The sequence below is a fragment of the Camponotus floridanus genome, unplaced genomic scaffold, assembly GCF_003227725.1.
Source record: "Camponotus floridanus strain SB8 unplaced genomic scaffold, Cflo_v7.5 scaffold116, whole genome shotgun sequence".
NCBI classification, from domain to species: domain Eukaryota; kingdom Metazoa; phylum Arthropoda; class Insecta; order Hymenoptera; family Formicidae; genus Camponotus; species Camponotus floridanus.
In genome coordinates this window covers 481,035-553,123 of record NW_020229233.1, presented here as the reverse complement: position 1 = coordinate 553,123, position 72,089 = coordinate 481,035, and the positions used below count along the sequence as shown (strand labels likewise).

Below are 72,089 nucleotides of genomic sequence, written 5' to 3'. Positions count from 1 at the left end.
ATGTCGAAACGTTTACAAAACACTGCATATGAGCTCCATTCTCTTAAAAACACTCCCAGTTACGAAACAATTGTGATAATTCGTATCGACGAAATTGAAAATAGACGGCGTACGTGTGATTACATGAATATGTGTAACGCGATTGAACGTCATTATGAGAGATCAGTACAACAGTAGCGATTACTGCAACAAATGGAGAATAACCCGCTTCGATCATTTCTGTCGATACGAAAGACACGCGAAGTTCGTAGAATCAGTTAAGGCGTACATCGAACCGTACTCAAGGAAAGAGATTACGTGATTCATCCAACCAGTTAAGGTAAGATAAGTGCGATTCATCCAACCAGTTAAGGCAAGATAAGTGCGATTCATCCAACCAGTTAAGACAAGATAAGTGCGATTCATCCAACCAGTTAAGGCAAGATAAGTGCGATTCATCCAACCAGTTAAGACAAGATAAGTGCGATTCATCCAACCAGTTAAGGCAAGATAAGTGCGATTCATCCAACCAGTTAAGGCAAGATAAGTGCGATTCATCCAACCAGTTAAGGTAAGATAAGTGCGATTCATCCAACCAGTTAAGGCAAGATAAGTGCGATTCATCCAACCAGTTAAGGCAAGATAAGTGCGATTCATCCAACCAGTTAAGGCAAGATAAGTGCGATTCATCCAACCAGTTAAGGATGTTATTAGTGGACGCAACTGAACGTCATGATGCGAAATCAGTAAGCAATGTCAATGTGCATACAAATTGTTTGTATCACAATTGTTTCGTAACTGGGAGTGTTTTTAAGGGAATGGGGCTCATATGCAATGTTTTGTAAACGTTTCGACATCAGCTACAAGAATCTGTAACAAAAACTGACGAGTTCCATTTGAAATTTTTTATGTTATTTGTATGCAGCTCGTAAGAGTCATTTCAAGGTCATGCCGTCTATGCCACATAATACATCTTTTCATACCATAAAAATTATGTCTAAGACATTTTGTCGAAAAATGAATAGTTTCGGAAATAATTGTTTGCTTCCATACTTTTTCCCCACCCTGTATATATATATATATATATATATATATATATATATATATATATACAGGGTCTACCAAAAGTGTGGAAACCCCTAAATATCTCGGAAAATATATGTTTTACAGAAAAGTGTTTCCAACAAAAGTTGTAGGGTTTAAGAAGATCTATATACTGATTCTATCAGTTTGACCTTGGATGGCGTCGTCAAGGTCAGGTCAAGGTCACATTGACTTTTTTAAATGACACCCCCTACATTTGATTGCATATTCTTATAGCTTAATTCAAGAACTTTCCAAAACACTATAATAATGTTCATTTTTATTAAGTACTTTGCGAGTTATGAGGGTTGAATGATAGAGTAGCGCCGGTATTAACATTATCCAAGGTGTACTACATGGAGGTTACTCGCTTGGATTTGCATCTGTTGTGTGTGTGATCCAGCTAACTAAGGCAAGATCGATTCCTCAACATATCCTCATATTTCGCTGAAGTCAAATTGCCAAAAAATTGCTCTATAAAACGTGTATGAAACGTCTCGTTAGTTCCTTCATTTACCGCTATGTGACGCACTACATGCAGTCTAACTCGCATTTAAAATTCAACTAAGAATGTATAAAGCTATCAAAGAACGAGCACCTTCTAACTTCAGCTTTGAGCAAGCAGAAATTAATTGTTATCGTCCAAATACAACGTACGATTAATTAAAATTAAACGTTTTAAAAATGGCTGGCGACTTGTCGGAACGTGAAAGAATCACTATCCTCATGATGCGTGGATGGGGTGATAACGAAAGATCGTTCTCTGATGTCGTTCGATTATTTAATGACACGTATCCGAACCGTCGAATTAATAAGTCCACTGTGTTAAAAACAATAGAACGTTTTAGACAAACTGGTAGCGTAAGAAATCGCTCTAAGTCAGGAAGACCATTGTCTGCAACCAACGAAGAAAAATAACTTGATGTTCTGCAGACATTTATTGAAGATCCCAATTCTAGTGTTCAGAGAGTCGCTCAAACTCACGATATTGCTCCCATGTCGGTTTGGAGAATTTTAAAGAAGAACAAGTTCCATCCATATAAATTGCAATACGTTCAAGAATTGCAAAACGGAGATGAGGAGCGTCGTATACATTTCTGTGAAAGAATGATGGCACTAATAGATGTCCGGCCCATCTTCCCTTATCAAATTGTTTTCACAGACGAGGCAACTTTTACCTTAACGGGAGAAGTTAATAATCAAAATTTTCGTTTCTGGTCAGATGAGAATCCGAATTGGGTGCGGGAAACTCACACACAACATCCACAAAAAATAAATGTATGGTGCGGAATAATAGATGGCTATTTAATAGGGCCGTTTTTTTTTGAAGAATATTTGAACGCTCAAAGGTATGAGAGATTACTTGTTGATCAAATAATTCCAGCCATACAGAATACTTTTCCAAATAATTTCCAAGAAATATGGTTTCAGCATGATGGAGCTCCTGCTCATTTTGGTGCAGGACCACGTCGTATTTTAAATGAGACTTTTCCGCTACGGTGGATAGGAAGAAGGAACGGAAATGAGGGAGGAGAGGATTGGCCACCTCGGTCACCAGATCTAACTCCTCTTGATTATTATCTATGGGGATATCTGAAGAGTAAGGTTTACAGAACAAAACCTAAAACCATTCACGAATTGATACAGCGAATAAGGGATGAAATGGCTTTGATACCTTTTGAAACGAATCGTAAAGTCATTTCTACATTCTACCAAAGATTAGCATATTGTCAGGAAGTAAATGGCAGCCACTTTCAGAATTTACTTTAACACATTGAAACACATTTGCAATCGTTTGGTGCAACCTAACCTGATCTCTGTATACACGCACCGCACGCACGCACACGCACACATTTCGAACAATTATTATGATAAATGAGCATCCACAAATTTATTTACTGTTTACTATGTCGATTGCTTTCCAGGTCTTTAAATGCTCGATTGTAATTTGGTTGGGTCTTTGCTTTTGCTGACTGGATCCACGACCGATCTTGCCTTAGTTAGCTGGATCACACACACAACAGATGCAAATCCGAGCGAGTAACCTCCATGTAGTACACCTTGGATAATGTTAATACCGGCGCTACTCTATCATTCAACCCTCATAACTCGCAAAGTACTTAATAAAAATAAACATTATTATAGTGTTTTGGAAAGCTCTTGAATTAAGCTATAAGAATATGCAATCAAATGTAGGGGGTGTCATTTAAAAAAGTCAATGTGACCTTGACCTGACCTTGACGACGCCATCCAAGGTCAAACTGATAGAATCAGTATATAGATCTTCTTAAACCCTACAACTTTTGTTGGAAACACTTTTCTGTAAAACGTATATTTTCCGAGATATTTAGGGGTTTCCACACTTTTGGTAGACCCTGTATATATATATATACATACAGGGTGGGGCATTTATCTTGAGACAAGATAATATCTCGATTGGAGTCGATTATTTTGAAAAAAGTTTTAGACAAAAGTTGTAGGGCATTAAAGAGGCTATCGAAAAGTCCATATTACAACTTCCGGTCTAGACCGGAAGTGACGTTTTTTGATCAGAATTCGTTTTTTTAAATGGAAACACCCATTTTTTGCCGCGGATTTCGATTGGAAATTGAAAAAAAAATACTTTTTGTTCTTATTATTTTTTCGATTTAACCCATATTTTGGCCATAAAAAAAACAAAAAAACACAAAAATCTTGAGATAACGGAGTATCTTATTGGAATCCCTTTTTTAACTTTAAGGTTGAAAAACTGTACAACTATTAACTACTTTTAGCACTACCCAGGAATAACGACGTGGACGTAGTAGTTTTTTATCCCCTTTGGGGTGCTTGTTTTAGGTGAGTCCCCTTGCCTCTCACAATTTGGTATGATTGTCTTATCTGTTTGAAATTAATTTAATTTAATAAGTGCTCAAATTGGCGACCTTCGACTTCAATACACTTATTGATCCGAACTTCCATAGATCGTACACAACTGCGGAGTACATCAGGTGGTATTTTGGCACAAGCATTTCGGATTCGTTGCATCATATTTTCACGAGATGTTGGCACTTCTTTGTAAACTTCGCTCTTTATGTAACCTCATAAATAAAAGTCTGGAGACGTAAGGTCTGGAGATCTTGCTGGCCAATTTACTGGACCCCCCTCTACCGATCCAGCATCCATTGAATTCGCGATCCAAAACTTCACCAGCAGTTCGGGAGTAATGCGATGGACATCCATCGTGTTGAAACCACATTTGTTGTCTTACATTTAAGGGTACATCCTCAAGTAAAAGCGGAAGTTGATTTTGTAAAAAATTACGATATGTTTCGCCGTTTAAATTGCCTTCAATGAAGTATGGACCTACTATCTTGTCACCAACTATTCCACACCAAACGTTCACAGACCATTGACGCTGATGCTCAACTTCACGTAACCAATGTGGATTTTGAATACTCCAGTAGTGCATGTTATGTCTATTAACCGTGCCGTGGTTCGTAAAAGAGGACTCGTCTGAAAATAGGACTTTAGCAAAGAAATTAAGATCTTGTTGTATTTGTTGACATGCCCATTGACAAAAGATAACTCGGTTCTGAAAATCATTATCATGAAGTTCTTGGTGCAACGAAATGTGATAGGGATGATATTTATAACGTTTTAATATCCTGCCTACACTACGTCGCGAAATTCCAGAATCGCGTGCAATTTGTCGAGTACTGACATGAGGGTCAACATTTACTACAGCTAATACAGCAATTTCATTGTCAGTTCCAGTAACTAGGTTTCGACGGGCTCTTTTTCTCTTAGACACACTTCCCTCTTGTAGAAATTGTGTAACAACCCGATAAAAAAATGCTCGAGATCGCACGTTATCCGGAAAACGTTCAGCATAAAGTGTAACGGCATCGTCAACATTTCTACCACATTCACCATAAATAAGAATTTCTATCTTCTCTTCTACAGAAACAGCCTCCATTTTTAAAAAAGTTTTGCACTGACAAAATTTGAAAAGATAATCTGATTTCAGAAAAAAATTAGGATAAATGAAATGGGGTAAAAATCCCCTATATTAAATTTAAAAACTCACGAAAAAAGAAAACGAAAATACAAAAAAATGTCAATTATGCCTTTTCAAAGTAATCCGTTAAATCTTTTTCTAGTTTATTAAGTTTAGATTAAAAATCACCACCCCATGAAAAAGTAGTCTGTACTTTACATGTGATATATGCTATCCAAAGTGTTTTGGCCTCCTGGACACAACCCCAACAAAGTACTCCGTTATCTCAAGATTTTTGTGTTTTTTTGTTTTTTATGGCCAAAATATGGGTTAAATCGAAAAAATAATAAGAACAAAAAGTATTTTTTTTTCGATTTCCAATCGAAATCCGCGGCAAAAAATGGGTGTTTCCATTTAAAAAAACTAATTCTGATCAAAAAACGCCACTTCCGGTCTAGACCGGAAGTTGTAATATGGACCTTTCGATAGCCTCTTTAATGCCCTACAACTTTTGTCTAAAACTTTTTTCAAAATAATCGACTCCAATCGATATATTATCCATATCGAGATATTATCTTGTCTCAAGATAAATGCCCCACCCTGTATATATACAGGGTGTCCCTGAGCATGTGCTCACTCATTTGTAAAAAGGTAGGGCGCAGTAAATTAAATAAAGAAATCCTATTATATGTAACGATTTTTGTAATAACAATCGAAATATTAATTATTGAAATCGAACGAATGAGAGAAGCGCTCGAGCGCTCGAGCTATAGCACGGCCCACCGTGTCAGACATTGCCTGCCGGCACGCGGCGGGAGGAGGGACTTCGCGCCAAACAATGCCAGAAATGAGACGCGAGATGCGAGTCTTGACGCGATGCAATGAAACGTAAGAATGGCGATAGCGGTAACCACGGCGCGCTGTCCCTCCTCCCGCTGCATGCCGGCAGGCAATGTCTGACACGGTGGGCCGTGCTATAGCTCGAGCGCTCGAGCGCTTCTCTCATTCGTTCGATTTCAATAATTAATATTTCGATTGTTATTACAAAAATCGTTACATATAATAGGATTTCTTTATTTAATTTACTGCGCCCTACCTTTTTACAAATGAGTGAGCACATGCTCAGGGACACCCTGTATATATAGTAAAACAAAATTTTTTGTTAAATAACTTCTGTCTTTAGAACATATCTTCTAGGTCTATGTACAATTGGCGTTCATGCCTTATAAAATATTTTTCAAAATGTTTAAAACTGTGTTAAAAAGCATGTTTAAAATAAGAAAACATGTTTTAAACATATATATATTACTTTTCATAATTAAAGTATATAATTTAGATGTATGTACGTATATGTACCTGATGTTACGTTGAATTTTATTTCGAAACTATGTATTTTATGTAATATATATTAAGATGTAACATAAAACATTTATATTTTTTCTAAATAACATTAAATACTATAAACAAATAACTTTTGTTCTCTCTTTCACTATTTTATTATATCCACTTACATTTGTACATTTACTACCAAATTTTTATTTTCATAATGACATTTGTCAAAAATTTAATTTTATTACTTTCAATGTATAATGTATATTATATATTTAAAATATAAAATTAAGTTTTTGATAAATGTCATTATGAGAATAAAAATTTGGTAGTAAATGTATAGATGATTTCAAATTGATTACAAGTCGACTTATTGCCGACTAAAAGTCGACCTAGTCGCCATAACCTCAAAAACAATGTCGACTTATAGTCACCATGAAGTCAACTTAAAGTCGACTGTATATATACTGACTTTTAGTCGACTATTTTCGGGTCATTTGTCGACTAAAAGTCGACAATAAGTTGACATTTAGTCTGACTTTGAAGTCGACTTTAAACTCCTTTTGCCGACTGACAACCGACTAATAGTCGACTCGGTGCTGTTTGGGATGTTTGGTTCTCCCCTCGTTCTCCCCTGATTTAGGGAGAGAGAGAGCAAATATTGTAGGCTCGCCTCCCCCTTTTTGCGTTAATTATTAGAGTAGAGTTAAGCATGCGTGAGGGAGGACGTGACGAGATCTCATCCGGTGACTCAACCCGGCGAAGAAGACCAGATTAGAAGACGCGCGGGACGAGCGGAGGCACCGACTATAAGGAGAATGCCGAGCTAAGTATTTGTATCCGCTGTATAAATTAAAGCATCCATCTATCGCTGCCGCTCCTGTACATCCCCTTATGCTTAGCAGGTACGAGGAATAATCACGGGGAAAGCCGGCCGACAATTAGAAACGAACATCAGAACCCCGAAACGGAGCCAGCTCGGCTGAATTAAGCGCTACAGGACACCTATAAAGTAAAGGCGAGCGGCTACCGGAAAAATCTTCACACCAGGCTGAGACTAAAAAAGAGCCGAGAAAAACGGGACGAAGCAACAAGGAGGCGACAGGCGTAAATGCGGCCCTAAAGGCAGGAGTGATTAGAATCCGCGCCGATCCTGAGGGTTGCGGAAACGCCACAAGTGGCCTACTTATGTATTAATTGCCGGCACGATTCCGACGGGCCTTCCGCTCGTCACTGTTCGGCGGACCATTGTACGAGGACGATAGCCCATATTAATCGATCTATTGTGCGGATGCCGAGAGATCCAAGGACTTCAAGGAGTCATCGGTGAGACGAGCGTCGACCTCCTCAGGCCGTTTTATCGTTAGAGAATCAGGTAGATTTAGCCCGAACAGAGTCCACGCCGAATTGCTGCCGTCAAAATTTCATTATTCGAGATTACTCCGAGTTTCGATAATTGCGTAGTAGAGTACGACGGCCGGCAGATATACTTTGTTCGAGCTTCGATAATATTAAGTGCCCTCTCTCCCGGTTAAGCGCCGACAGTCAAATGTATTATCTTTTCTTTTGACGATTATTGTTGTTTGAAAATTTTGTGTAAAGTAGCTTGCGATACGACGAACTCACACGCAAAGGCGATCGCGATATTTGATAGCCGGCAAATGCGTCGCGGCATCGACTCGCGTATCCCTACGACGTGAATCGTTTGACCTTTATTATAATTTATTGTTTACGCTTTTGAGATTATATTACCGTTAATTTTTCGCACATATGTTCGATCGTCTATCTTGTATAATTATCTAGTCGTTCTATTCTTCCGTTATTACCGTAATTCTGTATTTGTTTGATCGACTCACGTGAATAATCAATTCTATTGAGATCGCGCTTGACGACTTTAACTACCGTCATTATTTAATATTTTTGGTTTATAACCGACGGATGTCATTATTAAAAGCATCATCGCGGTACTTATTATTAATAATTCCAGCGGAATTTGTAGCTGGCGAGGCCCTGTGACGTCTCGTTCGGCGCAACATTCCAAGACTTTCTTACGCTGTTTTTTTTTTGCGTAACACGTGATACCGCGGTGATCGCGCTCGAACGCCGGCCCGTCGCTGCCGGAAAAATTCGCTGTAATCGATAGTAAATCATTTTGCAATATCCTCGGGAGTCTGTCTTGTTAAACTTTATCTACTTCTTAAATATATTCATTACCGTTACTCTAATATTTTATCTTATTTGCAGCCACCTTGTATTCTCGATCCTTCCTTAATTATTAAAACGAACCGCCCCCTCTGCCATTTTCGAGACGGGGCTAGCCGAGCGTCTGTCGCGATTAATTGAGTAGCATTTTCTGTGTATTATAGCGAGATATGGAATCATTTTTTTTTTGAAGTGGTGCGAATTACCGCACCTGGCGCCCAAAAACTTTTGGAGAATAAAATTAAGCAAAAATCGCGCCGAAGATGTGCCATGGGCCAATAACACCGGCCAGATCTCAATATCAGCCCTGATTAGTAAAATCAACGGTCACAGTACATACAAATTAATACAGCACGGCAGCATTGTCAGCAATGTATCAGCGTTTGACACATCGTTTGAGCGATAATGCTTTGTAGTTGAACCGATCTAAAGCCAGTGGCACACCGTGCTATTTTATCTGCTGGATTACTAGATAGATCTGCATGCTTGCTACTGTGTCGACAACACTGATGGTATAGCTGCTGACTGTGTTACTCGCTTGGCTTCAGACGAGGACTTTTTCGCTACTAGTTTTCGTGCTAGCATCCTTTCAGTAATGACAAATAAATATGGAGCAAACAATTATTACAGCAGTGGAATGTAGAAAAAATACAATTGCATTATTTCTACTTATCAATAAATTACGACAAAATTTTGGTTTTCCATTTCCTTTGTTTGTGCTCATATTCCTTTCTATCTTTACATAACCTAATAGCTTTCTGATTGGCTCTCACAATGAGCTAACACAGAATCAGACAAGAAAAATAGTACCTGTTTTATCATGGAAATCCAGCAAATCAGTCAACAAAGAAACTAGCAGAGACACGATTTCCAGCCTAGGAAAACAGCAAGATTGCCATCACTGGCGCACGCAAGCAATCCAACAGATAAATAGTGCGTTCGAAAATATGTTTGGGAAAAAAGATAAAGTTGGCAGTATTGAAAACTCCCAATGCTGCGTTTCGTTTCTCCCACTGGGATCATTAGGATTGTATTGTACCGTATGTACAATATATGAAAGTATTGCAATTACACTAATTATTATTATGGAACAATATATAGACTACAGATTATCTGAAGATGAACTTAAGATGATTTTAAATATAAGATCGGACTATGAATACGGCCCACGAGTCTGTTGGAGCATGCGACGCGAACAAATTTTAACCAGAGAGAAGCCTGAGAGGGGCCACGCTGCTATTTTTGAGGGAACGCTTTCCCTACATCTAGCGGTGCGTAGATCCATTTTACGGCGTCTGGGATCTACATGGCCACATTCACTTTTGGTACCGATAAAACAGTCGATTTTGGTTCATGTCCATGCTACATCCACAATTTGTAGATCAAAAATAGTTCCGCATACAGATATAAATTAATGTATTTTTTTTAGTTGCGCGATTTCTTTTTCATTGAAGCATACATTATAAACGTCAATGCTATTAATGAAATAAGTTTATGTTTATAAATACATATGTGTATATAAGTTTATGTTTATAAATACATATGAGTATAGAATATATGCTATTCTCGAGATATAAGAACAGAAAAAATAAATGATATATATAAACTTCTCAGTAAATTGAATTTTATTTAAGACGATTGTAGAATAGAGACAATTTTTCAGATTAATAATTTCAGAAAATTTTTCTATATGTTTTTGTAATCTGAAATGTTATGCACAATAAAATATACATCTTTTTAATATAATCCAAGACATCTTAATTAAAAATTATTTTTCCCTTTTTTATTCTTAAAAGTAAAAGTATATTAATCATAAAAAAAACGGTACCAAATGATAATGTTAATTTAGAAAAATATTAACACATCTTATGTAAATATAACATAAGTACCGAAATTATTGAGGCTGACATTAATATTGCGTGGTAGCTGAATGTTAAAGCGTTCGGTATCTCACGACGCGGATCACGGTTCGAATCGCATGTTTTTTTTTGTTTTACTATTTTTCAAGTTTCTGATATATTATTACATACATTTATAAATGTGATTATATTTGACAAAAAAAGGATATTTAAATTATACTTACATTTAAATTATAATATAGTAACTTATTATAATATAGTTAAATTATAATATAGTACTAAATATAGTTATTATATAATAAGTAATACAGTATCATTAGAAATATATATTTATGTGTGTTATATAATATTTATTTATAACAATAAATGTACAATAATTGATTTAAAAATTTAATGAACAGTTTAAAAGGCGAATTTGTTTATGTATATATATATACAAATTTATATATAAAATATATATAAACAAATTTGCCTTTTAGACTGCCCATTAAATTTTTAAATATTTTTTTTTTTTTTTTTACGTGGGGGAAATCTTCCAAAGACACCCTCGATTCCAAGGAAGGAAATCGAGGGTAGTGTGGGATTCTTACCCACTAAAACCCCCACGGTAGCCTACTTGTCCTGTGTAATTTTAAAGATGGGATGTGGTCACATCATCCCATCATTACCCATGAATAGAAAAATTATCCATCTTGAAAACTGAAAATATACTAAATGGAATTAGTGTGTATAAATTTTTTCTTCAAAAACAGCATAGAAAAATAAATATTATTATGCAACAACATATTTCAAACAAAGTTATTATATTCAATAATCTATATTTAACAAATATATAAACATAGAACGTTTAAAAAAATCACAATATTTTAAGTAAATAACTAAATAACTTTATGTACATGTATATATATTTTAGTTGACATTCACATAAGCATGACGTAAAGATTGCAATCACAGATGATAAATACATAAATCTCTCTTTCTCTCTCTCAAACTAGCAGATTTTACCAGAAATAGACCAGACTCACACGCATATGCTCGAGTGAACATATGTACGAAGAGCGCTCTGTGCTGCACATATACATGGTTCTCTCTTGTGTGCGTGTGAACTGCATCCTCTTTCTGGCATCGCTGGTATCAACTTACGTTCGCTGTCTTCTTAGCAATCTCGCGAGAGAAGATTTGTCTTTGTGATTCGCGGTTATTATCCATAAAGGATTTTACACGCTATTCTATGAAGGATTTTTTGTGTTGTGTGTCAAGTGTGTAGTGCAAGTTTTTGATTTGCATAAGTGCTAAAATTTTCGTGTTTTAATATAGAATAGAATAGAATTTTATTATAAGAACTAACAATATTAAGAAGTGAGAAAAGTTTAAAAATAAAAATGTCAAATCAGTGTTGCGTAGATAATTTTTACAATAATTGTATGTATAAAGACTGTACAAGCTCAAGATCTCAAGGAAAACGTTTATATAGATTTCCACTGCAAACGGATAAAAGACATCATTTATGGATACGTAATAATGTGGTAAGTTTTTATATCATATAATTATATAAATTCAGCCGCATTTTATATGTATATTTTTATTTGTATTGATCTTATTTTACAATTGCATTCAGTGTCAGAAAATTATGTAGTTTAAGTTTTATATTTTATATGGAAAAGAGTTTTATATTCTTTTTTATATTTTAATATTTAATTCAATATATTTAATATTTAATATTAAATTTTTTATTTTGTGATATATAATTACATATATATCAAGCATTTATTCATATATTTATGTGCAAACCGTGGTATATACCTAACCAGCAGAGAATGTTTTTTAAATATATTTTTAATATTTATTATTCATTAATTGTACATTTCTACAATTTATTACAAATATAATATTTATTTAATGTTTATTTAATATTTATTTTTTATGAAACGTTCGTTTAAAATAGCAATTTAGAGAAAATAATAATGTTATGTTTATTTAATATTTATTTAATATATATTTTTACATTTACATTAACATTATTTTTTGTTTTCAATAATGATTTTAAAAAATATTTATGTTATGCTTATTTAATTTCTATTTTATATTAATTATGCCAAATATAATATATTATATTATATATATAATATATAATATATAATAAATATAATATATTTATTAAAATATTTATTTAACAGTTATTAAACATTAATTTAATATTTATTTATATTTGGCATAATTAATATAAAATAGAAATTAAATGAACATTACATAAATATTTTTTAAAATCATTATTATATACAAACAACAATAACCCAATCAGCAGACAATGTTTTTAAAAATATTTTTAAAAATGTTTGAAAAATGTTGAAAAATGTTGAAAATCATGGGGTTAAGTCCTATTTTATTCATTACAACATTTAAATGTATTTAAAATGTTTTTGTCAATAATTAAGAAATACATATTTAACGTTGAAAAAATATTATTTTATATAGGTTTATTCTATAATTTATATAATATAAATAAAATTTACTCCTGATATACATGCTAACTTCAATTTTTATTGTTTAATACTAATACAATATAAGACGCGTCTTATTATTGTTGTTTGCATGGACTTAACACAAGACACTACTGTTGTGTCTTTTGACTACTATTGTGTCTTTGCAGGAAATTTAATTATGATTATAAAAATATTTTATATTTGATGATGGTGAATATTAATTGGCTGCGTTCCGTTTCACGCATATGCGCGCATTTATTTATAGTATGCGTAACGTATACTATAGATAAATGCGCGCATGCGTGAACGCAGCCATTGTTTCGAGCGCAGAACGCTCTCGCGCATTAATACATGTGGTTATCTCTGATTGGTTGTGTGAGTCGTCGCGCCATTACGTGGCACGACCACAGTGCGCGTTAACCTAACGTTAAAACTGGCTGCACGACAGTGCACGAGTTCTTTGTGCCTTAATTCGTGATTACTATTTTCTACTTTTGAAGTGTTCTACATTTGCCAATAAGGTAATACTCAATATAATACTACATCCCAGCAAACCACAATATATTACTATGATTTGGCTTTATGTCAGCAATACTGAATATATCATTTACATATCAGATACATTTAAAATAATACATATTTGATACATATCTATAACATAATATAGATATATCCAGATAGCCAAATGCAATGAGGTTGCTCTTATGTTGCCAATAATTCTTGAAGCAACTAATTTTAACAAACTAGAGACATAATGCTGTCTCACCTTGTCTCTAGTTTGTTAAAATTAGTTGCTTCAAGAATTATTGGCAACATGAGAGCAACCTCATTGCATTTGGCTATCTGGATATATCTATATTAGAGGATGTACTACATGTACATTTTCCATATATTGTCCTGATATGCATTTAAATTCATATGACAAAGCATCTGTCCCTACATGAACAAAATTTATCTGTTAACATTGTTTATTAATATTGTTGTATTTTTAATAACAGGCATCAAGACAGGCATCAAGATGACATGAACAATAATAAATTTGCAACTGATGTCAGCACTACAAGTGAAGATGAGATGAAAACTGACAATAACGAAGAAAACGTATATGACGAAGATAATGAATTAAGTATCTTTAAGAAAATAATTCAATAAAAAAGATATATAATGAAGACGAGTAACAATGAGTTACGATTATAAGGATAGCTAATATTGCATATGATCAAAGATAAGTCACTTTTGTTACAGTATTATATTTTTTTCTTTTTCTTTTATGTTTGTGTTCAGTTTTCATTTCCTGACTGGTGTTATTTTATTAAAAAAGAAAAAAAGATTAATTTCTTATTAAATACGTTAAATTTATAACTTAAATGTACAAATAACTCTTGTTAAATAATCTTTATTAGTTTGTTTATGTATCAAGATATATATTTAATATTGTTAACATTTTATAATTTTATATCATTCGCTTAAAATTTAAAATGTGTATTTGTAGATTTGATATAGCATTAACATTATTAGCAATATAGACGAATCTATATTTTGTATTGTACACTTTTATAATGAACCATTTTATTGCTGCCAAAGCTCATTGTATTAATATTAAACAATAAAAATTTAAGTTAGCATGTATATCAGAGGTAAATTTTATTTATATTATAGATTATAGAATAAACCTATATAAAACAATATTTTTTCAACGTTAAATATGTATTTCTTAATTATTGAAAAAAACATTTTAAATACATTTATTTAATAATAAATATACGTTTTCTAAACGTTAAAAATATATATTCAACCGTTTTAAAATAAATATTTATCAAATATTAACAAAACATTTTTTCAAATGTTAAAATAAATATTTTTGTAATGAATAAAAGGGGACTTAACCCATGGTTTAAACGTTTTTAAAAATGTTTTTAAAAACATTTTTCAAACATTTTAAAAAACATTTTTAAAAACATTGTCTGCTGATTGGGATGTTAAATTTATAACTTAAATGTACAAATAACCCTTGTTAAATAATCTTTATTAGTTTGTTTACGTACTAAGATATATATTTAATATTGTTAACATTTTATAATTTTATATCATTCGCATAAAATTTAAAATATGTGTATTTATAGATTTGATATAGCACTAACATTATTAGCAATATAGACTAATCTATATTTTGTATTGTCGCGCAATTCTATAATGAATTCTATAATTCTCACCATTTTATTTCTGCTGCCAAAGCTCATTGTATTAGTATTAAACAATAAAAATTTAAGTTAGCATGTATATCAGGGGTAAATTTTATTTACCCCTGATATACATGCATATTATAGATTATAGAATAAACCTATATAAAACAATATTTTTTCAACTTTCTTAATTATTGAAAAAAACATTTTAAATACATTTATTTAATAATAAATATACGTTTTCTAAATATTAAAAATATATATTCAACCGTTTTAAAATAAATATTCATCAAATATTAATAAAACATTTTTTCAAATGTTAAAATAAATATTTTTGTAATGAATAAAAGGGGATTTGGAACCCATGATTTAAACGTTTTTAAAAATGTTTTTAAAAACATTTTTCAAACATTTTTAAAAACATTTTTAAAAACATTATCTGCTGATTGGGTAGTTTTTTAAGTTTGTTTTGTACGAAATATTTGGCACCATTGCAACATTATATTTATTATTAGATTAATTGAAAAGTAAATAATGTAATACTATTATGTGTAATTTGGATTAAATATATTCACACAAGACTTATTTTACTTTTTTATTGTAAAAAAATAATGCATTTATTCATTAGTTTTGTCAATTTATTTAATTATAATAGCCGTGCCGCGTGCGCCTGGCTCGTGTCGCATGTACGACACGGCTCTTTCTTTGTGTGCGCTATCTCTTTTACATCGTTTAACATGTGCTAGTAGCGGCCAGCGTCTCGAGACTGTTACTTTTGGTATCGGATATTGCATGTCGCGTGGCGCTATAGGATTACGATTTTCCAATACACATGCAATCAAATGAATCCAAGCATGAGCGATAAGCCAGCCATAAAATAAATACAAATCTTGCATGTATTTTAAATCATACTTTGTAAACAAATTAAAAAGAATTTTTTGCAATAAATATGTGTTAATGAATATTTACTTATCCTGTTGTACAATGTACATTAAATAATATCTATATAATTTATATAATATATATCATTAATATAGTCATAAATATCTACAAATTGAAACATTCACGCAATACACATACACAGAATATATATAAAATATATATGTGAAATATATATAAAATTAATTCATTGAAAGTTACATGCTCTTATTAATTAATTTATTTAAGTAAACTTAATTGAAAAAAATAATAGTAAACTTAATTTTAAAAAATAATAGTAAACTTAATTTAAAAAAATAATTCTTAATTATTATATAATTATCTATATTAATGGCATTATATTATTATCATATAATTATCTATATTAATGGCAAATAAATTGACAAAACTAATGAATAATTATTTTTTTAGAATAAAAAAGTAAAATAAGTCTTGTGTGAATATATTTAATCCAAATTACACATAATAGTATTACATTATTTACTTTTCAATTAATCTAATAATAAATATAATGTTGCAATGGTGCCAAATATTTCGTACAAAACAAACTTAAAAAATTATATACCACGATTTGCACATAAATATATGGATAAATGCGTGACATATATGTAATTATATATCACAAAATAAAAAATTTAATATTAAATATATTGAATTAAATATTAAAATATAAAAAAGAATATAAAACTCTTTTCCATATAAAATATAAAACTTAAACTACATAATTTTCTGACACTGAATGCGATTGTAAAACAAGATCAATACAAATAAAAATACATATAAAATGCGGCTGAATTTATATAATTATATGATATAAAAACTTACCACTATTACGTATCCATAAATGATGTCTTTTATCCGTTTGCAGTGGAAATCTATATAAACGTTTTCCTTGAGATCTTGAGCTTGTACAGTCTTTATACATACAATTATCGTAAAAATTACCTATGCAACACTGATTTGATATTTTTATTTTTAAACTTTTCTCACTTCTTAATATTGTTAGTTCTTATAATAAAATTCTATTCTATTCTATATTAAAACACGAAAATTTTAGCACTTATGCAAATCAAAAACTTGCACTACACACTTCCCAATCAGCAGACAATGTTTTTAAAAATGTTTTTTAAAATGTTTGAAAAATATTTTTAAAAACATTTTTAAAAACGTTTAAATCATGGGTTAAGTCCCCTTTTATTCATTACAAAAATATTTATTTTAACATTTGAAAAAATGTTTTGTTAATATTTGATAAATATTTATTTTAAAACGGTTGAATATATATTTTTAACGTTTAGAAAACGTATATTTATTATTAAATAAATGTATTTAAAATATTTTTTTCAATAATTAAAAAATACATATTTAACGTTGAAAAAATATTGTTTTATATAGGTTTATTCTATAATCTATAATATAAATAAAATTTACTCCCGATATACATGCTAACTTAAATTTTTATTGTTTAATATTAATACAATGAGCTTTGGCAGCAATAAAATGGTTCATTATAAAATTGTACAATACAAAATATAGATTCGTCTATATTGCTAATAATGTTAATGCTATATCAAATCTACAAATACACATTTTAAATTTTAAGCGAATGATATAAAATTATAAAATGTTAACAATATTAAATATATAAACTTGATACATAAACAAACTAATAAAGATTATTTAACAAGTTATTTGTACATTTAAGTTATAAATTTAACGTATTTAATAAGAAATTAATCTTTTTTTCTTTTTTAATAAAATAACACCAGTCAGGAAATGAAAACTGAACACAACCCGCACAGCACTTTATATTTCAGATACACAGCAGATACATAAAATGTGAAATATTACTATATAGCAAATACGTAATAATACGTATAAATCATGTACCAGATACATCTTTAATATCAATAAATGTCCGCGCTATAGATACGTAATTTACGTTATATATCACATACATATGACTATATACAATTTGATATGTGTTAAATACATGAATTATGCATTTGATACGTATCTATAATATTGCAAATACGCGTTTACAATGTACTGTGTATTTTGACTGTTTGAGTCTCCTAATAGCACACATGTCCAAAAAACATTCAGAGGACAGCTAGAGAATGTTTTATATCCTCTGGCTGTTCTCTGGATGATCCTTGGACATGTGTGCTGTTAGGAACATATATTCACATACATATATATATATATAATAATATATGACACCCCCTACATTTGATTGCATATTCTTATAGCTTAATTCAAGAGCTTTCCAAAACACTATAATAATGTTCATTTTATTAAGTACTTTGCAGTTATGAGGGTTGAAATAATTTCTTAATTTTACATAACCATAAAATATCTAGTAAACCATTCATTTTTCGATTATCTTACCTTCATACTTTTAGTACAAAATAATGAGAGGAATCAATGGTGTAAAGAAAACACATAGTTGTTTCTAAGAAAAAATATGTAATTTGCATTAACAATTCCATATTTTTTCTTAAAAAAACTGTATGTTTTCTTTACACCAATTGATTCCTCTCATTATTTTGTACATAAAAGTATGAAGGTAAGATAATCGAAAAATGAATGGTTTACTAGATATTTTATGGTTTATATAAAATTAAGAAATTATTCAAGCCTTATAACTCAAAAAGAACTTAATAAAAAGGTACTTAATTATAATGTTTTGGAAGCTCTCGAGATAAGATATATATATATAAAATATATATATACAGGGTGTTCCAGATCAACCGCAGGTCCTTGAAGGAGTGGATAGATCTCGATAATGTGAGTAAAAAATGTCCTTACAAGAAAGTTGTGAGATCAATAGTTTTTGAATAAAACGCATTAGAAGTTAAGCAACCACGGGGCCCGCATTTCGCGCCATCAGGAGCGGCGCGGCATGAACCATTCTTGTTCGCAATACATTCTGCTACATCAATTACTCGTAATTGTTTTCATTTGTTTTCCATCGTTTTTGCTACTGATGTTGCTACTGATTTTTGGAAATATCCGAAGCGGCATCAACGAAGAATCTTAACTCGAAGAGTTTTAAATTGTCAAAGTATGTATGCATTGATCCCCAATTTTAAAGAATCTTCTATGGAAATATTTCTGTTAAAGTCATAAAAGTATAATTGAGTCATACAACTTACACTCGCGGCGGAAATAAAATTTTTTTTAAGTTTTCAAAGTTTTTTCATTACATAGTATTTTCTTTTCAACTATTTAATTACTGGTATAAAGAGAAACTATTTAATTACTGGTATAAAGAGAAACTAAGCTGTAACTGAAAATTGTACATTATTTTCAATCTGTCATTGTAAATGTAAGTTTTTTCGTTCCGCTTACTTTTCCGTTATAACATAAAATAAATAATTATAATGAAATGTTTCATCAAGAAATAATTCTTTATTCGATAATTATCTTATAATAACTTCAGACTTATTTGTTACAAGAATTTAAACTTAACCCAAATTTTTTATTATCGTCGTATAACGTTGAATGCCATTAAAATAATTTTTAAACAATTGCATTACACAATTTTTTACAGCAAGTGTTCGAATTGACCTCCACCCACTTCGATACAAAGTTGCGCGCGTTGTATTAAACTTTGTCTTGACCGTTGAATCATTTCTGGGGTAATGGTTGCCACCGCTTCTGTAATGCGATCATTTAATTCTTGGATATTGTTAACCGGTTCAGAATACACGTATTCTTTTATAGCAGCCCATAAAAAAAAATCGAGTGGTGTGAGATCAGGAGATCTCGCTGGCCAAGCTCTACCAAGGACCACCACGGCCAATCCACATATCGGAATACATTTCATTTAAGATTTCTCGAGTTCCTCTTGCGTAATGTGGTGGTGCTCCATCGTGCTGGTACCACATTGCACGGCGTTCCGCCAATGACATGTCTTCTAGAAGTCCCGGTAAATCCTCAACCAAAAAATGACGATAGATTTCGCCAGTAACTCGAGCGGGAAGCTCGAATGGTCCTATCTATTGAAGTATCGTTGTGTTACTTAATTGTATTATTTTTCACAAAGTTTGTGTAGTTACGCTATAAAAGCAAAGACTGAGATTGAAATTATGCTTACATAGGAATATGTAATAATAAATGATAACAATAGTTAATAGTAAATGTGAAGTTGCTTTTTTAAGTTAATCTCAGCATTAGCAAATTTAATAATTAAAAATCACCTCTAAAAATTTACATACGTTCTCAAAATTGACAATACATATTAGTTACTGAGATAATCACAAGAAAAATTAAATAGTTATTCAATACAAATGCTAAAATATGTAAATGCTTACTATAGTATTATTATGTATCCCAGCCCACAAGTTTATGCTGAACCGATGCTGGAAACTCCTGACCCGGAATTGGTGGGGATTTTCATTTCCCCAAAAATGATAATTATGGGTGTTGAATGTGCCATCGCGTGTGAAAATTGATTCATCGGTGAATAAAATATTCTATATGAAATGTGCGTCTTGTTCGTGTTGCTGCAATAACCACCGACAAAAATCAATTTGATTTTCGTAGTCTGGAGGCATTAGATTGTGTACACGCGAGAAATGGAAAGCGTACATTTGGTTGTAATTCAAAATTCGATGCGTACTCGTTATGGATACATTGACCATACGAGCCACCGTCCTGATGCTCCTTATAGGGTCTTCTTCGACTACTCGAAGCACAGCTTCTTCATTTCTGACGTTCCGAACAAGACGTTGGGCTCCTGCACCCTCTTGTCTTCTTTGACGAGCAAGCACTCCTGAATTTCTTGTTCTATTTATTAATCGCCGAATGACATTTCCATCAGGATGTCTACGATTCGGAAAATTTTCGGCGTAAGCCCTCGCAGTAGCTTCTGCGTTTCGCATACATTCGCCATACAAAATGATCATTTCGCAATACTCTTCTGATGAATAATCCATTGTTATTTTATAGCACTAGAATTCCGGTTAGTTTCACCTAGCTTGGAACTTCCAATCGGAGGAAAAGATTCTATGTAAATAAATACCCGAAACGAGATGAAAACAAATGAAAACAAAAGCACTTAGTCAGGCGCCGCGGAACCGGGGGGGGGGGGAACTGAAGAATTTATTTTTTATACACAAGCGATTGTTTAAAACAATTGGGTTTTATTTTAATGTTTACTAACGTGATAGTATTAATAATAATTTCTAAACGATATGATTACGATATGAAAAAATAGCTTCTACAAAACTTAATTTTACAATTACTGAACGACAAGTAATTATTAACTTTATTGTTAATTGTACATTTTATTAACAAATGGTACGAGTAATTGATGTGGCAGAATGTATTGCGAACAAGAATGGTTCATGCCGCGCCGCTCCTGACGGCGCGAAATGCGGGCCCCGTGGTTGCTTAACTTCTAATGCGTTTTATTCAAAAACTATTGATCTCACAACTTTCTTGTAAGGACATTTTTTACTCACATTATCGAGATCTATCCACTCCTTCAAGGACCTGCGGTTGATCTGGTATTTATATTACTGTAAATTTTATATTTTATTTGATCCAAAACTAAATAAAATAAAAAGTTTGAAGAAATGCATATAACACATATATATATCTCATTCAGTCTTTTTAATTTTATTTTATATAAGATTAAATATATAGTTTTACATTTGTACAAAGTGTTATTACATAAATAGTATATTATATTTTTTAGTTCTTAAGAAAACATCATATAATAAAAATTTTAATAAACATGAATAGAAAACTGTTAATAAACATTAAAATATAATTATAAAAAAACTTTTAATGTTCAACGCATAATTATTTATATTAATTATATATTTATATTAATGATTGCACAAACTTATTAAGAACGAAACATCTGCTGTTTGTTATATACATGTTACATACATGTATGTTACATAGTTTAATAAAAAATAAAAAGAAAAATATCTAATTATAACAAATAAAACAAAATTCTAATGTTCATTATGCAGATTTTCTTAAAATATTTATATCTTCATTTTTTGTATATCATTCTTGATGTTGATCTTGAATATTATCAGTTTGGTTTCTTTCTTTGTTTCTGAAATAATCAATAAATTTAATATTTAAGGTAATATAATTATTATTAAATATAGAAATATCATATAAAGAAATATATAATAAAATAATTCTAAAATATAATTATAAGAAACGTACAATAATCTTTCAATATTCATTTGAATATATATGTTACTTTGAATAGAAAAACATAATGAATATCATATCTGAATATTATTATTAGAAACAAATTACTTAAAAAAATGAACATCATTATTAGAAACAAATTACTTAAAAAAACTCTGAATTGATATATACAATTTTCTAATAAATATTAATATTAAAAAAAAATAATGTTTACTTACGCAATTCTACGAACACGTGCAGGAGCTTGAACGATCCAATTGATAATAATTTTTATAATTATTTGCTCGGTTGAATATGCGTCGTATGAACGAACAACAGCTACAAATATATATATCAATTTATAATATTATATACATTATCATCACAAACGATATTCATTTATGCTTTGTTCCAATATAACTATTCTGTAGTATAACTATTTCTGATACAATGCTATAACGATTTTTGCAGTATTAATCAATACTTGTTTCATATTATGATTATAGTGTCAAAAGAGACAGAAGGAATTAGCAGAAATTGTTAATTTCGAAAAACAACCACAATTATATAATTATTGATAATAAATGGCTTTGAAATTTTTTACCTATAATTAAACTGACAATCTTAAAACTTCGGAATTCATTTTTTCCTCGAGCTCCTTTCCAGCTAAATAACATTAATATTTCGTCCTTTATTAAAGTTCTGAAAATATTTTTTATCTTGTCTTGTAAGTTTGTTCCACCTTTCAATTTCAAAAAGTCTCTCTGAAATAATTTGAAATATATAAATAATTAAAATATAAATATAAATAATATTATAAAATAGAAATAATTAAAATATAAGTATGAAATGTGTGAAGTTATATGTGTATATACATATACACATATATATATATATATATATATATATATATATATATATGAAATGCAATTATGTATAATCGCTCATATAATTGATTATCAAATAATAATTATTAATTATTAATAATAATTATAATTATTAAGTAAAAATATAAACATTTACCATTTTAACGAAAAATTCTTCGTTTTTTAAATTTTCTTTTAACTGTTGTAATTCATCCATTGAAGAAATAGTGTTGAAAGCAAAATCTTCTTCGACATTATTAATATTAATTTCTTTACTTGTAATGTGGTCTGCTTTATTTTCTAATCTACTGAGCCTTTTGTCGATGTATATCACTTCAACTAAGATGCGGTTAACTTTTTTCAAAATTTCCTTCAACACTGAAAATTAGCATATCATGAGTTATATTTAAAAATATTACATTAAAAAAGTTTTTATATTAATATATTTAACCTTTCTGAAATTGATCTTCATTATTTAGATGTGTTGTTTCTTTATTATATTCATCGATGGAATGAACATTATCTTCATCGATAAAACCTCCTTCATTGTTATCTTCCAACTCTGTTTTCTTACGTTTAGCAATAACTTCAATTTCTTGTTGAAGACTCTGTTTTTTCTTATGAGTTTTAATTATTTCGATTTTTTCGGATGAAATGATCGGATGTTCATAGGTCGCCAAAATCTGTGCAGATTTTTTCGAACGAAACAATTGTGATCCAGAAAATTCTTTCGGATCTGGTAAAGGAGATAGTAGACTAGAATCCACTTCTGCACCAGAAGATTCATCGTCAGATGACGTTAAATTTTTTGCAGCAGCTCTATCATGCCGTGTTTGTTTTATATTTTCTTCATCCTCAGTATTTATATCGGATATACTTTCAGCCATCGTTAACTTTTCTTGGCCTCGTTCAAAAGTATCTAAGTATAATTAACAATATAAATACAAAACACACACATAGATAGACAATCAAGAATAGTATAGAGAATTATGTGTCGACAGCTTGATCTTAAAAGAAAATATCAAAATTTCCAATAAATGGAATTAATTTTTTTTTTCTTTTCGGCAATATCGGTCCAATGAATCAAGTCAAAATAACATTTAATTTCATTTATTATATCAGTTGTTGATATAAACCTTTGTTTACATTGATTTTATTCATTGAATTGATATTTTCAAGAAGGAAAAAAATGAATTTTATTTTAACACAAAGAAGGGAAGTTTCAGTAAATAATTGTAGATATACCTGCTGAAGCAAAAATGCGTAGAACGTCATACATCATCCAACCAGCTTTTACATTTTTTAAATCCGGTATTTCTTTACTCTGTATAGCCTTATTCAGCCTCTTTTTCACATCGTAATTTGGATAGAAACAAATCTGTTGCTTTTGATCGGATATCCGCAACCAGTTATTAGGAACTAGTGCTAACCCGTCATTAAATTCAACTACATAGAAGTTTTCTGTAAACTATCAATGAAATATATGTATAATGATAAATTAATTTATTGACAATAAATATTAATCATGTGCATTTCTATATTTACCTCTAAAGAAGATCCTTTCTTCATTTTTTAGGAAGGAAACTGCTCGCGTCTCAGAAGTATTGAAAACTATGGCTTAAAATGTTCAAAACATAACCTACAAAAAAAGCAGCGGTTTATTACATTAGTTCAATTTTAAATAATGACATGTAATCGCGTGTGCATAAACTAGATTCAGTTAATTTTTATTCAATTTTTAAAGTTATCTGTTATTCATGTTTTAATCATATGTACATTTACCTTTCTACAAATTCTCGAATTTCGAGAATGAGACGAAGACAAGAAAAAAACAAAGACAACAAAGGATGAATATGGACAAGTATCGCCGAATGGTCACAAATATGCAAATCCTTCTGGTTCATATATGCACACTTTTAACTTATTCATTTATTGTAACCTTGACGAGATGCAGCAACCAGCAGACACAAGTTGGATATTAGTCGGACGAAAGCAATAAAGTTGGTCGCAATAGTTAGTCGTTCGAACTATCGATTTATTGAAATCAGAATATTGTCAATCATGCCATTATTGCAAACATCATAAATAATAATTGAGAGAAAATTGAATGAAATATTAACTTTTTAACTCTTCTTGTTCATATTTGCAATTATCGCATTACGATAATCATGTGTTCTTATATTATGTTTATATTGTTAGAATGTTATATTGCGCTTCAAAAGTAGTTTTATTATCCACAAACGTGTCGAATAGGAATGACATATAATTTTGAATTAAATTTAATTTTCCACATCTTTCCTTGTATTTCATTCAAAGGATAACATATCACATTACTATTTATTTCTTCAACAGCATTAATGCCCAAATTCTCTGATGAAAATGGTCGTGAATATAAAACATCTAATTTCCTCAATTGATAACCAACAACATACGTTATATTATTAGTACATTTCACGACATTCTTAACTGTAAGTAAGTTTCCATCTTTTGTCATGATACAATTATTTGCTTCGCTGTTGCAGTCGATTTCATAATTTTCTAATAATAATAGTTTCCTGTATTGCGATTTAATAATATCTTGAATTTCATCGGCCACTATACCAGTAGTATGTTTTCCTTTTAATTCAAATTTATGAAGTGAATGAAATGATTTATTCTTCATACTCTCATATCGATTTTGTCTTCTTTCCATGTATCGTCGTATAACTTGCTGCAGTGGTTTTTCTGCTTTACACAGAAAACTTTTTAAAATTTGTAAAAAGTTTTCAAATCTAAATGAGCTAAAAGAATCAAGTGATCCAAATTTTCGAGTTTCATTAGAGAGATGTAACAAATTATGTACATTATGAGACATATATTCCTTGCCATAAATTTTCTCAAATGATTCAACAAAATGTTGCAATAGTTTTTCTGCATAATCTACATTGTTTTTATTTACTATTAGCATTGGACTGATGAGTATTGATACAGCCACATGTAAGGTCAAAAAGTGTGTGTATATATCTCTATTTAAAACTGTTTTTAAAACAATAGGTCCAGTATATAATAAAAATTGCCGAAATTCTGTGGCTTTCCAGTATGCTACTTCATTTAAACTTCGAGGTCGTCTTGAAAATTCTTTGGGCACAGAACTTCTTAAATTAATAAGTGCTTGCGAAATATTATCTTTTGCTTGAGCACGAATGCGAACAGCTAATGGTCCACTTATCCACAACAATATAATTTTTTTTACAATGCCCAAACAAATCAAGTGCATGTAGTCAAGAGCAATATTCGACACTAATCCTAAATGAGGCACAGAGAGCAAAATTGTGGGCAATTCTCCTTGATGATAATCAGAGTCTGTCTGATGTACAAAATCTTCGTCAGTTCTGAGTGCACTTGATCTTTTTTCATAAAGAAAGCACATTTTAGAGTTAATGTAATCTCCGCTAATGGTACATTTAGTACAGCTTGAATAACCATTATGTCCTTTAACATTTAAAATAAAAGATTTTGCTGGAGCATCGCAAATAATGGCTTTAATATTAACTTTAATATCACAGTTTAACATGTCTGAATGATATCCTCTCTGTATTAATGGTATTAATTCTTTCACAAATTGTTGTAAGAATTCATTGGCATTGTTTGGTTTCTTTTGACCAAAAAATAGTCCGACCATGTACACTTGGTTTGAAATATCGTCTGAAAGTAATATTGGCTAGAAACTCTTTGGCGATGATCTGGATAATGGCAAACCATCTATGTTAATTAATAAATTAACTTCAGATACTTTCAAAGACATACTTTTATAGTGTAGCAGGAGTACTTCTAAAGTATTCGAAACACCAAAATGATAATACGATCCTCCAGATAATGTAACTATTTCAGCAGTTTTTCTAGGTGTTTTTAGAAGCGTTCTTGCATTCTTCGGCAATGTATTGAATTGTGAATGTGGAGTATGCCTCAGAATTCTAATCAGAGCATTAATTGCGTTATGCCTAATTTTAAATGCAAAAGACCAATTTCGAAGATTGTGCAACAATTCATTATCCTTACTTTTATCTTCATCGTCAATATATTCACTATCCATATCCTCTGCAGCGTCACTGGAATCATCAGAGTCATACAATAACGATAACATTTCTTCTTTTTTTTCCTCAATATCAATCAAATCTTCGTGATCTGTGTCCATTTCTGATGAGTTATGTATTTCATCCGACGAAAATTCTTCTTTATTATTGCTACTAATGTTTGACGAATACTGATTGATGTGCTTGTGATCAATATTAAAAGGTGATGTTGAAATTGATAATTGATCATTTACATTTTCAATTCGACATTTTTTTATATATTCGACAGATGGACCATCAAAATCAGTCACATTACTGCTTGACGATTCTAGTAACAAATAATCTTTTTTCGTTTCTTCTTGTGCTAATCGTCTCTTATGTCTTGAAGAAATATCACAGTTATTTCTTTTATCCATATTATAAAAATTATTATTATGTATCTATAAAACACGTAATCAAATACACATTAACTGTGTACAGCAATTACATATCTATTCTATTGCAAAATAAGAACTTACCTTAATTAGATTCACTGTTTAATTTAAAGGTGATTGTGAAGAAGAGGGATTTCCTAGCTACGATTGATTTTGTGAAAATTTCACAATATTACGTGAAACACTCTTAATTAAAAAAAAATTTATCAAAAACTCAGCTGACATTTAAGATCACAATTGTTTAAGGTTAGGAAACCTCTCATACCGATTAAATATGACTACGCGCGCATGCGTTTTTATAATTATCTGTCGCTATATATCAACTACGTGTTTGATACATTTATATATTTATATAATATGCGCAACATACCTGCATGTTATATATATATATTTTGACTTGGATATTTTATATCTATTGCGCTAATTATGTATTTAATACATTATGTTTGATATGAAATGAAATGCAATGTAAATGCAATATTGTTACGTATTTAATATATATTTACAATGAAAGGTGCTGTGCGGGAAACATAAAAAAAAAAGAAAAAAATATAATACTGTAACAAAAGTGACTTATCTTTGATCATATGCAATATTAGCTATCCTTATAATCGTAACTCATTGTTACTCGTCTTCATTATATATCTTTTTTATTGAAATTATATATCTTTTTTATTGAATTATTTTCTTAAAGATACTTAATTCATTATCTTCATCATATACGTTTTCTTCGTTATTGTCAGTTTTCATCTCATCTTCACTTGTAGTGCTGACATCAGTTGCAAATTTATTATTGTTCATGTCATCTTGATGCCTGTCTTGATGCCTGTTATTAAAAATACATCAATATTAATAAACAATGTTAACAGATAAATTTTGTTCATAAAATATATTAGCCATAAATAGGTTATAAATACAATTTAAAAGTATAATAAAAACACAGTTTTTAATAAATCCTTACGATACAACCCAGCAAACCACAATATATTACATAGATGTAATTGTAACATAACACGAATGTCATGAATATTACATGTAATATTACTTGTATAAATAATGTTACGTTTATGATATGACTCTATGTCAGCAACATTGAATATATCATTTACATATCAGATACATTTAAAATGATATATATTCGATACATATCTATAACATAATATAGATATACCCAGATGGCCAAATGCAATGAGGTTGCTCTCATGTTGCCAATAATTCTTGAAGCAACTAATTTTAACAAACTAGAGACAAGGTGAGACAGCATTATGTCTGTTACGTTGAATTCACATGAATTCATGTGAGTTCAACGTAACAGACATAATGCTGTCTCACCTTGTCTCTAGTTTGTTAAAATTAGTTGCTTCAAGAATTATTGGCAACATGAGAGCAACCTCATTGCATTTGGCTATCTAGATATATCTATATTATGTTATAGATATGTATCAAATATGTATTATTTTAAATGTATCTGATATGTAAATGATATATTCAGTATTGCTGACATAAAGCCAAATCATAGTAATATATTGTGGTTTGCTGGGATGTAGTATTATATTGAGTATTACTTTATTGGCAAATGTAGAACACTTCAAAAGTAGAAAATAGTAATCACGAATTAAAGCACAAAGAACTCGTGCACTGTCGTGCAGCCAGTTTTAACGTTAGGTTAACGCGCACTGTGGTCGTGCCACGTAATGGCGCGACGACTCACACAAACCAATCACAGATAACCACATGTATTAATGCGCGAGAGCGTTCTGCGCTCGAAACAATGGCTGCGTTCACGCATGCGCGCATTTATCTATAGTATACGTTACGCATACTATAAATAAATGCGCGCATATGCGTAAACGGAACGCAGCCAATTAATATTCACCATCATCAAATATAAAATATTTTTATAATCATAATTAAATTTCCTGCAAAGACACAACAGTAGTCAAAAGACACAACAGTAGTGTCTTGTGCTAAGTTCACGCAAACAACAATAATAAAACGCGTCTTATATTGTATTAGTATTAAACAATAAAAATTTAAGTTAGCATGTATATCAGGAGTAAATTTTATTTATATTATAGAATAAACCTATATAAAACAATATTTTTTCAACGTTAAATATGTATTTCTTAATTATTGAAAAAACATTTTAAATACTAATTTATTTAATAGTAAATATATGTTTTCTAAACGTTAAAAATATATATTCAACCGTTTTAAAATAAATATCAAATATTAATAAAACATTTTTTCAAATGTTAAAATAAATATTTTTGTAATGAATGAAAGGAGACTTAACTCCATGATTTTCAACATTTTTCAAACATTTTTAAAAATATTTTTAAAAACATTGTCTGCTGATTGGGTTATTGTTGTTTGTATATAATAATGATTTTAAAAAATATTTATGTAATGTTCATTTAATTTCTATTTCATATTAATTATGCCAAATATAAATAAATATTAAATTAATGTTTAATAACTGTTAAATAAATATTTTAATAAATTATATTATATTTGGCATAATTAATATAAAATAGAAATTAAGAAATAAGCATTACATAAATATTTTTTAAAATTATTATTGAAAACAAAAAATAATGTTAATGTAAATGTAAAAATATATATTAAATAAATATTAAATAAATATTAAATAAACATAACATTATTATTTTCTCTAAATTGCTATTTTAAACAAACGTTTCATAAAAAATAAATATTAAATAAACATTAAATAAATATTATATTTGTAATAAATTGTAGAAATGTACAATTAATGAATAATAAATATTAAAAATATATTTAAAAAACATTCTCTGCTGGTTGGGTAGTTGTGTTTCTCCCTCGAGATTCGTTTTTTCGACGAAGTCTCACATGGACGCATCAGTCTCTCTCGTTTTTTTGAATTTAATTATATAACGTTTTTTATTTGTGACTCGTCATGGTTTTTACAAGCGCTATGTTTGCCTCTTGATTATTATATTTTATCGGTAAATTTGTTTACTCTTTATTCTGTTTTGTGCTTTTTACGTATTCAAACCGTTAATTTAATGTATTTTAAATCCTTCCAGTATATACTTGATAAGGACCACAACCATATGGTCGAAACGTCGTATTAAATAAAGGAATTTTCTGGCTAGTTTGGTCGAATATAATTTTTTCAATAATCCTATAATAACTTTGTTTGAAATATGTTGTTGCATAATAATATTTATTTTTCTATACTGTTTTTGAAGTAATAATTTATACACACTAATTCCATTTAGTATATTTTCAGTTTTCAAGATGGACAATTTTTTTATTCATGGGTAATGATGAGATGATGTGGCCACATCCCATCTTTAAAATTAGGGGACAAGTAGACTACCGTAGGGGTTTTAGTGGATAAGAATCCCACACTACCCTCGGTTTCCTTCCTTGGAATCGAGGGTGTCTTTGGAAGATTTCCCCCACGTAAAAAAAAAAAAAAAAACATTTAAAAATTTAATGGGCAATTTAAAAGGCAAATTTGTTTATATATATTTTATATATAAATTTGTATATATATGTATATATATACATAAACAAATTCGCCTTTTAAACTGTTCATTAAATTTTTAAATCAATTATTGTACATTTACTGTTATAAATAATATTAAATAACACACATAAATATATATTTCTAATGATACTGTATTGCTTCTTATATAATAACTATATTTAGTACTATATTATAAGTTAACTATATTATAATTTAAATGTAAATATAATTTAAATATCCTTTTTTTGTCAAATATAATCACATTTATAAATGTAATAATATACCAGAAACTTGAAAAATAATAAAACAAAAAAAACATGGGATTCGAACCGTGATCCGCGTCGTGAGATACCGAACGCTTTAACATTCAGCCACCACGCAATATTAATGTCAGCTTCAATAATTTCGGTACTTATGCTATATTTACATAAGATGTGTTAATATTTTTCTAAATTAACATTATCCCCAGCAAACACACATGTAACTGATATTTCTTGTTATATAACCAGAAAGTATCTGGGAAGTATCATTGATATGTAACTAATTTATGTATATGACACATAAATGTGTTCTGTTTAATACATTTCATATATGTAAAAATAGCATATAAAAGATACGTAAATGTACTACTATTTGATACGTATTATTAACTGTGTAACGATATGTATCGTATTTGTAGCTGATATATATAAGTGATATTTAAATTGGACGTGATAGAACGAATTGTGCGTTTGTGCAGTTGTAGTGTCGCATTAAAAGTTATTCACAAGTATCGCGCACATGATTGCAAAATATATCTGAGGTAAAATATAAATTTTAAATAACTTATTATACTATACTAATAATAATAATCTTAAAGTGCGTAAAAATGTCGAAAAGAAAAGATTTTTGTGATTTATCAGTTCGCCAACAGCGTAGACGTATTGTTAACCTAACAAATGAAGAGGTTAACCTCACAAGATGCAGTGAATTATTAAATGCATCGACAAATAGTATATTGTTAATAATGATGCTGCTTTTATACCGAATCTTAATAATGATGGTATTGAATCTAAAAGTGATTACAGTAATTTCGAATCGTTAAGTGATATCGAAAGCGACGAAAATTTTACCGTAAAAATGCAAAATGATTCGACACATGATATTACATATGATATACGTTTTTGGATTTTAAAATATAATATAAGTCATGCAGCAGCAAATGATCTTCTAAAAATTTTGAAAAAGTACGAACATCATAAAAGTTTGCCAAAAGATGTCAGATCTTTAATGAAAATACCACGAAATATACAGTCGAATATTACACATATTTTCGAAGAGGGCAAATATATACATTTTGGTTTAGAAAAAGGCATCAGAGCTTCTATATACAAACATTATGTTAATTTACCGCAAGAAATATGTTTAAATTTTAATATAGATGGATTACCTGTATCCAAAAGTTCTTCTGGGCAATTTTGGCCTATTTTAGCTGCTCTAGTGGATAATGCCTTGTATACTGAGCCATTCACAGTTGGAATTTATTATGGTACCAAAAAACCAGAAAATGTAAATATTTTCTTACAGCCATTAGTTTTAGATATGTTGCTTATAAAGAATCAGTGTGGTATATTTATAGATGAAAAACTTATTCCTGTAAAAAATAAATGCTTTTGTGTGCGATGCACCAGCAAGAGCTTTTATCGCTGGAATAAAAAATCATACAGGATATTTTGGCTGTACAAAATGTATATGCGAAGGTGACTTTATTGAAAATAGGGTTGTTTTTCTAGAGTACAAATGCTCTCTTCGAACAGATATGTCATTTAAAAACAGAATGCAACCTGAGCATCATCGTATATCATCTATTCTTGAAAATACAGGCATCGGTTTGGTATCGCAATTACCCTTGGATTACATGCATTTAGTATGCTTAGGAATTATGAAAAGATTATTGCAATTCTGGGTACGAGGCAAAATGCATGTTCGAATAAAATCACACTTACTACAAAGTACTTCAGATACATACAAAAATATGAAAAAATTTATACCATTAGAATTCGCTAGAACCCTCGAAATTTATACCATTAGAATTCGCTAGAACCCTCGAAGCTTATTTGAAATCGATAGATGGAAAGCTACGGAGTTCCGTTTGTTTATACTTTATACAGGACCAGTATTATTAAAAGATGTTTTGTCAAAACGTGTTTATGAACATTTTCTATGCTTAAGTGTATCAATTAGAATACTTTGTCATACACATATGTGTATTAGTCACCGATCATATGCACAGGAATTATTAATTTATTTTGTAAAAAATTATGGTGAATTATATGGTGTGCAACACATTTCATATAATGTACACAATCTTATACATCTTTCAAATGATGTGGCCTTGTTTGGTCCATTGGATTCATTTAGTGCATTTAAATTTGAAAATTATTTATATAAATTAAAGAGTAAAATACATATAGGAAAAAATTATTTAGAACAAGTATTCAACAGATTACATGAAACAGCACAAATAGTAAAAAAAAATGAAATAAAAGTATATCCCATTATTCATTTTAAACATGCACAAAATGACATGATCGAGAAAATAGAATTTGCAGGATTTAGTTTATCTACAAAAGAATTTGATAATTGTTGTTTTCTACATGATGGATCAGTAATCTTTGTGGAAAAAATTTTATATCAAAATCATATTTCCTTCTCTGGTAAATGTGTTACAAAATGGAAATCTTTCTTTAATACGCCTTGTAACTCTATCAATTTATCTATTCTTCTGATATCTAAAACTGACATGTTTGCTATCAATTCAGTAAATATAAATCAAGTGCGTGAAAAGAATGTCGTTATTGAAACAGAATCTGGAGATCTTGTAATATTGCCTTTTATACATAATTTTTATTAATATATAATACACTTATTAATATAATATACTTATTATCATTATTCACACTAAAATATGCACACTAATATAGAAATTTTGGAATTTATGTTTGTGGTATGCTATAGAAAATATAAGAAGAAATATGGTTTCCTATGCTGTAGTGCATTTTATAAAAAGCAATGATTACTCAGAGATACCATCATCATGGCTCACTGAAGAAAAAAATAAATGCTGGTGGCCCAAAGTTAAAAATGTATCACAATATATTAATTACAGCGTAACACCTGATCCAACAACATGGGAAATTTATGACGTAAAGGTTGAAGGATTTTATGGTATATATTTTACTGTTATGAATAATTGTGCAAACTATTATAGTAAATTTTCCTATGCTTAACTGAAATTATTCTTTATTGAGAAATAGAAATAGAAATTATAAATTCTCTCGTAAAATAAATTATTATGTTCAATAGGAACTGTGCAACTGGCAAGAAAAAAAGCCGAAAACAGCAACTGCACTTCTACTGAAGAGAATGTTTTTCGTGGGAAAGGTCAGCGAAAAAAAAAAAGAAAGCTTTTGACCAGCGACAACAGTGAAAGTTCTGAAGATTTAGAATCAAAATGTAACAAGAAAAGAAATTATGTTTGTTCCATTTAAAAATAGTAATAACAAAATTATTAAATTTTAGTCATGATGAAATTTTATTTTATAGCATACTTTTTCAAATAATAAAAATAAATACAATTTTACAACACAATAGAGAAGTGAAAGTTATATAATACGTAATACTAAAATAATTTTCTTCTAAATATTAATATTTTATTACAGGTTATAAGCCTCCTCCACAATTAAATAAGAAAAGCAATGTGATTAAGCAAAATTACAAAATTTCAACACTTAATGTATCACATGACAAGCTACCGGACTCTATTCTGTCTTCTTCAACAACAGATATTTGCAATGGAGAATTTTCTTGTACAGATGTACTAGTTAATGAAAACAATCAGAATAGCAATGTCATAACATTGAACGAGATTCCTGTTGTAATAGCGTCTAATTCAACATATACACCACCTTTTGAAATAGAAGGTATGTTTTATTTCTTATACATACATATATATATATATATATATATATATATATATATATATATATATTTGCATGGTGTATGTATATATGTTATTTATATGTTATTATGTATTATATATTTATTTATATATTATTATGTTTGCATGTGTGTGTGTGTGTGATTTAGAACCAATTCGTCCAAATAGAGAAGTTACCTCTGGTATTCAAAAACCAGTCACGGATGCCAGCTCAAATACCTACAGTAAGAAAAAACTTCCAAATATTTACATTAATATTTACATTAATATTTACATTTTACCTTTTTATATATTATTATATATTTGCATGTTTTTATATATATTGCAGACAAAGTACAAAGAATTCTACAAGAATGTACGTTAATAAAAATGTACGTAAAAAGTATTGATATCCGACTGAAATGTCTCGAGAATAGAAAGAAAAAAAATGATTCCGATGGAGAGGAAGTACAAATAATACAAGATCAATTGCCTATAAAAACAATTGATCAATTGATTCATTTTGATCAATCTATGGAAAACGAGAATGTTAAAAAAGCATTTGTATGTTATTTGGATATATTAGCTGCTTTTGCGACAGAATCAAAATGATCCAGAATAAAATGAGCCTGCGTTGTGATTGGTCAAATCTGAAATATCATTGAATTTTCTATTTATTCTGGATCAATTTGATTCTGTCGCGAAAGCAGTTATTGTATATTACAAAAATGCTTTAGTAGTTAAAATTAATAAATATTTTCAGATAATGTATGTCAAACGTATTGGTGGTGCAAACGGAACAGACAACGTAAAAGCAATATTCAAAAGAATTTTTACAAATCACCTTGGTACAAAGTGCAGTTGGTTAGGCCAACGAAACAATTTCAAGATTTGTGATCTTTCACTAATAACAGTAATTCAAAGTAAGTACTTCCATTTGCTTATTCAATTGATTTCAAATATATTTTATTTATGTGAATATTATTTTTTTGCTTATACAAATATTTTAAGATGCAGTATTGTCAACGCATTACAATTTTCAAGAAATACATTTTCAAAAGGCAGCGAGTGAATGGTTCCGTCTTAGCAAATTAAGGCTTTCAAGAGAACAAAAATATAGACATGAAGCAGACGCAGGTGATAACAAAGAAAATTAAAATAAATAATGAAAATTGATTTTCAAATATTTTTCTTAATATAATTATCTTATAAGTAACAATATGAGTTCAAATGCTGTGAAAAATGTGCAATGTAAAAAAAAGTGCAGTGTGTACAAATGTAGTACAAAACAAATCAAATCTTACATATACATATCACACATGTACACATCACTTACACATGCATATATGACTAGTAACTTGAATAATTTTTGCCATTGCTATAGAATTTATAAAAAATATTACTTTATTTTATTTATATATATTATATACATACACACACACACACATATATATATTTATATTTATATACAAGAGTGCATATTTTTTTTTAATTTTATAGTACTAAAATAATAAATTTTGTTTTTTAGCAAATGCTGAAATATATATATGATGTAGGTTAAATTTCATGATACTTCAGACTATATTTTGATATTCAGCATGACATTGTAAAATTATTATTTATCTTTGAAATTTTATTTTATCCTTTTTTTCTCAAGTGTATGTATGTTAAATATTTATAAAAAATAAATATATACTTGTGATATATAATTACTATACATTAATATAAGATTTTAATACATTTTTTAATTATTTATGTAATTTCTGTTATATAATATTTGCCAAAAATATAAAAAATAACTTAAGAATAAAATAACATTACAATATGGCTAATCCTCTAAATGATACCTATTAATTCCTAATAAACACGCAATGTGGATATACATTAAGTAACATAAACATTTCAAATGCATATATATAACTATGTGTAAATGTGTAACAACATACATTTTGTTTATATGTAAGGCGCACAATAGAGAAAATATAATGAGTAAGAATTATATTTTAAAATAATAAAATCGAAAAAATTTTTCTGATATAAAAATATAAATTCGGCTATAAAGGATTATAGTAAGGGCTAATAAACTAGTAAGAGCCTTTTATATTCGAATTTGTATTTGTATATCACATTTTTTCGAATTTATTATTTTAAAATAATTCTTACTTCTAATATTTAATTAATATTTATTCCTAGTATTTTCTCTATTGTGCGCCTTACATATGAGTAAACTATATGTAACACATTTATACATTGTTATGCATTTGAAATGTATATGTTACCTAATGTTCCGTAACTGAAATATATTTGTTATGTGATATAGTGGTATGATTATATAACATAAATATAATATTTAAAGTTCAGTGATACATATCTCTGATATATCAGAGAAGTACTTTTGTTGCTGACATTTAGCAGTACATGTAACATACATGTATTTTACTTATTATGTAACTATGTTACTTGTGATATATAATGTTATAACTCTGAGAGATATATATTACATCTCTGTGTTTGCTGGGTCATTTGGTACCGCTTTTTTTATGATTAATATACTTTTACTTTTAAGAATAAAAAAGGGAAAAATAATTTTTAATTAAGATGTCTTGGATTATATTAAAAAGATGTATATTTTATTGTGCATAACATTTCAGATTACAAAAACATACAGAAAAGTTTTCTGAAATTATTAATCTGAAAAATTGTCTCTATTCTACAATCGTCTTAAATAAAATTCAATTTACTGAGAAGTTTATATATATCATTTATTTTTTCTGTTCTTATATCTCGAGAATAGCATATATTCTATACATATATGTATTTATATAAACATAAACTTATTTCATTAATAGCATTGACGTTTATAATGTATGCTTCAATGAAAAAGAAATCGCGCAACTAAAAAAAATACATTAATTTATATCTATATGCGGAACTATTTTTGATCTACAAATTGTGGATGTAGCACGGATATGAACCAAAATGGACTGTTTTATCGGTATCAAAAGTGGATGTAGTCTGTAGATCCCAGGCGCCGTAAAATGGATGTACGCACCGCTAGTGTACGACGTAGGGAAAGCGTTCCCTCAAAAATGCAGCGGCCCCTCTCAGGCTTCTGTCTGCTTTAACTAATTGCACTTGTGCAGCAGTGCAGCTGAATAGTGCGTTCGAAAATATGTTTGGTCGGTGTTGGGAAAAAAGATAAAGTTGGCAGTATTGAAAACTCCCAGTGCTGCGTTTCGTTTCTCCCACTGGGATCATTAGGATTGTATTGTACCGTATGTATAATATATGAAAGTGTTGCAATTAAACTAATTATTATTATGGAACAATATATTTTACTCAAAAACATCATTTTTGAATCTTCGAGTAATTCTTCTTCAGATAGTGATCATAATAATGAAGAATTACAAAATATTTTATTCGAAAATAGAGTTGAAAGGAAAATAGTACCAAAAATAACAGATTATTTGGAAAATGTTGTTACCAGATATACAAATATTGAATTTAAATCACATTTTAGATAAATTATGTCACTTTAGTATAATTATAGCATTATTAATATAAAACACATGTTCGTATTGATAATAATATATGTAATGTTATTAAACATATTATTATAAAATATATTTAACTACTTATTTATCTCTTTTAATATCTCAAGTAGCAAATTTTTTTAATCCTATTGATCCCAGTGGGAGAAACGAAACGCAACACTAGGAGTTTTCAATACTGTCAACTTTATCTTTTTTTCCAACACCAACCAAACATATTTTCGAACGCACTAGAAAAGAACAGACCCCTAAAATGTCGATGTTGCATACATAGACATATGAAACTATAGACAGAGCCTTTTCACGAGGGGTATTGATAATTGCGGCAAGAGGGGCACTCACTTGAAGTCGATTATTTGTGACTCGGATATGTTCGGTTGTCCGTGACTACTAAGTGATTCTCAATAGGTTATTTATTTTTTTTAGCTGAACTGGCTATACTAATTTAGAGGTTATTTTCTTTTTCCAATGTGAAGGAAAAAAATAAACTTTAAATTAGTGCAGCTAGTTAAGCTGAAAAGAATAGATCTAATCTATTATTCATAAAAATGTTTAAAATTAATATTAAATATTTTGTAATACTTGCTTTAAAAAATTCGAAACCACTGATACACTCTTGCATTCTAAATATTTGACTTTTTTTTTTATTAAACAAATGTATTATTTATTTAACACATTAATATATGTAACAAATTATATATTTAATATTATTTTATATTATTTTTAATATTGTATTGTTCTAAATATATATATGTCAAAGGAATGTGTATTACTGTCACACATTCTCACTAACAATTAATTAAAATTTTTATAAAATAGGCAAATAAAATATATGTTATACATTTAAAATATTTTACATACAAATGAAATGAAATTTTCCGGTTTAAAGCACTTTCCACTTCTAATTGTTCAACATTTTTTTTGTGCATCGATTTTTGCACTTGAACACAACGCAAAAGCTCATTTTTTTGCAATATATTATACACTTTTAAGTATCCACAAATCCACAGGTATCCACTAACCTTTCACATATCTATGCCACTAACAAACACAATATACATATGGCAGCCGCAGTTTGTAAGGCTGATGGCAGAGAACTAGATGTCTGTCATAGTCGTGGACGTAAAGTAAGACAGAGAAAAACGTATGTCGTACAAGGCCATTGTGACAATGGCCTTGTACGACATACGTTTTTCTCTGCCTTATGGCAGAGACATGAGTGCTTACGTCTGTCGTAGTCGTGGACGTAAAGTAAGACAGAGAAAAACGTATGTCCTACAAGGCCATTGTCACAATAGCCTTGTACGACATACGTTTTTCTCTGTCTTACTTTACGTCCACGACTACGACAGACATCTAGTTCTCTACCATCAGCCTTACTTTACATCCACGACTACGACAGACATCTAATTCTCTGCCATCAGCCTAAGCCGAATATTGTCGAGTCTTAGCGGAATGAACCGATGTCAAGTAAGTGCCTTCCCCGCCCGAGAAACAGATCCTCCCTTGCCCATAATAGCAGCTCATGCTCGATCTATACTTTCATATGCTATGGTTGCATCACAGTATATACAGTAGCGCAACTCCCTGTCGGCACCTTTGAAGTTTGTGTAGCATAAAATGAAATGCGCATGCGTGAAGTCAGCGAGTATACCAGTACTGCCATCTGTACTTTCCTCTCACTCTCTCCTTTGGTTTTCGTTCTCTTTCTAACACATTATAATATATAATATAAATTAAATTCAATAAAACTTGAACATATATATATATAAAAATTGTGAAAAATATAATACAAAATATATAATGCAAATATATATAAAAAATAGTATATATGACATGATGTGAATATTAATTAACCATTTTATATATCATATATAACTGATAGAAAAGAATGAAAAGATATATACTCATAATACTCATATAATTTATAATATATTTACATATTAATACTTACATATATAATTTTTAATATATTTATATATTAATTGTACATACATATATTCTATATATATGTATATTCAAAAACTTAAAATGAAAAAAAACATTTAGAAATATATGTGTATATTTGTTAATAATATATATTATTAACAAATATATATTTCTTGTTTCTTTCTTCATTTTGATCATAAATATATATATTTTATATAATAAACTTTAAGTGATTGTAGTGTTAATCTAAATGTTTTTTTTAATTTTAAGTTTTTGAAAAAATATATATATATATATAGAATATATGTATGTACAATTAATATATAAATATATTAAAAATTATATATATAAGTATTAATATGTAAATATATTATAAATTATATATGAGTATTATGAGTATATATCTTTTCATTCTTTTCTGCTATCAGTTATATGTGATATATAAAATGGTTAATTAATATTCACATCATGTCATATATATTATTTTTTATATATGTTTGCATTATATATTTTATATTATATTTTTCACGATTTCTTTATGTACATATATTCAAGTTTTATTGAATTTAATTTATATTACATATTATAATGTGTTAGAAAGAGAACGAAAACCAAAGGAGAGAGTGAGAGGGAAGTGCAGATGGCAGTACTGGTATACTCGCTGACTTTACGCATGCGCATTTCATTTTATGCTACACAAAATCGGGAGAGTTGCGCTACTGTATATACTGTGGTTGCATACTGCCGCTATGTGTGTGTGTATATGGGTCTGTCGTTTTAGCTGCACTGCTGGAGTAGTGCAATAAGTTAGAAAAAGACAAACATGCTTTCTTTCACTCTAACTAATTGCACTAGTGGAGCAGTGTAGCTAAAACGAACAGACCCTAGGTATATACTTGTGAAAACCGGTGTTACGTGTGGAATTTTAAAATGAACGTCGAAGACGAAATGTGGTTATTGTTTTTTCCAATATGTATTAACGCGATAATGTCTGCGAGTGCATGCTATTTGACTATTCATCTCATTCCGAGGATAAAATCCATGTTTGTCAAAGCTAACCTCTACGGCATTGACATGAATAAGAGAACCAGTGATAAAATGTAAGTGAGATGAGAAAATCTCAATGTAATATTATATAATATTACATCTTATCATCACATATGTATTCTTTTGTGAAATGTTGTATACAACGATGCGTATATAACATGATCGGTTTATTTTTGCAGACCAGAAGCAATAGGTGTTGTTACCGGATGTATATTTCTCATAACAATGTTCTTATTTATTCCTGTACCATTTACAGATCATATACTTAAAAATGAAAACTTTCCACACGACAAGGTAAGATTATATTAGACAACATTAAACAAAAAGTAGTTATTTGTTTTTTTAGGTATTAGAAAATTAGTTGAATTTAAGATGGACATTTTTTAAATAAAATTTTTAAAACTTACATTTAATTTTTAAAGATATATTAATACTATGATATTATTATGTATGTTTGTTTTAAAAGATATATGTAAATAAGATGCTTATAAAGAACAAACTTTTCATATATTACAGTTTGTTGAATTTCTGGCTGCATTATTGTCCATATGTTGCATGCTACTTTTGGGTCTTGCCGATGATGTTTTGGACCTACGTTGGCGACACAAATTACTTTTACCTACTATAGCATCCTTGCCATTATTGATGGTTTATTATGTTAATTTTAATTCCACGATAATCATTATACCAAAACCATTGAGACTATGGTTTGGTTTTTCATTGGATTTATGGATATTTTACTATATATATATGGGAATGTTGGCTGTATTCTGTACAAATGCGATAAACATATTAGCTGGAATCAATGGTTTGGAGGTTGGCCAGAGTTTAATCATTGCTACGAGCATTCTCATCTTCAATATTATAGAATTATCTGGTACACAGTGGAAGGCGCATCAATTTTCAATATACTTTATGCTTCCTTACATAGCAACTTCTCTTGCATTATTCAAATTTAATTGGTAAGTTATATCATAGATTATCTTTATACATAAAATATTCTTTCTTGATATTAAAATAAATTTAAATATATAACAGAAATATTTTTGCATTTAAGAGATTTTAAAATTTCAAAAATATAAAAATATTATACAAAATTATTATATATAATTATAAATCACTTAACATATAAATTTTGTCAACATAATATTTTAATGTATAAATTCAGTATATAATATTACATTAGTGTACATTGAGTATAGAATTTAAATTAATATCACAGTTGGTGCGACCAGTATGTCAGTAATAATCTAATTTAGCATAAAAATTCTCTACTAGCCAGTCATATTTCCATGTGTTATTGAGAATCGTTTCAGGCGCAAAGTAGGAATCTCTAGATTTAGAAGCTCTCAGAAGGTTGGTTTTACCATCCAACCACAGTCCGCTTCCGATTAGATCTTCAACAAATGGCACATCTATAGTCTTTTCAATATGAATTTCCTTAGACCGCACCTTGTTGCGAAGATCGATAATAATATTTGCAGGCGCTTGGCACAGATTGCAGTACCATCCGCCATAGTGATTTAAATCTCCTATTACTAATCCTAAAATATCTCTCTCGCTCGTGTCTCCGTCCAATTGCTGTAGTACAAGTGAATTAGATTGATAGGCATTACGCATTAAACCGACAGTATACGCGCCAAGCGTTATCGTTGTCTTAAGCGGATGTTGCCAAAAGAAGCCATATACCGACCATCTTAATCTAAATCCGATAGGCTGGGCCCAACCGTCGTACACTTTGAGGAACATTAATGCCCTGGCATTCAATATCTGTTCGGGCTCCGTCATTACATAAATGTCATCATCCCTTAAGTTCTGTACTACACTCTTGATTCTATCCCAGACGTATTTCGATATTATCCTTAATGGTTTGCGAGACCTTGCCGCTACGTTAATGTATAAGATTTTCTTTTGCTCCTGCTGTAATAGTCCTTTGGACAGTTTATGCCGAAAATTATCTTCTGCATTGTTAAAATCACAAATTACAAAAAGATCCACCACATTGTAGAGTTCCTCTACAATCACTTCGACGATGCCTGAATTGTATTCACTCAAAAAAAAGGTATGAATAATGTGTCTAGCAGTTTTACGTCGTTTCAGACTAATATTCTGCTTCGACGCCATGATTGCTCTCCATACAACTTCAGGTTGTCCGCAATCCCAGCCATGCCATCCTTGATTGCATATACATCTTTCCAGATGCTCATTGCTTCTCATCTTATGCTCGTTTACTCCAAATTTCCAACATACTGTGTGATTATATATTTCAAACAGTCTAAAAGTTTTGACATCTTTCAATACTATCTCTCCATTGATTGTCTGATAAATTGGTGATTTTTTACGATTGCCTTGATTTAATTGCAGCTCCTTTAATAGTAAGAAAAGAAATTTTAGCTTCATTATAAAAGATCTGAAACAAATTAATGATATACATTATTAAGTTTCATCAGTTATACCTGCGATGCTTCAAATTTAACGAAACTGACAGATGCATGAGTCGTTAACACAGTTAATTCTGCTGGTGGAGTTGTGGCGACATAAATCATAACAATTAGAACCTGCAAGATTAATAGAGTATACAGCAATGCCAGCTTCCCATCTAAACGAACCTGCATGGCACCGATCCCTGTGCTCGAAAATCTAATATTTCATTTTATGTCTCTGTAGAAAAATCTTGCTGTTGTCAAAGACATTTTTGTTAAGATTCTAATCCCATGAGCATCATCTGAAAACAGAAAATAACACAATTATCTTATTTTCATTGTTATTAATACAATATATATATAATTATGTTTTCTTATAATGATAATTGAATGTTTTTAAATTTACATTTTGATCTGGAATTGATTTTCCGCTTAAATGCACAATATTTATATTTTTATATTCGCGTATTTTTTTCTAGTGTAAAATTCGCTGACCTTATTTCTAACTGATGTTTCATATATTTCCTGTATATATGTGGGTGGGTGGGTGGGTGTGGGTGTGGGTGTGGGTGGGTGGGTGGGTGGGTGGGTGGGTGGGTGTGTGTGTGTGTGTGTGTGTGTGTGTGTGTGTGTGTGTGTGTGTGTGTGTGTGTGTGTGTGTGTGTGTGTGTGTGTGTGTGTGTGTGTTATTTATCATTAAATTCTAATTCTTCACATTCGTGAAACTTAAGCGACTTCGCATTCAATCAAGCGTAAAAAGTCGCACGATATCTTGTCGAGATTCGTTGGGTGAATTAAATGTCCCGGCGTCTTCGTCCCGTACGCATGTCAACGACATGCTACAAAATATTACGTAATAAAGCGTCGCTCACAGTGCGAATGGTTTCACCAGGATCTCTTGTTGCGATGATCTTTTGTGCAAGGATGACCGCAGCGCGACGTGTCATTTAATTCCCGATGACCACAATCATTGAATCGTCTACGTCAATCCTGACAATTAATATAAATGGAATTTCACGACGACTATACGATTGGCAATCGGTGTAGATATGTGATACCGCGCATACTTGTAGTTTCACAAATAGTCGTTAGCTGACTGGTCCCCGTTGATCCGGGACTCCAAGGGATTCAGAAGGGTACTCTCGTCTTCAGCCCGGGTAGCAGCGCGCACGGATCGTGACGACGTGAAAAACCACGCCCGAGTGCCGCACAACCAGCCGGCAATCTATCCGTGTGTTCGTCACGAACACACTCCTGCCACAAATGTGATCGCGACTATTCGCAGAGCGCACGCGTCTTTTAGAGAGGCATCTCGTGCGATTCTATATGTTATTCTTCGTTGTCGAGCACGAGTAATAGTCCTATGGATGAGTCGGACTCACCCATAGTGAGTCAGAAGCCAGGAGTCTCATATTATTCCAACAAAAATTGAGTTCCATAACGAAAATAATGATTCCGATGTCACATGGTTCCATCTTCTTCATGATTCTTCAAATATAATTCTTAGATACAAAGTCTCACATATTTGTAGTCATCATAATTGTTCTTTATTCTTCCTTATAGTCATGGCACAATGGCGTATCTCAAATTGGCTTCTTTAGCACATGTCTTATTTCATATATTCGTGAATTTTAGGATATCAAATCTCTATATATAAATAGAAAGTACTATTAAAATAAATAAAATTTCGATATAAAATTATATAAGATAAAATTAGGATACATTTAAATAGTATATCATTTACTACATATACATATATATACACCCTAACAGCACATAATATCATTCGAATATTCTATACTCATACTGTAAATATACGTTACAGATGTAATACTGAGAATAATCCCATAACATCTCTTGTTGTATATTATTTTTCATATATTCTTAGAATATACTTTGAATATCTCATATTAGTATATTCTTTCTCGTATATTTTCAGAAGATTCTATAATATTGCATGTGTTTCCTCATTTTGCCGCTACGCGTGCTACCAAACTCGTACTTAATTTTTGGTGAAATGGACATAAAGGACTGGTATTAACATGAGTTTCAAAGTTTCTTCTTTTTTCTTTTTAGTCAGTTTAATTTATAATAAATTGACTTAATTTAAAATTTGTTTAGTAGTTTAGTTGCTCTGGATTCCCGGTTAGGATTTAGAATATTAAAAAGATTATTTAAAATTAAAATGAAAAATAGTGTGTGCGTTTACGCCATTTATCAAAAATATTTATATTACATATATAAATTATATTACAAGATATTCTCAGTATTTACTATTAACCAAAATAGGCATTAGAGCATTCTTAGTATATACTTAATATATCATAGTATGTATCTCGAATGTTCTGAGAATATATGCATTGTACTTTTGCGATATTCTTCGAACATTCTCAGTATCTACATGTGCTGTTAGGGATAATATATATATATATATATATATATATATATATATATATATATACAGCTACTATATAACTACATATATATTATACAGGGTGTCCTAGACCACTCGTACACCCATTTTCTTTCAAAAACTAAGCATTTTAGAGAAAAACGTTTTCGACAAAAATTGTATGGTTTTGAGAGTCACATAAGATGGTGTCATTGGTTTGACCTTGGATGGCATCGTTAAGGTCAGGTCAAGGACACCTTTAATTTCTTAAATGGAACCACCTATTTTTTATTGCATATTCTTATAGCTTATATCGAGAGCTTTCCAAAACACTATAATAAAGTATTTTTTCATCAAGTACTTTTCGAGTTATAAGGCTTGAAAGTTACAGTATTGTGACATAATATTTTGTTAAATATTTATTTTTTTTATATTATGTGTTTTCTTTACATTAATTGATTCGTAATGTTTGCAAAAATAAAAAGTAAGGAATTTGAAAAATAAATATTTAACAAAATATTATGTCACAATACTGTAACTTTCAAGCCTTATAACTCGAAAAGTACTTGATGAAAAAATACTTTATTGTAGTGTTTTGGAAAGCTTTCGACATAAGCTATAAGAATAGGCAATAAAAAATAGGTTCCATTTAAGAAATTAAAGATGTCTTTGACCTGACCTTAACAATGCCATCCAAGGTCAAACCAATGACACCATCTTATGTTCCCCTCAAAACCATACAATTTTTGTCGAAAACGTTTTTCTCTAAAATGCTTAGTTTTTGAAAGAAAATGGGTGTACGGGTGGTCTAGGACATCCTGTATAGCTAGTTTAAGATGAGATTATATAAGAATAATAATAGGGAATTAATAATAATAAAAATAACAATTCTTTTTTGTTTTAAGGTATCCATCGCAGGTTTTTGTAGGCGATACATTTTGTTACCTTTCGGGAATGACCTTTGCTGTCGTTGGTATTATAGGTCACTTCAGCAAAACGATTCTATTGTTTTTCATTCCCCAAATAATCAATTTTCTATATAGCGTGCTACAGCTCTTTCATTTCATACCATGTCCTAGACATAGATTACCAAAGTAAATTTCAGATATATATAACTAAAAAAATATTATTATAAAATAAACAATTCTATTAGTTTATATAATGAAAGAAATTGCTATATCTTTTTTATCCATAGGTATAATAAAGAAACGAACAAATTGGAGCCTAGTACAACTGTATTTAACAAATCAGAACTTAATACAATTGGTATAATAATTTTATAAATATAGCACATATACATACATACATACATATACATATATTAAAGAAATTGTTCATAATGTTGTCATTATAAAATCCATTTTCCTTTACTTTAGGAAAATTATTGATATGGATATTTAAAATGTTTAAATTGATAAAATGGCAAGAAGATGGAAAAGGTATTATAACTTGCAATAATCTAACTTTGATTAATTTTATATTAATCAACACTGGTCCATTAAAAGAACCGACCCTTACAACGATTCTATTAATAATTCAGGTAACAATATATATATTTTTAACAAAAATGTATAAGTGCATTGTTTTGAAGATAATCCATATTCTAAATCTTCTTTTATCAATAAAAGTGCCTTGTAACAATCAGAAGGCTTATAAGTTACTTTTAGCGGCTCTTTTATCGATAAAAGAGGACTCAGAATATGAGAGAAATTTGTCTTTCAGGTTATTAGCAGTATACTGGCATTTATTATTAGATATCCTCTGGCTTCCATATTTTATGATATTTAAAAATATAAGATTATATATTTTTTTCTTATGTATAAAAAATATGTATATATATATTTTAAAAAATTTGTACAAGATTAGTTCTTCTCTTTAACAGCTATTGTAAATGAAGGTTAAGCAAAATATGTTATAATTATAAATCATAAATTTACTATAGTTTATATATATATATGAAGATAATTCTCTTCTACCTTTTTATTACAAAATTCCGTAGGCCCATTTTAAAATTTTACATGATACTATTCTATACCAAAATATATTTAAAATATTTAATTCATTAATGCATGTTTTATTTTCTACAGAATAAAAAATAAGTAAATACAAATTTTCATACAATTTCTTATTATATAAATAATTGCACATAATTCAGTTAAAAAACACTATCTGATCATGTACAAAATAATACAAAAAAATCATGCTTTTGATCGACTGTAATAGGCCATTATTTTTCAATGTATTGTAAAGTAATTTGCACAAATAGTAATAAATATGCTGTTTTCAAAATTTGAGATTATAATTTATAAAGTAATTCAAATACATATCAAATTTTAATATTTGCATATATTAACAACAGAAACGTACAAATAAAACTTGCAGTTCTAAAAAAAAATTGTCTATAAATATCAGTTTAATAATAAATACTAATAAAGCTTTGATGGTCTTATGTAAACACATTTTTTACATATTACTAATTTTTTTTTAATGCAAATCAAATTAAATATATAATTACAAAAAAAAACTACCATTATACAAGCTCCACAGTCTTTTGATATAAAATAATATGAAACAAGCTACTTGTACATTTCTAATCAGTTCCTCTGATATCCCATGTGATAAAAATGGATATGCGTTAATACAAAATTGGATCCTTTAGATTTGGTAACAGTGCATACTTTTTATTTTAATCTTTCAATAATTTAAGACATAGGATTTGGGTTGAATAACGAAGGTGTCCGTATGCCTTCCATACCCAACCTATTCTGTAAATTAAGTTGCGTTTGTGCAGCATCTCTCAGACTATATAAATGTGCGAGCTCCATGGATGTACGACACAATTCCAAAGCTTTATCAAATAATCTTATTGCTTCTCTTATGTTCCCTCTATATAAAAAAATATATTTATGAAATATACAAATTTTAATTATAAAGAAAGAATGCATTAAAAAAAACATACCTTTGCACTTCGATACTTCCTAAAGATTCATATGCATGCTCACATTTCTCATCTGTTTCTAACGCTTTGCGAAAATATTCCACAGCTTTATCGATATTACCATTCCATTGTAATTGTAATAAGCCTTTATGCACATAAATAGTTGCATTCTTTGGGTCTTTCTCTATTGCTTTAGCAAAATACATATCTGCTTTATCATATTGTTGAGTTTCAGCCATCATCTATAATAATCATTCAAAATTTCATCAATACAATCAATATATAGAGTACACAACAGTAATAATTCAGTATTTACTCTCTTTCTTTCAGTTTACATCTTTTTTTATTCCTTTCAATATTAAAAATTGTAGATTACACACCTGAGCATATAACATATAACATTCAGAACGATCCGGGAATTTTATGAAAGCTTTCTCAAAATCTTTCATTGCCTCTTCAGCTAGTCTCACATCTCTGTTAAAGATCGCAAAACGATAGTCTGTGTAACATTTTTGGACATATGCAATACCAAAATCTGGGTTATAATGGATTGCCTTTTCATAATCGCTTTTAGCTTCATCCATTTTATGCATGAGTAAATTCAGCTGAATTGAGAGAATATATTATTGAAATTATTGTTATTACCACGTTAAACGCTGAGCCTATTTTTTTGTTTGCCTTTCCGTTTATGCTGCAACGTTAACTGAGATACGCAAAAATTGCGATTAAATTACATTTTCATATGGATACGATTTTGATTGTCTTTCTGTTTAAGTAGTATGTGAACTAAAGTGTAAATAAAAGATAATGTTCAGCCTTGGTACGCAGGGATCGGCACAGTGGCATAGCGTAAACAAAATCCAGCTCTGGTCTGTAGGGATCGGCGTGACGTTTAACGTGTTAAATTACTTTATGATACATAATTTAACTTCCTCATAAAAACAAGCAATAAAAAAATGTGTAATACCTGTCCTCTATGATGATAAATATCACCATATTTTGGATTTATACTAATAGCTAGTTCAAAATCCTTGAAAGTCATGTCTGGATTTTCAAGTTGCATATATAAGGTTGCCCTCTTTATTAGAGCATTTACTTTTACATCTTTGGACGTTTCTTCGCTATTTAATATACTTTCAAAATCTTGAATTGCAGCATCATACTCGCCCAAGAGAAGATGAAATGTAGCTCGTAAAAGTAATACTTCCATTTTAGACGAAGGTAATATATTAAATTCAGAACTCTTAATAACTTCTGTGCACAACGGTATTATATCATCATATTCTTCGTCTTTTAATGCTTGTAATGGTTTTTTAAAAAATCTGATAATTGAATAGTAATAAACATTACAATTATAAATGAAAAGATTAACATCAAAATTATATTATTAAAGTTCTTCTGTTAATACTTACTGTGGAATATCTTCTGAATGTTGAAGCCTAGTAAATACTGGATCATTAGGAAAAGACATGATATAAGTTTTGATGAAATGTTTGCTTGGCATTATGAATTTTTTGTTTGCTAAATTTTCCTGAGCATGTTGCTTTCCTGAAAATAATTTTTATTTAATTTTTTATTTTAAAAAATATTTTATTTAACATCAAGATGTTTTTGTGCATACATAACTCACCAAGCTTTCCCAAAACTTTATCCGCCAATGAAAGGGAAGTCTGATTATAAAAGCCTTCATGAATACATGCGGCAGTGATATCTTCCAAGGCGGCTTCCAAATCACCTATTTGTTCCAAAGCACGTGCTCGACGTAACAAAGCTTTTGCATATTTTGGATTTAATTCCAATGCTTTTGTACAATCTGCCTTTACAGCACTATACTTTTTCTGCAAGTTTATTAATAATTATGATACATATAGTTAATTCATACAATTAACAAGTATTTTTTATACTTACACTATATGTTGCTATATCTATTACTATTGTTACTATTGTAATTATATTACCAATTGTTCATAAGCAGCTGCTCTATTTTGATAAAAAGTTGCAAGGTCCTCCTTATTCTCGTTTGGACAAATATCAATTGCTTTATTATATCGTATTATGGCTTCATCATATTTTCCCATCTTGAATTGTACATTTCCTTCATTTTTATATTTTTGCGCCTTTTGTAAAGGAATCTAAAATGAAAGTTTACAGTTAGTCATATCTTGTATCTAAAATGAAAGTTTGAGTTAGCCATAGCTTGTATCTATCTATTTCCATCATTTTATCTTCTATAGCTTATGATAACCTAAAGATATATAAATCAAAATAAAATAGGGAAAAAAGACAAAAAAACCACAACGCTAGGTTAATGGTAGCTACAATTAAAAGTGAAAGAAGTGATTTCTAAAGATATATAATGACAATATATAATGCTAATATGGTCAAATGGACAATTATTTCATTGTAAAAAATTTTATATTTTTTTAAGAAATAAACAAGTATATAATGATCAGGGTTGGGTAAGTTTATATTTTTTTTAAACTAAATTAAGTTAAAGTTAATGGGTTAAAAAATTAATTTAGTTATGTTATAAAAGTTATACAAATAAAAAAACTCAATAAAAGTTATGTTAAGATTAAATTAACGTTAGTTAAGATAAAAGTTAAAATTTTGAAAAGCATTATTTCACTTTATATTAAATTAGATTGTGTTAATTTTAAAATTAGATTACTCTAAATAATAATAATATGAATCATCAAATAAATTTGGGGAGAAAGTTAATAAATTTAAGTTTATGTGTTTTAAAAATAACTAGTTAAAGTTAAAAGTTAACTCTTTTTAAAATAACTAAATTGAGTTAAAAATTATTAACTTTTTAACTTTTTTTTTAACTTTTAACTAATCAACTAGTTATTACCCAACCCTGATAATGATATAATGAAAAAATCCATTTATCAAATATTTGTTTATAATGTCTTATCAATCTCATTTGAGTGCAAAATTGATTTATTACTAAATTATATCACTTGTATATTTGCAGATGCTTCATTTACTGAAAATCACTTGTGATAACAACAGCAATAATTCAACAATTTGATTCATCAGCAGAGAGATGATAAATTAATACATATTATTATTACATTATCGCTAATAACGCTTTTCAATCGTTAAAAAATATCATATATATCTACAATGTAGAAGATATTTTATTTTTTCTTATTTACTATCCTCGTCAGTGAAATGAATTTTCACGATAATGACTCATAGGCCTATATTCTGAATCCTCTTTTATCGATAAAAGTGCCTCTAAAAGTGGAATTTAAGCCTTCTGATTGGTTACAGGCCACTTTTAAAAGCCCTTTTATCGATAAAAGAGGATTCAGAATATGGACCATAATCCACGATCTCTTAACCTCCGACTCAGTTACAGGAGAAGGCACTTTCGGTGGACAGTCGCCGTCGATGGAGATCTGCTTGTCGGCAGGCGCTCCATTCTCCTTGGATGACGTCGTGCCGCTCCTGAACTTATCACGTTCCGACGACTTGCTGGCCCTATCGCTACTGCCGTTGCTATTCTTGTTCTTGTAATACATGTAGCCGAGACCAAGGGCGACCGGCGCTCCAACCACCAGGGCGAGTTGCCATTTTGGCAGCGGACTGTTGCCAGCCACGCCACTCGCGGTCATAATTCCTTCGAGAATTATTCGCGCGTGGACACGGTCACCACGACACGACACCGGTACTACGATACAGACAATCGCAAATCTCTCACCGATGTAACTGGCGAGACTGCGAGAAAACACCAAATCCAAGCGATCATGCGGACACGCGCGCGGGCTTATTCTAGACCTGGTGCCGTTGCTTCGAATTTCGAGTTCGCGTTGCACACGATCCTTTCGATCGTTCTCGACACCAACCAAAGCTGACCAAAGCGCTATCGGATGCTAATTCATGACGGCTCACGAGACGAGAGGAAGGAGGAAGCTTCGCCGCGCCCTCTCGACGAACATTACCGAAGAAACATCCGAATTCCTTACCTTAGAGAACCTCTAGGAGAGAGAATGGACAACTGATCATGTGACATGTGATCAAGCTTTTTCATGATTGGCTGGCAGAAAATGTATCAATTTTAGCTATTGCGACGCCAATGCAAAATATGATGACACACAAATAGGTTAATATATGTGTGTCATGTGTGTCCTATTTGTGTGTCATCATATTTTGCATTGGCGTCGCAATAGCTAAAATTGATACATTTTCTGCCAGCCAATCATGAAAAAGCTTGATCACATGTCACATGATCAGTTGTCCATTCTCTCTCCTAGAGGTTCTCTACCTTACCTTGGATGTTTACGACTAATCAGATCTCTGATCGGACTAAACAGTGGTACTCAGCGATAGACTTCCTAAATTTCCTTAGACTAATCCGGATCAATGAAATATGTTTGGTTGGTGTTGGGAAAAAATGATAAAGTTGGCAGTATTGAAAATTCCCAGTGCTGCGTTTCGTTTCTCCTACTGGGATCACTAGGATTTAAAAAATTTGCTACTTGAGAGGTAATATATGAAAGAGGTAATATATGAAAGTGTTGCAATTACACTAATTATTATTATGGAACAATATATTTTACTCGAAAACATCATTTTTGAATCTTCGAGTAGTTCTTCTTCAGATAGTGATGATAATAATGAAGAATTACAAAATATTTTATTCCATAATATAGGTAATAACAATAGAGGTGAAAGGAAAATAGTACCAAAAATAACAAATTATTTGGAAAATGTTGTTACCAGATATACAAATATTGAATTTAAATCACATTTTAGGTAAATCATGTCACTTTATTATAATTATAGCATTATTAATATAAAACACACTTTTGTATTAATAATAATATATGTGATTATTAAACATATTCTAAAATATATTTAACTACTTATTTATCTCTTTTAATATCTCAAGTAGCAAATTTTTTTAATCCTAATGATCCCAGTGGAAGAAACGAAACGCAGCACTGGGAGTTTTCAATACTGCCAACTTTATCTTTTTTCCCAACACCAACCAAACATATTTTCGAACGCATTAAATACAATCCTAATGATCCCAGTGGGAGAAACAAAACGCAGCACTGGGAGTTTTCAATACTGCCAACTTTATCTTTTTTCCCAACACCAACGAAACATATTTTCGAACGCACTATATATGTATTTCTTGAACATTATAAAAATAATGTATTATTTATGTAACTGTACACTGCGCGACAACGATCGTTCCGTGACCCCTCTCTCGCGGAGCAAGGGGAGCGTAGAAGTGACCAATCAGCTGGCAGCGTGGCAATGGCTGATTGGTTAGAGGCTACGCTCCCCTTGCCTCGCGAGAGGGATCATGGAACGAATCGTTGTCGTGCAGTGTACATTCTCTACAGATATTTCCCTATAACTATAAAAAACATTTTCCTTACGATTTAAAAAACTCATTTAAATATGAATACTTTAAAGATATCTTGTCAAATTTTATTCATAATTTTTTATTCTCTAATATATCTCAAGTAATGTAAAAATAAAAACATCGACTATTCAACGATATCTACTAACGATAAACGTCTAACCGGAAAGATGGCGACGATCTGTCAACATCAGCTACGTTTCATTAAATATTATGCCATTGTTAGCCTATTGCAATTGAAAAAAGTCACCAAATATGAAAGCTTTCGTTTCAAAATATATTAAACGTCTGAAAGTGTTCTTTTTATCATAGATAATTTTAACGGACATCGAATTTTGCGTATTCTCGCACATATCGGGAGTTTTTTCTGTGACATTTATTGCTACAATGGCACTACAAGAGGACGAGAACACCTGGTAAATTGATAAAACAATTTTTCTTTATCTTTTCGAGGGATGTCATATTTTTTTTGTTGTTATATTAATACATAATATGGTTAATCGTTTACACGTTAATCGAAATCTTTACGTTTAAAGGTTTTGTGATATACATGGTTTATATCAAATTTGTACGTAAAAAAATTTAAATGTAATATTATACATATATTACATAATCGTTATTTTATAAGAAGTATAGCAGAATGTAGTAGAGAAGTGTGACTTACACAATATTATTTTAAAGTTTGCTCATTAATATGTGCTAATTAATATGTTATGTCTATATTGTTGGTATATTTCTATTATGTATATGTAATCATTTTATATATATATATATATATATATATATATATATTTATTTATTTTTAACATAATTTTTACAAATAACAGGCTTTTTGTTCATTTTTAAGTTAATTGTTTATTATTTCAGGATATTAGAATTGGAAGCAGCGCTTCTTGATACAGAAGTACCATCTGCATCTGATATATATGCTATTTGTAAAGGCCAACCAATCCCTACAAATTTAAGACCAGATGTTTGGCAGGCTTGTCTGTATGTTACTGATCGACGCGATCAATTGAGCCAATTTAATGAAGTTTATGATTTACCTGAACAAAATATAATTCGTGACGATTGTCAACAACTAGTCGGTAAATACACAAAAAGGATATTACATAGGTTTCTTAATCAGTCTTATTTATATTTATTTTGAATTGTAGCCAAACTTGGTAATGATGATGAAGATAAAGTCTCTGTGGTTTCTGATCTTGAATCTATATTAACATTTTATTGTAAAAGTAAATGTAAACAATATGAAAGAGGAAATGGATGGATAGAATTATTGGGTCCTTTGATAGCTTTAAAATTACCACGTGCTGCAACTTATAATCTCTTTGAGGCAATAAGAGATATCTATATCCCAAGGTACATATATATATTTTACATATATACATACATATGTATATATGTAGAATATAGCAAAGAAGTGTGACACACGATATCATTTTAAAGTTTGCTAATTAGTATATGCTAATTAATTATTATTGTTATGTTCAATTTGTATAGTTTTATATACATATATATAGTTATATATACATATATATAGTTTTATATACATATGTATATACATAGCACATACATAAATATATAAATGTGTGTGTGTATATGTTATGTGTGTGTGTGTATGAGTGTATGTGTGTGTGTATGTATATACAAGGTGTTTCATTTTAATCGCCCCAGGCAAATATCTCGAAAAATATGGAAATTATGAAAAAATGTTTTGGACAAAAGTTGTATGGTTTCGAGGGGGCCATAAGATAGTAACATTGGTTTGACCTTGAACAGTCATTTGAAGGTCACATAAAGGTCACCTTAAATTTCTTAAATGGAACATTCTATATATCCTATATATTATTGCAGTTTATCTCGAGAGCTTTTCAAAACACTATAATAAATTATTTTTTCATAAAGTACTTTTCGGGTTATAAGGCTTGAAATCATTTCTTAATTTTACATAAACCATAAAATATTTTGTAAAATATTCATGTTTCGATTATCTTACCTTAATACTTTTATGTACAAAATAATGAGATGAATCAATTAGTATAAAGAAAACACATAGTTGTTTCTAAGAAAAAATATGTAATTTGCAATTAACATTTTCATATTTTTTCTTAAAAACAACTGTATGTTTTTTTTACACCAATTGATTCCTCTCATTATTTTGTACATAAAAGTATTAAGGTAAAATAATCGAAAAATGAATATTTTACAAGATATTTTATGATTTATGTAAAATTAAAAAATGATTTCAAGCCTTATAACTCGAAAAGTACTTCATGAAAAAATAATTAATTATAGTGTTTTGGAAAGCTCTCGAGATAAGCTACAAGAATATGCAATGAAAAATAGTAGATTCCATTTAAGAAATTTAAGGTGACCTTTATGTAACCTTCAAATGACTGTTCAAGTTCAAACCAATGTTACTGTCTTATGGCCCCCTGGAAACCATACAACTTTTGTCTGTAACATTTTTTCATAATTTCCATATTTTTCGAGATATTTGCCTGGGGCGATTAAAATGAAACACTCTGTATATATGTATGTATGCATATAAAATTACTAAATAAAATATATATTATCTTATTGATGCAAATAATGCAAATAATCTTTAACAAATGTGTTTTGTGCTAATGTAAAATCACTTATTTATTATTTTTTCTACAATATATTTTTTTTAGAGGCGAAACATACAGCTCAGTTTTAAGATTACTGCTGCTCTATCATGAACCAGAATTGTGTTCATTTTTGGATACAAAGAGGATATCACCTGATCAATATACAAAAATATGGATGAATACACTATTTGCTGGTGTTTGTTCATTGCCAGCAATCTGCACTATGTGGGATTTGTATTTTATGCAAGCTGATCCATTTTTCATGCTGTTTCTCTCCCTCATTATGATTATAAATGCTAGGTAAATGTTGATTAAATTGATATTTCATTATATTTGTTGATAACATTATATAATCTAATTTTTATCTTTGTAGAGAACAAATTTTAAGTATGAAGGACGAAGACAAACAAAATATAATAGATGCCATAGCAATAATGCCGTGTGCTCTAGAAGCAGAGGACGTGACCGACTTCTGTTCCTTAGCACAATATTATGCAATGAAAACACCAACATCTTTTAAACAAGATTTATATCCTATCATGTTCGGCGAAAATTCTGACGAGAAATCAATATCTCATGCATTGTGCCTACCAGTATCAGCGCAAGAATTAGTAGAAAATGCTATTGAAGCTCCATCCATACCTAATACTGTCGAGACTGTTAGATTTTTTCTCGTAGATTGTAGACCAGCAGAACAGTATAATGCAGGCCATTTACCAACAGCATTTCATCTTGATTGTAACTTGGTAAGTATTATTAATTATAAGAATATTTTTAAAAGATTTCAAATTTACCAAACCAATTTTAAAATTCTTACTAAAATAATGTATATATTTGCAGGTTTTAATTTTTTTGTATATATTTAAAATGTAAAACAAATACAAAAATAGATTAAATATATTTGCATGTTTTTAGATGCTTCAAGAACCTGCCGCGTTTGCCACAGCAGTGCAAGGTTTACTGCAAGCTCAACGCCAAGCACTAGCTGTTGGCTCACAAGCTGGTGGAGAACATCTTTGTTTTTTAGGAAGCGGTAGACAAGAGGAAGATCGTTATACACATATGGTAGTAGCATCCTTTTTACAAAAGCATACACAATATGTTAGCATGATTACTTCTGGATATCAAGGTAAACTATATTTTTATTTCTATTTTGCAATTGATGAAAAAAATCATGTATATTATATAACTTTTTAATTTGTTTTCAGCCATTCATGAATATTTTGGTGATGAAGTAGTATCAAGTCTTGTCGATCATAATTCACAGCATTGTCTAGTATGTAATACTAACATGTTGGAAGAAAATTCAAACGAAGCGAGCCCAGTGAAAGTTAAAAATAATAATTCCGATCTTTTGGGAAAAATCGGATTAGCTATGAAATTAAAGAGCCAAGAAGTAAAAGGAAAGTTGTTTGATTATATTGTTAATCCTACAGCGAACGTCAATAGCAATACAGAAAAGAATGATGGCAAAGATTTAGATTACATTAAACGTCAAAGAAAAACTGCGCCTGTGTTTAGTATAGATGATGATCAAGAAATAGGTAAGCATTTTCAAACTATTTTTAAATGTGGTTCCTATATATAAACTGCTTATACAAAAAATTATATCTGATAAATCCATCTCTCATAGATAGTACTATGACTAATAATGAAAGTGAAGAGCCTATTGAAGTAGTATCTGTACAGCAATGGATGAAAAATCCTAATTTATTACATTCCTTTAAATGCCAAGAAGTGAAAGTCAATGGTGATCTCTGTGATAGGTGAATGTATAACAAAAATGAAATTTTTTCCTGCACGTAAAAACGACCGCATTTCTTACAGACATTTCTTCTATTTCAGTCAACTATTGATTACCGATAGTCATCTTATAGTACTGCGAGAAATCCCGGAACGAAAAGGTGCCGCACATGTAATTGTTAAGCGTCCTTTAACGAGTATTGTTAAAATAACGTCGAGAAAGCGACATGCTGATCTAATAACTTTCAAATATGGTACAACGCAATATAATGATACGGTTATTTCGGATATGGATAAATTTCTTATACCCAATGCAAGCGAAGCGACTAAATTAATTACACAACAAATTATGAAACAATTAAAAACATCAGACTAATATATCATAGATACATATTTTATAAGAAAATTTCAAATTATTGTACAAAAGTTATAAAATTCAATTTTTGATGAGAAATTTTTTTACCAAATTCATTTTGACAATATGTAAAGATATTTAATTTTTTTGTAGTTAGATTTTTATTTGTTTCTGTATATATATTTTCTGTTATATAAAATATAATTATCTCGCAAAATTAATATAAATTTTTTAATATTAAATAAAAATAATTTTGATTGTTGATATATTAAAATATATTGATTGCTGGTTTTTTTACATGTAAAAATTGTGATTTGTATGTGTTATGAAGACAGATAATATTAATTTTATATAACTTCTTATGTTTCATTAACACAATGAGAGAGATTTTATGTGTGTATATTATTAAAATATTCATAATTTTTCTCAATATCAAAGTGAATGACTGACCTAAAAACCAATGCATTCATAATTTTGTAAAAATTACATTTACATATAATTGTTATATTAACCATATAAGAAAGAATACATTATAGATTTCTATTAGAAATATTTAAGTTTTCAATTTTTTGTTGCATAGCATTTTCATAAAACTTTGATGTTTGATAGTTAACAATTCATATTTAATTAGATTGAGAGCTTATAGGAAAATAAGAGAAAAGTAAAAAATTAATAATTAATATTGTTTTTTGATATGTGCCTAACTAATGCACATTGCTAATTGTTCTTTGGTTGTGACACACACTGTAAATAAATATTAAAGCAAAAATACTAATCTAATTCTAAGACAATTCTAGTCCTAACATAATGTTAATACACGTTATCTGTTTATTACCTGTTATATTTTATAAAATTTGCATTTTACAAATTGCCATATTATATTTTTGTACGATAAATCTATCTATTACAAATTATGTGATTGTCCAGTGCAAGCAAATAGTACCTTCCACACTTGTTTGTTGCTAACATTTTTTCAGAGAACAGTTAAACAACTGCATAAAAAAAGAATTTGACAAAATTTATATTTACCAAATAACTTTTGCTTCCTTTCTTTCATTTTTTAATTTTTATTTCCCCTCCTCCCTACCTTTTTAATTAGTGTTAATGTATAGAAATGTAGCAAAATATTCCTGAAATTTTCAAATAAATAAAATCTCAAATTCTGACTACTTCAGGAATACTTTGCATAATTTTGCTTTGCAATGTATGTATATAATTTATAATTTCATTATTTTTTATTATAATCTTTGACAATACCAATTTATGACTCACATATTCTATTAGTAAATATGAATTTTCTCTTATAGCTATTATTTAAATATGGTTTAAAATTTTCTCTAGCTTCTTTCACATTCATTTATAACATTCATGTAAACTAAAAATCTATTGAAATATAAAAAGCAATTAAATATCTACAAATCATAAAAAATTTTTCAGAAGCTAGGGAATACATATACAGGGTGTCCCAGAATACTACATATGAAAGGAGCGCTCCTTTCCTTCATCCGATTTTAATATTTAATATTTCTATTATTGCGAAAATTGTAAAATGGTATAAAACTTTCTTGTTCAGTTTACTGAACTCTACCTCCTCACAAGCACTTGTATGTATATAGTGTCTGAGACGCCCTATGTGTGTATGTGTGTGCGTGCGTATATGTGTGTATTTTCTAGTCTTCAGATAAATATATAACTTTTGATATATATATATATATATATATATATATATATATATATATATGTATATATAGACCCAGGTAGCAAGATGACGTCTCCAGACGTCTTAATGACGTACAATGACCTCATTAAAACATTATTAAGATGTGACGTCACTCTGCTACCTCGGGAGTATCCCAAAAGTCCCGGACCGGTCGAATATTTCATAAACTATGCACTTTAGAAAGAAATGTTTCAGACAAAAGTTGTATGGCTTGAAGAGGGCCATCAGATAGTGGCAATGATTTGACCTTGGAGAGTCATTTGAAGATGACGTAAAGGTCATTAGCAAGGTTTATTACATATTCGTGTAGCTTATCTCGAGAGCTTTCCAAAACACTATAATAAGGTACACTACTATAAAGTATTTCTTCATTGAGTACTTTTCAAGTTATGAGGCTTGAAATCATTTCTTAATTTTGCATAAACCATAAAATATTTAGTAAAATATTCATTTTTCGATTATTTTACCTTAATACTTTTATGTACAAAATAATGAGAGGAATCAATTGGTGTAAAAAAAACACATAGTTGTTTAAAAAAAAAAATGTAATTGTTAATTGCAAATTACATATTTTTTTCTTAAAAACAACTATGTTTTTTCTTTACACCAATTGATTCCTCTCATTATTTTGTACATAAAAGTATTAAGGCAAGATAATCGAAAAATGAATATTTTACAAGATATTTTACGGTTTATATAAAATTAAGAAATGATTTCAAGCCTCATAATTCGGAAAGTACTTAATGAAAACTAATTTAATTATAGTGTTTCGGAAAGCTCTCGACGTGAGCTACCAGAATATTTAATAAATAATAGGGAGTTCCATTTAAGAAATTGACGGTGATCTTCACGTGACTTTCAAATGACTCTCCCATGTCCAATCATTGCCACTATCTGATGGCCCCCTTCAAGCCATATAACTTTTGTCTGAAACATTTCTTTCTAAAGTGCATAGTTTGTGAAATATTCGATCGGTCCGGGACTTTTGGGACACCCTGTATATATGTGTGTGTGTGTGTGTGTGTGTGTGTGTGTGTGTGTGTGTGTGTGTGTGTGTGTGTGTATTTGTGGTACATTTGAACTATCAACAATATATATTCAAGTGTTACCACAAATTTGTTAGTAACTATATATGTATAACATATACATACATTTGCAACTATCTTAATGTGTAGTACGCATCATGTATATACAGGGTATTTCACATCGATCGAATCAGCAGTTTTTTAAAAAAACGACACACATTTTCGTAAAAAATGTTTCATACAGAAGTTATAGGGCACATAAGTATTTTTAAGAAAAAATATGTAATTTGCAATTAATTTTACATATTTATTTGCAATTACATATTTTTTTTAAACTGTTTTTTCTTTACACCGATTGATTTCTCACATTATTTTGTACATAAAAGTATTAAGGTAATCGAAAAATGAATATTTTACTAGATATTCGGTTTACGTAAAATTAAGAAATTATTTCAAGCCTCATAAGTCGGAAAGTACTTAATGAAAAATAATTTAATTATAGTGTTTTGGAAAACTCGAGGTAAGCTACAAGAATATATAATGAAAAATGGAGTGTTCCATTTAAAAAATTCAAAGTGATATTTATGTGATCTTGATAGTGCTATTCAAGGTCATACTAATATTATTATATAATGTGTCACTTGAAGCCCTACAATTTTTGTATAAAACATTTTTCTCGAGAATGCGTTGTTTTCACAAAAACTTGATACTGTCGCTCTGAATCCTGCCTACCCAACACAAAATATTGCCGCAATATTCTGTGTTTGCTGAGTGTATATATGATAGAACTTTTCCAAGCAACTTTATATAAGCTTCCAAATAGATAATTTGGAAATAAAAAGTATAAAAACATAAATTATATAGATAGAACATTAAAAAATTGACTTTTAAGAGATTGTAAATTTAAAAAACATATATGTGTATGTGTATAAAATTTGGTAACATTTATTTATAGGTGTATGTGTGTGTAAATACATGTATGTGTATGTGTGTGTAAATACATAAATAGAAAAACCATGTAATATAAAAAAATTCCATATACGTATAATAAATATTTTAATAATCTTTTAATTTCCATATTATATTCTCTTTTATTGAATTGTGAACTATTGTATAATATATTATATATATGTATATCTTAATTTACTCTATTTTTAAAATATATTTAAAGAGAGAAAGATAAATGTAAAAATATACTTAATTGATTTCCTAATTTAACACATACATCCATAATTCCTTTAATCCTACATAGCAAAGAGATTAGTATCGCTAACTGAATCTTGTCATAATCTAAATCTGCTTAATTCTTTATTAACTTCCAATGTCTTGCTTTTTAAACAGTCACTATAATTAAAACTAACATATTAAACATTATATTATAACTAACATATTAAACATTATATTATACGATATAATTATTTAGAATTATGTATAACTTGTATTATCATTATAAAAAAAAACAATTCTCAATATTAATGATAATATACACTATTATATTTGATTTAATAATTTTATTTGTGGCACACATATTTATTATATAAAAAATCTAATATTGATATTGTATGTTTATACTATAAGTTTCCTGCTTTCTATCATTTCTATAGAGCAAGTGTTTTGTACAGGATTTTTTGAATATAAAATGATGGCAACACTTACCATAGCTATAGAAATGATAGTGCTTATATTAATAACTATATTAAACAAAATCCAGCATAACACTGCTGTAAAAATCAGTTCCATTGCACTAGCAAAAGTTTTTAATATAGAATTTAAAGTTTTCAAGAAGAAGCTTGTTATTATTCCAACAATTGCATTATTTAACATAATTAATATTATTTTTGGCTGCAAAGATGTACTGATTTCAATGTTACTAATTGTATCGCTAACACTGTTCTTAAATGTTGTTAATAAAACAATTGCTACGATATTGCAGAAAATACTATCAATATACATAAATACATTTTGTACAAAAATGTCAATGTCTGCACCTTGATGCTTGAGTAAATATTCATTGTAAACACCAGCTAAACAAGAACATGTTGTCTGAAAAGAGAACATTTTTCAAAAAAATGACCATGTTTTTATATAAATATTATCAATAAAATAAATTTTTATATAAATATTATCAATAAAATTTAATATACCTGTATAAGAATTAGAAATAGGGAAATATCTATATGTAATTCTGTGTCAAAGACATGAATATCAAAATGCTTTATCATGCAACCAACTGTCAAAATTACTAATGAAAACCACTGTATCGCAGACAACTTTTTGCGAAAAATAACCTAGAAAAAATTAAAATCCTTATATATAAGGTTTATTTAACATTTACTATCCTTCTCTTATCGAATTAAAAAATATATATCATCAATATACTTGAAATATGATTCCTGTAAGCACAACGCGAAGTTGCAGCAAGATATAGTATGTTGTAGGATCGAATCTAGCCAAATTGACAAATGCTAGATTGTTGTAGAGACAATATAAAAATGCAGGTATCATATACAGTAGAAGCACTAAAAATGGATAGAAATTTTCTTTAGCCCTTTATGAATCTCAATCACATCAAACATTTATAGCACAAATTTCTGGAATTTCTTTATCTGTTTTTTTAATCTCACCCTTTTTATGCTTCTTTGTCTCCTGAAGAAGAGTTAAGATACTATTGCTGTAAATTAAAATAAGTTAATATAAAATTAGGATAATTAGTTGTACAAATTTCCAAATTATTTTACTTACTCCTTACAATATAATGCTGTAGATATAATCAATTTTAAAACTTCAGTCATCAATACAACTGCTACAGTGTTATATTCATAGCGACCGCTTCTTTGAGACCATGTCACGAGAATACCTGTATAACAAATTATTGTCATAAATTTTGTTCATAAACATTGTTCTAAATATGTTAATGATACTTTATTTTTTTGCCGATTTATTATTTTATAATGACAAAAATAAAAATCATATAGTACATAATGATCAACATACCTTGATTTATAAAGAGAGCTATATAGGAAATAAATATGACAGAACTCCATCTCCCCGGAAATAACTCACCCCAACTTATTCCTCCCATTTTTCTGATTTTCTTACGATATTAATGTATATAGTTTTGGCAAAGCATTGTAACAGTTATTCTTTTACCGTATTTCACCGGTACAAGGATGTACATTAATGACAAGTCAAATTCATTAACTAACAAAGGCTGGATATCATTCAGATTCTGATATGAGTTAGAAATACACATCTATGCGTATATCTATCACATTTGTTTAATACTTAAAAAATTTGTCAAATTTAATATATGCACACATGTATACATAGTATATATATATATATATATATATATATAAACTGACAAATTAGAGATATTTTCAACATTTTTTATTTATTTTACTGTTTAAATATATCAGAGAATATTAATTTTTTATACATATTATTGTTATAAAATATATATGTACATAAGTATATATATGTATATATATGTATATATATATATACACATATAGTTCAATTCTCAAGCCACTTCGCCAAATTCTTCTTCTTCTTTTTTTATTTGGCAAGGAGCTGACTTTAGGTGTCGCTCATACTGCCAGAGTGCAGTGATGGTAGGCCGGGTGATTTTCTCGCGCATGCGCCGCGAACGCGGCGTTAACGAAGTATCTAGTAGAAGTAAAAAGTGTGTCACTTCGCCCTTAAATAAATTTCTGAGGGAAAATTTTTAGAAAATTTTTACGAGCGACCAACAGCACACTTCTATTTCACTAATCACTTTTCCCGCTGTACTTTAAAACATTATAACATTCACTCGGGACTCGGGACTTCTTTCTAGCCGACCTCAGCTTGCCCGCCAAAACTTTGGCGCCCATAATCCGCTATCTGATACACCGTTGCTTTCCTGTAATTACTACTGCGCGTGCGTAAAAAAAAAATCACCCGGCCTACCATCACTGCCAGAGTGATGAAACTATTAGTGCATTCGAAAATATGTTTGATCGGTGTTGGGAAAAAAGATAAAGTTGGCAGTATTGAAAACTCCCAGTGCTGCGTTTCGTTTCTCCTACTGGGATCACTAGAGGTTTGTTTTTTATTCCTACACTGAACTGAACTAGTTCTGCACTAGAATTGAGCCAGTGCAAGCGAGAACTGAGAGTGCAGACGGGAGTAGAAAACGATACAGTGTAAACTAGTGTAAAGCAGTGCAAAAATATGGCGCGTCACATTATATATAATGTTATACATAATATTATACATACATATGTTTCAAATAAAATTATTAAAATTACTATTATTAGGTTTCACAGATTAAAATTTTCTAACCTTACAAATTTTATATTTTACTCAACAGTAACTGGTAACGATTTTTACTATATAAATTGTGAACATTATATATATATATATATATATATATATATATATATATATAAAATTCACTGTCAGCGCTGTAATGTTACGTCATAAAGCATGCTACCAGAGAGAAACCTGAAATCGGCCACCAGTCTCGACGGGCACATTTCTCGATGCTTGACGCGCCGTCTGACAAAGTGGACGTGAACTATGTCCATTACGCTCGGTAACGAAACATAATTTGTGTCTATGATATAGGTTCATGTCTGAACTATTCAGAGATGGACAGTCAGATAAGAACCGATAATTCATTGTTCTGTCTTTGTCTCATCAATGACAGACCACGCGACTGCCACGCGACAAGCTTACGATTTTGCTTTGAGACACCTCCAATTAGACACAGTACAATTGGACACAACTGGCTTTGATTGGCTAATCGTGCTTGATCGTGCTGGTTACCCTAGGCATCGATCGATATAATTGGCTGTGTCTAATCGTACTGTGTCTAATCGGGTAATTCCCTTTGTTTTCCCCTTTCTCTCGTCGCGCTTTTACGTTCTTCGTTATGATGTAATAACGAAATAATCTTCACATAATCCTAATTTTCTAAGGGTATTGGCAGACAAGTTTTCCAACTTTGTATGTTCTGTAACAAAAATACAACACATTATGAAAATTACGATTACATGCTTACTTCAAGCTGACATAGCAATTGGTATACCGAATGTTTGGTAAAAAAAATTTTTTTTATGTCAGGCGTGTTGGTTATAATCAATTCGATAAAGCGCTACTTTATAATAGCGCGTAGCAGTGCAAGTAAGATGACTATTTGTCACGGCACTGACCCGAGTTCGAATCTCCCTACTGTCGTTTTTTTTTATTTTTATTTTATGAAATAATAAAATAATAAATAATATGTATTGAATTTAGGAGCAGAAAAGGCAAAAAATTAATAAAATAATGACAATTATTGCACAAAAACATACCTGTATTACGTATCCATGTATTGCATCTTGCATCCTTCTGCATTGGAAATCGGAATAGCCGTTTCCAATGCGAAAATCTTCCATTCTTACATTTTTTGTACACACACTTATCATAATAACTATCTACAAGGCACTGACTTGACATAGTGATTGTTTATTATAATGCAAAACAAAAAAATATAAAAATAAAATTAAAAAAACTTAAAAGTAGAAATAAAAGAGAAATACAACACGTGATAAAAAAATACAAAAATTACACAACCAATACAATAAAAGCATACACGCACATACGTGTACACGCAGAAATATTTACAGATAATGTGTCGTGTTCTATAAAAGAAACGATAACACGTGTTGCAAAATACATAAATCTTACAGATCGTTAAAAAAAATATAAATTTAAAACAATAGAAGAGATCTGTTATGCACAGATAATGAAGCACCGCAGAATCGAACGTCACTTGTAAAACTCGCTGATTGATTATGTCCAGCGTGTTGTCGCGCATTACTTGTTTCATAGCATCAAATAGCCGCGAAATCACGACAGTGAAACGTAATTCTTTTATATATTAATAAAAGATTAAAGAATCTGTTTATTGTTAATGTAAAGTTATTTTGTATATCATACAAAGAATAATTATAGTTTCACAAACTAGTTTATCTATCTTTTTGTTATTATTTTCAAAATTAAATATGATTACATAAAAAATGGTTACATAAAATTAATTATTCGAATTATCAATCTCATCAAGACATGAGTCAAGATGATATTTATCATAAAAATATGAAAAACATAATGTAATACAATATCTAGAACATTGGATGCTGTATTGTGCCGTATATGTGTGAGCAATTTTATTAAAACTTTATTTTTTTACAAGAAAATTATTCATAGCATTCGATACACTAGATGTTGTATTACATTATGTTTTTCATGTCTAACACTAACACGCAAATGCAAGTAAGATATCATTCGCATTGATATGTATATTTTTTAAATTAATTAATTATTTAAAAAATATATAAAATAAAATATTACTATAATAATATGAGAGTGGTAAGCATGAAATACAGATATAATTATTTTAAATAAAAAGAAAAGGTTTTATTAAAAAACATTTTTAATATGATATCTTCATAATAAATAAATAAATTTGTCTCTATGTATTGGGCGCTCGAAGTCGTCTCGAAATCCTATCCGAATTATGTAAAATGTAGCGCGTGAAAGATGAGATAAGATGCGGCCTCATTGACGCTAAAAAGTAGCGTCAACCATTGGTTGAACAATGAAGCAACTATACTTACCTCTTTGTTCAACCAATGGTTGACGCTACTTTTTAGCGTCAATGAGGCCGCACCTATAGGACCGACGAGGGATGGAAGGAGACATGAGCTTTACGATAGAAAATCACCATTCGCCTCATGCCTACCGCCACGTAGGCCGGTATTCATAGTTCGATCTTATATTTGAGATCGTCTTAAGTTCGAGCTTGAAATGCTACGCAGCTATTTGATTGGTTGAATGAGGTCTTAAGTCAACCTCCAAGCAGACTTAAGACGATCTTAAATATAAGATCGGACTATGAATACCGGCCGTAGTCTGCCATCGTTGGTGAGACAAAAGAAATAGAACGATAGATTATCGGCTCTTGTCTAACTCTCATGTCCATCTCATGTGAATAGTTCGGATATGAACCATAGCTCGGACATGAACCATAGCTCAGACACGAACCATAGCTCGGATACGAACCATGTATTATTATCGACTGTAATAGTTTGACGTCCACTTTGTCAGGCGGCACATTAGGACAATGTGCTCGTTAAAGCGAGGTGGCCGCTCTCAGGTTTCTCTCTGATGTTACCAACAGCGTTCCATTTTATGAAAGCGTGCTGTAAGCACGAATATGATTTTCAAAATAGAATGCTATTTCAGTGCTGGCAGTACTAGCAATTGAGTAATCAATTTAACTTAAATGGACAGACGACAAAAATTTTTAATTTACGTATTTAAATTTAATACTTGAAGAATCAGATGAAGACTCAAGCGATGAATCTGATTCGTAAGTAGTTATAAATTTAATAAAAAATTATTTCGAACGTGTAAAAAATACGTTGCAATAATTATATCGAAAACGTAGTTTGGCAGTGTACAGATAGTGATTTTAAAAGTCATTTTCGGTAATAATTTATTTGATATATTATTGATTATTTAATCAATATTTAATCAATATTTTTGTGAAGAAATATAATTTATAATTTATAATCTTATATAAAAGTTCCATGTTGTTTTAATTTATTTTAATGTGTTTTTCAGTCTTAGTCGATCAACGTTTATATTTTTGTTGGAGATATTAAGTCCACAATTAATAAAATAATCTGAAGGACGAGGTAGACATACTATCAATCCAGAAAAAATATTATTGTTAGCAATATGGATGATGGCAACTCCTAATTCATATAGGTAAGTTTAAGTTCGGATGAAAAGGTAGTACCAAAAAAATATATATTTGTTACAAAAAAAATATATATATATTTATTACATCCTGTTTTATATATTTTATCAAATATATATTTAATAAAGTATATAACAAGATGTAATAAATACATAATATTCATTATTTACTTATTAATTCTATTCTATTATTAATTTTAGATGTATTGCTGATCGATTTGATGTAGGAAAAGCAACAGCTTGGAGATGTGTTCAGAAAGTTGTGAATGCATTATATTCACATCTTAACACATTCATTACATGACCAGATAGTAGAAGAAGTGAAGAAATTTGGACACATATTAAAAACAAATATAAATTTCCAAAAGTAATAGGAGCAATAGACGGAACTCACATAAAAATTGCATCCTGATGCTTATATAAATAGAAAGGGTTACCATTCCATACAGTTACAGGTATTTCTATGAAGATATTAAAGGTATTTTTGTAAAGAATTTTTAAGATTCTATACAACAAGAATAATTATATTTCTTTCCAGATAATATGCGATCATGAATTAAAAATCACTCATGTTTATGCAGGACAGGTTAGATCTGTACACGATATGAGAGTATTTAGATTATCTGATTTTGAAAATATATGTACTGCACAAAATTTTCCCGAAAATAGCCATTTATTAGATGATACCGCATATAGTATCCAAAAATATATAATGGTTCCATTTAAAAATAATGGACATTTGACAAACGCACAAGTTCAGTATAATACCTGTTTATCTCAAGCGAGGATGATGGTTGAGAGAACAATAGGCTTGTTAAAAGGAAGATTTCGAAGTCTTTTAGATATATTACCTATGAGAAGAACTGATTTAATACCAAAATATATTTATGCTTGTTGCATTTTACATAACATATGTCTAATCCGTAATGATTATTTTGATATCTCAATTATTGTGCAACAAAATCAACCTATACCTATAAAATCAACATGTTGAAAATACACCTGAAGCTTTAAGAGAAGAAGGTATTGAAAAATGTAATGCAATTATAAATATATTATTTGCACAATGAAAATTTTTAATAAAAAATTTTATTAATTTTTATAAAACTATAGAATATTATTTCTCATTTCTATAGCACTGACGATTATTATTTGCATTGCTTATAATATTATAATATAATATAAAAATAAAAAATAAGATAACGTAAGATTACTACACACTATACATTCGTTTCCAATAAATTGTACGTATAATTTTGTTTTTATTTTAGTTTTATTAAAGAAAATTATCACAACTTATAATCACACAATAGTTTTTATACATTATATAAAATAAAATAAACTTGTATTTATGTAACAGTAACTATATAACTAATAAAATTTTTAACAATAACTTATGTAAATGTGTACTATATGTATTTGGTATATAAATAATAGTAGTAATAAATAATAGTCTTATTAATAATAGTCATGTTATTTTTTTAGCATTTCTGTAATTAAATTTTCTATGTTACTTAAACGCGTCATTCTTTCTTTATGTCTTTTTTCAAGATTGTCTTCTTTTTCCTTTTTAAATTTTAAAGATTTTTCACAATAATCTTCTAGTATGTTGTTAATTTTTCGTTTCTTTGGTACTGCAAATAAAAAAGATATTATAATTTTAAAAAATTAATAATTAGAAAAAAGTAATAATGCCTACATAATTGGAAAATGTAATTAAAAAAATGTAAATAAATGCAGATATGTTTTATAAAAAAAGTACCTGGTTTTATTGGACCTTCGTTTTCTGTATCTTCACTTATAATATTAATGTACTCCCAGCTGTCGCTATTGGAGCAATCCAAGGTTTGGTTCCAAATATCTCATGCATAATCTGTATAAAAAATTTTTTTCTATATGTATACTTAATAAATAATTATGAAAATTTCAAGCAAAAGAAATATTGCTTTCTGATTAATAAATTGTCTTTGCAAAATAGCAATTTGCATTTCAATCTTAATTAAATAATTATATTTGATATAAATTGTATAATACTTCTAATTAATAATATACCTCATAATATTCCCATTTTTTCCTATTGTTTCCTGACTTTTTATTGTGATCAGTAACAGATTTATACGTTCTTTTCAAACACTGAAATTTGGTGGAA

At 29.4% G+C, this 72,089-nt stretch overlaps 6 protein-coding genes and 2 long non-coding RNA genes across 15 annotated transcripts in view; 3 read left to right on the top strand and 5 right to left on the bottom strand.

Annotated features, from left to right (window-relative positions):
- Nucleotides 1–22,026: 22,026 nt before the first annotated feature.
- On the bottom strand, nucleotides 22,027–27,539 carry LOC105249565. 4 transcript variants are annotated; one of them, XM_011255161.3, is made up of 8 exons: nucleotides 24,847–25,296; nucleotides 24,610–24,703; nucleotides 24,310–24,532; nucleotides 23,516–23,983; nucleotides 23,222–23,442; nucleotides 22,803–22,962; nucleotides 22,438–22,537; nucleotides 22,027–22,115 (listed from the first exon to the last, which is right to left on the bottom strand). In XM_011255161.3, exons 2-8 carry the CDS (start codon nucleotides 24,631–24,633, stop codon nucleotides 22,064–22,066), a joined length of 1,248 nt encoding a protein of 415 aa, XP_011253463.2. In that variant the 5' UTR covers nucleotides 24,634–24,703; nucleotides 24,847–25,296; the 3' UTR covers nucleotides 22,027–22,063. The 4 variants fall into 4 exon arrangements, 1 of the variants encoding a protein (XP_011253463.2); XR_003123733.1 differs by lacking the exons at nucleotides 22,027–22,115; nucleotides 22,438–22,537; nucleotides 22,803–22,962; ... (1 more) ...; nucleotides 23,516–23,983; nucleotides 24,310–24,532 and adding an exon at nucleotides 26,851–27,539 and having other exon boundaries at nucleotides 24,639–24,703; nucleotides 24,847–25,091; nucleotides 25,185–26,748; XR_003123734.1 differs by lacking the exons at nucleotides 22,027–22,115; nucleotides 22,438–22,537; nucleotides 22,803–22,962; ... (1 more) ...; nucleotides 23,516–23,983; nucleotides 24,310–24,532 and adding exons at nucleotides 26,851–27,017; nucleotides 27,103–27,284 and having other exon boundaries at nucleotides 24,639–24,703; nucleotides 24,847–26,748.
- Nucleotides 27,540–41,272: 13,733 nt separating this feature from the next.
- On the top strand, nucleotides 41,273–48,155 carry LOC105257865 (UDP-N-acetylglucosamine--dolichyl-phosphate N-acetylglucosaminephosphotransferase). Its single transcript, XM_011268775.3, has 7 exons — nucleotides 41,273–41,605; nucleotides 41,732–41,846; nucleotides 42,069–42,514; nucleotides 47,273–47,461; nucleotides 47,563–47,633; nucleotides 47,744–47,907; nucleotides 48,090–48,155. Exons 1-7 carry the CDS (start codon nucleotides 41,436–41,438, stop codon nucleotides 48,153–48,155), a joined length of 1,221 nt encoding a protein of 406 aa, XP_011267077.1. The 5' UTR covers nucleotides 41,273–41,435.
- LOC105257864 (beta-1,4-mannosyl-glycoprotein 4-beta-N-acetylglucosaminyltransferase) lies at nucleotides 42,715–45,288 on the bottom strand. 3 transcript variants are annotated; one of them, XM_011268773.3, is made up of 4 exons: nucleotides 45,043–45,288; nucleotides 44,848–44,965; nucleotides 44,009–44,277; nucleotides 42,715–43,919 (listed from the first exon to the last, which is right to left on the bottom strand). In XM_011268773.3, exons 3-4 carry the CDS (start codon nucleotides 44,165–44,167, stop codon nucleotides 42,792–42,794), a joined length of 1,287 nt encoding a protein of 428 aa, XP_011267075.1. In that variant the 5' UTR covers nucleotides 44,168–44,277; nucleotides 44,848–44,965; nucleotides 45,043–45,288; the 3' UTR covers nucleotides 42,715–42,791. The 3 variants fall into 3 exon arrangements, with proteins under 3 accessions (XP_011267075.1, XP_025271003.1, XP_011267076.1); XM_025415218.1 differs by having other exon boundaries at nucleotides 44,848–45,288; XM_011268774.3 differs by lacking the exon at nucleotides 44,848–44,965.
- A 727-nt stretch (nucleotides 48,156–48,882) lies between the features above and the next one.
- LOC105257863 (mitochondrial import receptor subunit TOM70) lies at nucleotides 48,883–53,261 on the bottom strand. Of its 2 annotated transcripts, none has more exons than XM_011268770.3 (8): nucleotides 52,638–53,261; nucleotides 51,264–51,437; nucleotides 50,936–51,143; nucleotides 50,718–50,853; nucleotides 50,273–50,627; nucleotides 49,686–49,910; nucleotides 49,327–49,547; nucleotides 48,883–49,253 (listed from the first exon to the last, which is right to left on the bottom strand). In XM_011268770.3, exons 1-8 carry the CDS (start codon nucleotides 52,929–52,931, stop codon nucleotides 49,070–49,072), a joined length of 1,797 nt encoding a protein of 598 aa, XP_011267072.1. In that variant the 5' UTR covers nucleotides 52,932–53,261; the 3' UTR covers nucleotides 48,883–49,069. The 2 variants fall into 2 exon arrangements, with proteins under 2 accessions (XP_011267072.1, XP_011267074.1); XM_011268772.3 differs by having other exon boundaries at nucleotides 52,659–52,931.
- A 1,520-nt stretch (nucleotides 53,262–54,781) lies between these two features.
- On the top strand, nucleotides 54,782–59,452 carry LOC105257862 (TBC1 domain family member 23). Of its 2 annotated transcripts, none has more exons than XM_011268769.3 (9): nucleotides 54,782–55,107; nucleotides 55,559–55,779; nucleotides 55,849–56,053; nucleotides 57,370–57,606; nucleotides 57,680–58,052; nucleotides 58,222–58,435; nucleotides 58,515–58,850; nucleotides 58,940–59,078; nucleotides 59,152–59,320. In XM_011268769.3, exons 1-8 carry the CDS (start codon nucleotides 55,079–55,081, stop codon nucleotides 59,074–59,076), a joined length of 1,752 nt encoding a protein of 583 aa, XP_011267071.2. In that variant the 5' UTR covers nucleotides 54,782–55,078; the 3' UTR covers nucleotides 59,077–59,078; nucleotides 59,152–59,320. The 2 variants fall into 2 exon arrangements, with proteins under 2 accessions (XP_011267071.2, XP_011267070.2); XM_011268768.3 differs by having other exon boundaries at nucleotides 55,079–55,107; nucleotides 58,940–59,072; nucleotides 59,152–59,452.
- Nucleotides 59,453–63,671: 4,219 nt separating this feature from the next.
- LOC105257861 (UDP-galactose transporter senju) lies at nucleotides 63,672–65,457 on the bottom strand. The gene is made up of 6 exons (XM_011268767.2): nucleotides 65,144–65,457; nucleotides 64,892–65,006; nucleotides 64,774–64,820; nucleotides 64,529–64,668; nucleotides 64,294–64,437; nucleotides 63,672–64,192 (listed from the first exon to the last, which is right to left on the bottom strand). The coding sequence occupies exons 1-6, from the start codon at nucleotides 65,229–65,231 to the stop codon at nucleotides 63,716–63,718; spliced, it is 1,011 nt and encodes a 336-aa protein (XP_011267069.1). The 5' UTR covers nucleotides 65,232–65,457; the 3' UTR covers nucleotides 63,672–63,715.
- Nucleotides 65,458–69,846: 4,389 nt separating this feature from the next.
- Nucleotides 69,847–70,928, top strand: LOC112639898. Its single transcript, XR_003123735.1, has 3 exons — nucleotides 69,847–69,949; nucleotides 70,142–70,395; nucleotides 70,479–70,928. It is a non-coding gene; the product is annotated as an uncharacterized LOC112639898 (long non-coding RNA).
- A 605-nt stretch (nucleotides 70,929–71,533) lies between these two features.
- Nucleotides 71,534–72,089, bottom strand: part of LOC112639894 — a 1,499-nt gene continuing 943 nt past the window's right edge. The window contains exons 3-5 of the long non-coding RNA XR_003123732.1: nucleotides 71,993–72,089; nucleotides 71,703–71,813; nucleotides 71,534–71,574 (exon numbers count right to left, since the gene is read on the bottom strand). The exon at nucleotides 71,993–72,089 is cut by the window's right edge and continues 155 nt beyond it. This is a non-coding gene — a long non-coding RNA (uncharacterized LOC112639894). The remainder of the gene's footprint in view (nucleotides 71,575–71,702; nucleotides 71,814–71,992) is intronic.

Coding starts and splice junctions, on each gene's coding strand:
- LOC105257863 (XM_011268770.3), bottom strand. CDS start 52,931: ATGACCGCGAGTGGCGTGGCTGGCAACAGTCCGCTGCCAAAATGGCAA. Junction 51,438..52,637: donor TTAAGAGATCGTGGATTATG/GTCCATATTCTG, acceptor CTTTCATTTTAG/ATTCCTTTACAAAAGGCGCA. Junction 51,144..51,263: donor CAGCTGCTTATGAACAATTG/GTAATATAATTA, acceptor ATAAACTTGCAG/AAAAAGTATAGTGCTGTAAA.
- LOC105257865 (XM_011268775.3), top strand. CDS start 41,436: ATGAACGTCGAAGACGAAATGTGGTTATTGTTTTTTCCAATATGTATT. Junction 41,606..41,731: donor AAGAGAACCAGTGATAAAAT/GTAAGTGAGATG, acceptor TTATTTTTGCAG/ACCAGAAGCAATAGGTGTTG. Junction 41,847..42,068: donor AAAACTTTCCACACGACAAG/GTAAGATTATAT, acceptor CATATATTACAG/TTTGTTGAATTTCTGGCTGC.
- LOC105249565 (XM_011255161.3), bottom strand. CDS start 24,633: ATGAAGAAAGGATCTTCTTTAGAG. Junction 22,963..23,221: donor AAGAATTTTTCGTTAAAATG/GTAAATGTTTAT, acceptor AAATTATTTCAG/AGAGACTTTTTGAAATTGAA. Junction 22,538..22,802: donor GATTGTCAGTTTAATTATAG/GTAAAAAATTTC, acceptor ATATATTTGTAG/CTGTTGTTCGTTCATACGAC.
- LOC105257864 (XM_025415218.1), bottom strand. CDS start 44,167: ATGCAGGTTCGTTTAGATGGGAAGCTGGCATTGCTGTATACTCTATTA. Junction 43,920..44,008: donor TTAAATTTGAAGCATCGCAG/GTATAACTGATG, acceptor TTACTATTAAAG/GAGCTGCAATTAAATCAAGG.
- LOC105257861 (XM_011268767.2), bottom strand. CDS start 65,231: ATGGGAGGAATAAGTTGGGGTGAGTTATTTCCGGGGAGATGGAGTTCT. Junction 64,821..64,891: donor ACAGCATTATATTGTAAGGA/GTAAGTAAAATA, acceptor TTTAATTTACAG/CAATAGTATCTTAACTCTTC. Junction 64,669..64,773: donor GACAAAGAAGCATAAAAAGG/GTGAGATTAAAA, acceptor ATCCATTTTTAG/TGCTTCTACTGTATATGATA.
- LOC105257862 (XM_011268768.3), top strand. CDS start 55,079: ATGGCACTACAAGAGGACGAGAACACCTG. Junction 55,108..55,558: donor CAAGAGGACGAGAACACCTG/GTAAATTGATAA, acceptor TTATTATTTCAG/GATATTAGAATTGGAAGCAG. Junction 55,780..55,848: donor CGATTGTCAACAACTAGTCG/GTAAATACACAA, acceptor TTTGAATTGTAG/CCAAACTTGGTAATGATGAT.